The 72,089-nt window shown below is 42.9% G+C and overlaps 6 protein-coding genes and 2 long non-coding RNA genes across 8 annotated transcripts; 5 read left to right on the top strand and 3 right to left on the bottom strand.

The window, feature by feature from the left end:
- Positions 1–7,785: 7,785 nt before the first annotated feature.
- LOC134195258 (uncharacterized) lies at positions 7,786–12,735 on the bottom strand. Its single transcript, XM_062664265.1, has 11 exons — positions 12,430–12,735; positions 10,301–10,820; positions 10,001–10,241; positions 9,827–9,939; positions 9,436–9,689; positions 9,206–9,376; positions 9,044–9,137; positions 8,778–8,975; positions 8,550–8,707; positions 8,350–8,480; positions 7,786–7,919 (listed from the first exon to the last, which is right to left on the bottom strand). The coding sequence occupies exons 1-8, from the start codon at positions 12,733–12,735 to the stop codon at positions 8,863–8,865; spliced, it is 1,812 nt and encodes a 603-aa protein (XP_062520249.1). The 3' UTR covers positions 7,786–7,919; positions 8,350–8,480; positions 8,550–8,707; positions 8,778–8,862.
- A 190-nt stretch (positions 12,736–12,925) lies between these two features.
- Positions 12,926–13,952, top strand: LOC134194451 (uncharacterized). The gene is made up of 3 exons (XR_009972212.1): positions 12,926–13,054; positions 13,191–13,397; positions 13,925–13,952. It is a non-coding gene; the product is annotated as an uncharacterized LOC134194451 (long non-coding RNA).
- A 6,704-nt stretch (positions 13,953–20,656) lies between these two features.
- On the bottom strand, positions 20,657–22,464 carry LOC134195259 (uncharacterized). The gene is made up of 5 exons (XM_062664266.1): positions 22,450–22,464; positions 22,291–22,370; positions 21,221–21,328; positions 20,899–21,163; positions 20,657–20,842 (listed from the first exon to the last, which is right to left on the bottom strand). The coding sequence occupies exons 1-5, from the start codon at positions 22,462–22,464 to the stop codon at positions 20,657–20,659; spliced, it is 654 nt and encodes a 217-aa protein (XP_062520250.1).
- A 1,337-nt stretch (positions 22,465–23,801) lies between these two features.
- On the top strand, positions 23,802–26,426 carry LOC134195260 (uncharacterized). The gene has a single exon (XM_062664267.1). It carries the CDS (start codon positions 23,802–23,804, stop codon positions 26,424–26,426), a length of 2,625 nt encoding a protein of 874 aa, XP_062520251.1.
- Positions 26,427–26,717: 291 nt separating this feature from the next.
- Positions 26,718–28,316, top strand: LOC134194903 (uncharacterized). The gene has a single exon (XM_062663883.1). It carries the CDS (start codon positions 26,928–26,930, stop codon positions 28,182–28,184), a length of 1,257 nt encoding a protein of 418 aa, XP_062519867.1. The 5' UTR covers positions 26,718–26,927; the 3' UTR covers positions 28,185–28,316.
- Positions 28,317–36,202: 7,886 nt separating this feature from the next.
- Positions 36,203–37,776, top strand: LOC134195261 (uncharacterized). Its single transcript, XM_062664268.1, has 2 exons — positions 36,203–37,153; positions 37,766–37,776. Exons 1-2 carry the CDS (start codon positions 36,334–36,336, stop codon positions 37,774–37,776), a joined length of 831 nt encoding a protein of 276 aa, XP_062520252.1. The 5' UTR covers positions 36,203–36,333.
- A 2,656-nt stretch (positions 37,777–40,432) lies between these two features.
- Positions 40,433–42,250, bottom strand: LOC134194971 (uncharacterized). Its single transcript, XR_009972271.1, has 2 exons — positions 40,708–42,250; positions 40,433–40,647 (listed from the first exon to the last, which is right to left on the bottom strand). It is a non-coding gene; the product is annotated as an uncharacterized LOC134194971 (long non-coding RNA).
- A 12,961-nt stretch (positions 42,251–55,211) lies between these two features.
- Positions 55,212–57,552, top strand: LOC134194852 (E3 SUMO-protein ligase ZBED1-like). The gene is made up of 2 exons (XM_062663829.1): positions 55,212–55,492; positions 55,562–57,552. The coding sequence occupies exons 1-2, from the start codon at positions 55,358–55,360 to the stop codon at positions 57,362–57,364; spliced, it is 1,938 nt and encodes a 645-aa protein (XP_062519813.1). The 5' UTR covers positions 55,212–55,357; the 3' UTR covers positions 57,365–57,552.
- The last annotated feature ends 14,537 nt before the right edge of the window (positions 57,553–72,089 follow it).

Raw genomic sequence — 72,089 nt, forward strand, 5'->3', positions numbered from 1 at the left:
TATGAACTTTCTACTTCCAGATTACTTATGAGACTTTGCTTTGGACTAACTGCTGAGATTAAAGAATGTAATGGTAGATTTAAAATTCATAGTGACAAATAGTGCTTAGATAGAAGGGCCGCCTAAATATATTTGAATGGTGATAGAAAATCATCAAAATAAATCATCAAAAATGTTTTCCATAGTAGACGATCGACTTTCAATCCAACTATAGAATGGAGACTTTGCGTTGGCTTATCTGGGTTAAATTTAATTAAGTCTTTTACTTCACGTTATGATGTCAGGATAATTTTTTTCTATAACACTCAATGTGTAGTTTGCTACATACTGACGATTTTATAAAAATTTACGTGTCGTAGATCAGGCGCGTACTTGAGGGGTTAAGGGTTGAGAAAGAACTGACTCACTTCAGTTGGAGGTCCGCTTGTACAGTCACAGTAGCTCTGTATGTAAACGACCGACCGGACAAAAGAGCGTATCCAGAACCGCTTATGCCTGGAGGCACAAACTTGTTGTAGTCTAACCCAACCATCTACATTTGTCCTGTTCATCACTGTCAACGCATGAATATGCATAAACTTGTAGCCTTTTTATGGACCAACTTTGTATATACCATATACATTGTTTCCAGTCTGGATCCGCAATTAAAAATTCTACCGTATCAGTCAATCAGTTAAAAGGCCAATTAAGAGGGTGTGTCCCGTAGCATCCAGAAATTTCACCATTTTTAGAGGTCAAGCTATGTCCGGGAAACAGACACACAGTACACAAACAACAAAGTAAAGAAGGTCTTCTAGGCTTTATGACTCATTGTTAATTAATTCAATCAGTACAACTCTGTTTTCAATCAAAGATGCACCCATGCAATAGTCAGGGCAAGCGTACCACTCACCACAGACAGCAACGTGTAACTTCCTATAGACTGCTATATGTTCAGAAAACTAATACACACTCGCGAGCGCGCGTGCGCACACACACACACACACACACACCACCACCACCACCACCACCCCCCCCCACACACACATGCACAAGCTCACGAGCATGCAGACACGCACGCACACACACACACACACACACACACACACACACACACTCACTCACACACACACACACACACACACACACACACACACACACACACACACACACACACACCATGCACATATGCAATCATGACAACCTGTTTGTTTCGGCTTCTTTCATCGTGGATTCTGGGCAAAATGAACAGGAATAGCTATGAATTTTTATGGCGATCGAATGTCAACAAAATAGCTTACATTCTCGTGCTATCTTGAGCAATATAATCGCGAGTAATGATGTCAAATGATTGCGATGCATTTTTATGTAACCCCTAGTATAGTGCGACTGAAACGTCAAAAATCATACCGCTGTACTTTCAAGTGTTCTTAGCCTATTTACTGTATGCATCTTGAAGCTGTTGTGTGTGTCTGTGTGTCTGTGTGTCTGTGTGTGGCTGATGTGTCAGGTACCTCTACGTGGTGAGCCCCGGTAACGCAGTTCCTGCGGCTAAACTCGACACCCGCTGACAGTTTTCGTGAGGAGTAGTCCAGATACTGGCAGCAGTTTCACTTCTCTTAGTTGTTTTGCAATCCAAGGAAGAAAGTTATCAATTTTTGCACGAGAGGTTGGCAAATTACATTGGTCATTTCAAGGTGAGCGAACGAGAGCAAAAGAAAGGTCGAAGGAACTTGACTATGTACATGGAACATATGAACTTTAGTTGAAAACTGTAGGGACGTACGAATTTGCAGAAAGAGGCAAGTAACAACAAGGGGTAATGTGGATAGAAAACTTGATCTTCTGGTTGGAGAGCTTCAACGTTATGGCGTATCAGTGGCTGGAATACAGGAGACAAAATGGTTTGGGAAAGATGTCTGGCGAGCGGTAGAAGGGTTCGCTCTTTTACACTCAGGTAGACCTCTCCCGGTTAATGGTGAAGTTCCAGTGCGTAATGAAGGTGTGGGAATTACACTGGATCCTCAAGCTACAGCAGCATGGAGGAATGCTGGGGAGGTATGGAAGGCGGTTAATTCCAGGCTTGTTACAGCAAGAATGAAATGGGTTGGTAAAAGACAACGGAGGCATGGGAGATTCAGGGAGACATTTAATACGTTCTTGTCTGTAGTTTGTGCTTAAGCTCCTCCTGCTAGGGCTCCTCCAAGTATGAAGGCTAAGTTTTTTCTGACTTACAAGACACTTTGGACCAGATACCACAAAATGACATTCTTGTGGTTTTGGGTAACTTTAATACTAGAGTGGGAGTGCTGGGGCAGAGTGATGATTTGTGGCTTGAGGTGATAGGAAAGAATGGGCTTGATGAGAGGAACCTGGGAGGGGCGATTTTTTTGCAGTTCTGCACAGTCAACCAACTAACAGTGATGAACACCTGATTCCAAAAGAAGAACTTTATTACGGCACATGGATGCACCAAGCAACTAAGAAACATCACATGATTGATCTCTTTGTGATGAGGGCAACAGAGAGAGGTTTTTTAAAGGAATGTTAAGGTGATGAGAGAGACCAATTGCTGGACTGACCATAAGATGGTCAGAGCTAAGATCAGAGTACGTTTACCACAAGTTTGTGGAACAAAAGACAAGATTCCTTTTGCTGTTCATAAGCTGTCTTCAAAGGCAAAAAAATGACTATAGAGATAACTTGGAAGATAAAATTCGGGTCAACAAACACTCCTTGGAGACATCCACAGAAGACAATTGGACAACTGTGAAGTTATCCATTACAGCAGCGGGGGAATCTGTGGGTAGAGGAAGAAGGAACCAACCAAAGTGGTTTGAAGAGAACACTGAAGTTTTGACGCCATTGATTGTGGCTAAGAAAAGGCTTATACTGCAAATCTCACAAATAACACCCAAACTAAGAAAAAAGAGTTTAGAAAACATCAAAGAATTGTGAAGAAAGCAGTAGATAAAGCCAAAGAGGAATGGGTATGTCGAGTGGCAACCGAAGGGGAAGAAGCTGTAAAAGATGGCCGGACTAGATGGAAGTGTATCCGAAAGCTACAACAAGCACATGCTGGTCGTAAACCAATCAGACATAGAGCAATCATGAAGGACAATGGCGAGCTAACACAAGGTCCACTAGAAGTGCTATCCCAGTGGCATCAGCACTCTTGCAGACTGTTGAACGTGGAGAGTAGGTTTAGTGAAGAGGTACTGGAGAGCATGACAACTATACCACCTTTTGCAGAACTGGATGAAGCCCCTAGTGAAGAAGAGTTGGTGAGTGCAATCTCCAAATTGAAGAAAGGCAAAACTGGAGGCAAGACCGGCATTCTACCTGAACTGGTCAGCTGTGGTGGCGCACAACTCTTGGATATATTACTATTGCTGACAAAGGACATATGGTAAGAAGGTAAAGTAGTGGGAGACTGGAAAGATGCAGTAGTTGTCCCTATTCGAAAGAAAGGAAATCTCCAAATGTGTGATAAATGGCGGGATATTAGTCTACTAGATGTCATAGGGAAGGTATTCGCTAGAATCATTCAAGAACGACTACAGACTATTGCAGAACATATCCTGCCAGAATCCCAGTGCGGTTTTAGAAAGAGAAGAGGATGTGTAGACATGATTTTTGTGTCTAGACAACTGATGGAAAAGGCTATTGAGCATGGTGAGGTGAAAATGGTCTTAGGCAAGGTTGCACTTTGGCTCCTACTTTATTGAACATCTACTTAAATACTATGGCAAAATGTTGGTGAGATGAGCGTGCAGAGGCTGGAATTAATGTACTGTTCAAACATGGCAGAAAGCTGGTTGGAGATAGAACTGGAAAGACGAGGCTGCAAGTAGTGAAGGTGACCGAGTCACAGTTTGCAGATGATGTGGCTCTGTATTCCAGTTCTCGTAAGGACTATGAAATGGCATCTAGAAAGTTTGTTGATATGGCAAAAAAATGGGGATTGACAGTTAACACTCAGAAGACAAAAGGAATAGTAGTAGGGACAGCGATTGATGACAGGGATATGGCTTCGGTACAAGTTGATGGAGGGGAAATTGATATGGTGGATTGCTTTACGTACTTGGGGTCTAATTTATCAAGAGATGGAGATGTCACACTAGATGTTACCAGTAGGATCGAAAAGGCTTCCAAAGTTTTTGGAGCTTTGAGAGGTCCTATTTTCAACAATTCTAACTTGTCAGTGGCTACCAAGAAAGCAGTCTACAGAGCAGTGGTTTTGGCAGTGCTATTGTATGGATCTGAAACTTGGGTGCTAAAACCTCAACACACTAAAAGGCTAAATGTCTTTCACAATCGTTGTGCGAGAACCATACATGGAGTCAACAGATTTGAGCAATGGCAGAAGAGGTTAACAACAAGTTTTAGCTAAAATTTTGGCATGCATTGGACAATCCCTGACATCATAATGGAGCAGCGATTGAAGTGGCTGGGTCATGTGGGTAGAATGAATGAGGAACGACTTCCAAAGAAACTGATGTTTGGGGAATTGAGGAAGACAAGACCTTGCCATGAAACAAGAAAGAGATGGAGAGATCTAGTTAGTCAAGATCTACAATTAGTAGATACCAAAGACATCTGGTACCAGAGATGCCAAGACCGGAATGGGTGGTTCAGTCTTTGTCAAAGGGGTGTTGAGAAGGTAGTCACAAATCGTAGGAAAAGCAGATGTGCAGCGGATGTACGATTCCAAGGAGAAAGCTTCTTATGTGAATGTAGAAGATCAGTTAGCCGACAAGGCGACCTCACAAAACACAGGCGGCTTTGTCCTAGTAATTTGCCAGTTGCCCAGGAGCACAATCCAAGGGCCTCGCTATCATAGTTTCTTTTACTATGGGCGGCTTCAAGGTTCAAGGTTCAAGGTGTTTGCACGGGCGCGTGCGTGCATGTTTGTAAACACATGCACATGTTGCACACAGAACTTGCTCTATTACAGATAGGCATTGCAGCTAGTGAATTCAGTGGTGCAGTACCTTCGGCAGTGGAGCAGCAGAGATATTATAGCCAATAACTAGGTCGAAATCCATAGGATTAGTAACCCAGTGGTTAATCGTTGAAGCAGTGATTACGACCAAAGCATGGGTTATAAATTGTGGACATAACATGTGTTTTTAATAGTTAGCACTAGCGGATCATGGGTTTACTTAATGGGTTAGGGCCATTCTAGAATAGTGAAATGCTCCTGCATTTCAGAAAAGCAGCTGTGAACATACTTGAGCACTTAATTGACACACAAGTGTATGTAATTGCTTGATCTTGTTTCCAGTCACTGTGAAAATGACACGTACACTATTTGCTTTTACACAGTTGTCACTTGCATGTGCGCCTGTATAGTGAACAATTTCTGATTCTGCAATGGCGTTGCTACGCACGAACCTGAAGAGGCCATGGCCTCCCCAATATTAGCATGTATGGCCTCTTATATGCTACACAAAATCTCACAAAATTTAGACCTTAGCAGCAGACCTCCCCAACTGTGGAGGTACGTCCAGTTACGCCCTGAAACCAGCAGATAGTTCTGTTGGTTAAAAGACAGAAATTACCATGATAGATGGATGATTATGTAGTAATTTGTAGTAAGCTATATTCATCTGTGCAGCATGGTTTCTGATGAATTTCAGCTGGCCAGACCTGGACTGGTTTTAGTTAAGGTGGTAGGTGACAACATAGATCGCAACGTGAGACCAGACTATCAACGAATGGATCATAGGACCTAGTCCTATCATCATTTCACTCAGTTGCCATCAAGAATCGTGTTGACCTTTTCTCTGCATCAAACGAGACTTCGCAAAAGAGACCGTTAGACCTTACAAATCTACTGTTGACCACCAACGATGTCAATAAGCTGAAAAGTGATTTCAAAGTCCTATTGTCAAGGTTTACATTGCAGTGGCACTAGGGATTGTTGGACATGTTAAGTAATGAATGGTTATTACTGATTTACAGGGTTGTAGTCCACCAAATCCACTGTGGTATGCATGTACACAATGACAACTGCATGAGTGGAAAATTCAAGACTTGTTTGACCTTGTCATTGTCTGCTTGATCAGTTGTCTCTGGGAGCACTGCTGCTAAATGAGAATAAACTCCCAGATATGTGCAAAATCTTGCAAACCCTTCAGCAGTACGTTCCATCCGTTGCCGTCACAAGATCGTACCATGTTGGCCAGGTGAACTTAACACTGGAAGATCATGACTTTTCTAAGGTTTTGTTAGGTGGTGACCAACTGACAGCAGCTGGGGCTAGAGGAGCTGCTGCTTTGAGAGATAGCGACAACACAAGTCATGACCGTCTAGAAGGATTTGAGGCTGTAATAGAATATTGGCATGCACGACTAGCATTTGCCAAGATGCTCAAGGTGCATTACATATCAAGAGGTTGTTATTGATAAGTCTGTTTAGGTCATCTGGAAACGTCTGTATTCGGGGAAGTCTGGACAAGATAAGGGGACCTTGTATCAGCTGAAACAGCTAATCAACAGAACTGCTGTCCGTGCTGATTTGAAAGTTGTAGAAGATTTCTTTTTTCTTGTTTGGCAAACAGATGTGGTTGCCAGTGCCACCCTTTGAAAAGTTGAGATACGAATACGGTCAGAATTCGGTGAGAGGTGCTACGTAGTTGAGCAGAACACGCGCCGAAATCGATGAATTCGCTGCGTACTCTGACGGTAGCGGTAGCGTAGCGCAAACAAGGCAGTATTTGCATCGGGTGGAATTCGGTCCGTATACGGAGTATGCGGTAGGTGTTCGCCTCGAATTTTGGCCACAGGACAGGCAGTAGTGATTCTCTTCGAATTTGGGCAGAAGTCTAGACAGTACAAGGTATTCGAAATCGTTGAAAAGTCCAGCTGCAACGCGCAACCATCAGACTTATCCATTTATCTATCTCTAAATAGATCCAATCCTCTGAACCGATTCGATACACTCACACAAGATATAAACAGTTAATTATTATCTGATTTGGGGTCTTGCATGCAGTCAGTGGCGTCGCTAGACATGAGCCTGGGGAGGCCCTGGCCCCCCAAATAGCTGTGGTCCACAACAGAAAGGTCTCAATCAAAAACAGTTAAACTTTAATATAGCTGCTGGCCTCCCTAGGTCCAGCGACGCCCTTGATGCAGTATACACATGCATGCAGGTGATGGTCTAGTTATAAACGCCTATATATAGATGGAGTATTCAATTAACCTCCTATCTCTCACATATAGCTTAGACAAAATTATACGTAACACGAAATTACATTCAAAAAAGCAATTTGGTACACACAAGTCCAGCTACACTACACTTGTACTAATCACACTCAATACAGTTAGGTAAACAAGACACATAGCAATTGTAACCCGTTTGAGAAGGAATTGTCATAAAAACTACCTTTTCAACTATCTCTACAGAGTCAATTGCTACAACACTACGTGAAACTTGCACGTTGTATATATGTGAAAGAAGATCACTGACAACATACTGATCAAGAATATCAATGTCACAGTATTCGTTGATTTGGGTGGATGACAGCAGTAGCTCGTTGACCAGCGCAATTGCCACATTCTCATACAAAATAAAAGCCTCCACAAGCCCAAATCTGACATCTCTTCTGACACCTGTATTGAGTTTCACTGCATATGACATACTCTTCTTGACTCTATGGTAACGTTTTGCAAACACGGTTTGGCCTTTCACAATCATCTTGTCAACAATGGACACCTGCATTGCAATCAATAAATATACATCAAACGCAATTTCAAAATGCAATTAAAACATCATGTCTCTAAATCTCACGTGCCTTAGTGTTCTGAAGCACACTAGGTAAACCTCTCTCATCACAAAACCTATTCACAGCAACCAAAGCTGAACTGTTCAGGTGTTCATTCTTTGATAATCCAACAGCAACACATCCAGAAAACAATTCACGTATTTGTATTCTAAAGTAAAAGATCAAATTATTTAGTGAATTTCTGAACATTCAATAATTTTCAAAATGCATACATAAACATCTGAAAAAGCTATAGCTAACTGCTTGAATACTAAGTGACATCTGTCCAAAAGCAATTGCTAACGTGTGTGAGTATCAAGAAGACAATATACACATACAGAAGGAAATACGTATACATGCACATGCACATGCACACAGTTTATAAACATCTATTCTCAATACAGACCAATATTTCTCCATTACTGTGTCAAAACTGAATGATTCTGATCAGACAACAACAATGATATGTACCTGATCAATGGTTCAACAAAAGTTCTAAATAATATTATAGTACAATGTTTCAATAAACAGCTATATCTGTCATGTCAAGTTTTACCTATTGGTGGCAAGTTTACAATATTTTGCAACAACATTCTAACCTTGGTTTATCAGTTGTATGTAGTAATCGTTGCCATAGTTGGAACACATTCACTGAGCAGTGCTGGACAGGTGATACATCTTCATCTTGCAGCAATAGCAGACCTCGTATAACTGCCATTGACGTGGAAGCCTAAGAGTACGACAATACATGATCATTATACATGTACCCTTGAAAGTAACAGCTTGATTTTCTCATAACCTGGGATGTAACATATCTAGTGCCATGAACATGGTTCCTTATTTGTCCGTTGATGGATTCGAACCAGAAGCAACTGTATGCCCATAATATGCCCCACCGTCTAACGACATCTGGCAAATGAGTCACAAGGTGAACATTCATTGTGCAGTTTTCAATACCTGCATAAACATAAGTAAAGTGCAATAGTCAATATAACAGCAAGCGAGAATACATCTAAAAGTGCTTTACCATAAAGTCGCTCATAAGCCCTATAAAAATCATCTAACTGGCACTTGACTCGATCAAGTTACCTAAGAGTTACTGACAGACCATTCTAGGTTACCATTGCTGAAACAAACATGGCATAGTGAACAAAGTAGACAGGAGGAAGGATGCCAAAAAGCACGGGAACAGAATAATGGAACAACCATGAACGAAGTTCATTGGCTAGATAAGACAAGAACGTGGAGTATAAACCAGTAACTACTAAGTGCGAAACCAAAACTTTATGAAACCTTTCCAACCAGACGCATCTCTCAAAGTTCTAGGTTTCCTTGTAATAATATCTGGCACTTCAATTTTCAAGAGTCGGTTATCCAGAGCATCAATCTAATGCAAGCACTGAACAGTTAGCAAACTATATAAATACCTTCACATACTGGATCCACAGAAGATACCTTGTCACCAATGTAAAACACGTGATGTCGATTCACTGGTTGTAGCCATAACTCCAACAACTTCTTTGCCAACCCCAACAGCATACCATGCATCCAGTCTATTACAACTCCCTTTGACATGTCAAAGGGTTTTGCTAGCAGCAGTGGAGATGCACTTTTAATACCACCAACCTGTAAATGTATATCAATTAATTGACCTACTAGGCAACCGCAGACAAGACTGTCCTAACAGGCTCTCCCCTGGAATTTGCTGATTTGGCATCTCTTTTTAGAGACTGTTGAATTCTTGTACGTGCTTCATTCTCATAAGGCCAATATGTCTGGGTGGATACGACTGTGCCAACTTGCTCACAATAAAGGCACGAGCTTTTGCCATTATACTGCTTCATACAAGTAATTAAAGCTCTTGCTGGGAGATCAACAGTGACAAGAAGCAGAACAGGATGGCATCGACCTTTCCAGAAAGAAGTCTCAACTGGTATCCCTAGTGCACAGACAAGTAATGCATCCATTTTAATGTCAGCAGTTGAGTATATATCTGCCTGCCTAACTGTCTGCTTGCCTCTGTATTTTTATGCTTACAAGACTGCCTGTCAGAAACATGAAATATGCAAATTGTACCTTGCTCCAAGTGTTGACGTAATTGCCTCATTAATGGTTGCAGTAAGATGTACACATCTGGCTTCGATGCCTGACACCAAACAGCTGCCAGTATGACATACTTAGGAGAGAATCTATGTAGGAAACAGAATCACTGAAGCAGTGCACCAAAAGCAATTGACATCACAAGCCTACCTGAGCTTTGGTGGTAGCTCATTTACTGTCAGATAAACTGGCCACAGGCTGCCATTCTTGGAACTTCGAAAAACAGCTACACCATCCATGTTTAGAGTCAAAATAAGGTTACTCTTTGACATTGCAGATCTATGGAATAGGAGATACTTGGTATACTCCTTGCCAGTTGTGACATCCTCAACTACATCAGGATCTCCTAAATTGTCAGATCTCTTGTGTAGGTGTGATACAAAACTATGGTCTGAAAATCCTCTAATAAGTATGCAATTAATTTATGTCACAATTCTGAGACAATCATACCTTGGAAAAGTTGTTGAATTTGCTTTTGTAAATTGACTTGAAGATATTCGCCAACTGTTGCCGCTTGGTCACACTCCTGACAACTTAAACTTTCATTCAGAATTGAGTGGCACTGTTTGCAATAGTTAACAGTTTGCATTTCAGGTTGCTTCCCCACCATTTCTGCAAACCGTGACTTTAAAGTGTACAAGGAGGTAAAACCCCGATGATGATCTGGCCAGTGGGCAACCAGTAGAGCTATGATGTCATTGGCTGCACGAGTTGTGAGCTTGTGGCGACTGATCAAAACCATTGTCAACAAAGCACTGACCTTGCAAGAAAGAGGACAGCTGACAAACACTGGTGATGAAGACTCTTCCTGCCCAATTTCTTGAATATTTTCTTCATCGGATAAAGGAATGTCAGAGAGGCCAAATAGCAACTGATCATTAAAGCTACTGTTTGGTGACACATCTTTATCACTACTAGCACTGTTTCCATCACTAAGATGCATTTGACAACTTTGTGCAGCAGTAGCTACCTAGAAGAAAATCAACTTTGTTTATGAAAGCTTGATACGTATAATAATATCCTGTCTCATAGGTACCTTATATGTATGCATTTATGTATAATTCAGTATTATAGATATAATGTTTAAGATCCAAATCCAGTCACAGTACAGAATCATCTATGCATGCAGTGTCAGAGTTCAAGTCAAAAAAGGTTCTAAGCACATATTACAGTTTAGCTGAACACAGTTACTGTTGTTTCAGTAACTTAAAATGTCAGTCAGCAGATGCAGTTACCACCATAGAAGACAAACTAATTTATACAGTTGCACGTTCTTTTCAGATTATCTAGTTTCTGCCATTCAAAGAAGTTAAATAGCTAGACCCAATCAATGGAAGTAATTTGTTATAATGTAATGAATATCACGATCAGCTCAAAGACAAATAAAATGATATGTACTAACAAAAATGATTTTGTGTCCGCAGTTAATGCAACACAGCTCTCCAAAAAATTAAGCTTTCTGTAAAAAAGAGATAAAATAGTATTGCATATAGCATCATGTCTCGCACTCTTCAACTTACAGTAGCCAAAACATGAAATGAGTAGTAGCAAAATGTGACATTCTGTAGAGTGGTTGATTTAATTATGGCTCAGAAAACAAATCTCTGCGCAATAACATAAAAGCTAACTAGAGAGAGACTGGACAATGTCCACAAACATGCCTCTGCATGCTGGGCAGGCATCATATGCATGTTGAGCCTAACACAATAAATTGAGAAAACAACAGCACAAAAATCTATATAACTGCATGGTATTTGATGTAAATATCAAGAGTTGTGTCAACATTCAGAATTAGATAATGAATCATATTTAATAATAATGTTATAATAATGTTCTATCAGAAAAGACCAATTAAGTTCAAAATATCCACACACACACACACACACACACACACACACACACACACACACACACACACACACATGCACGCATGCACACTCACTCACACGCATGCACACTCACTCACACACACACACACACACACACACACACACACACACACACACACACACACACAGACACACACACACAAACAGACACACACACTCAGACACACACACACACACACACACACACACACACACACACACACACACACACACACACACAAACACACAGACACACACAAACACACACACACACACAGACACACACAGACACACACGCACACACACACAGACACACACAGACACACACACACACACAGACACACACACAGACACACACACACACAGACACACACACACACACACACAGACACACACAGACACACACAGACACACACAGACACAGACAGACACAGACACAGACACAGACACACACACAGACACACACACACAGACACACACACACACAGACACAGACACAGACACAGACACAGACACAGACACAGACACAGACACACACAGAGACACACACACAGACACACACACACACACACACACACACACACACACACACACACACACACTTCAATTGCAGCTCTGAAGCAAGTAGATTTGATATATACGTACAGATTCTCTATATCATACTATCCCTCTACTACACGTGCAATTACTTATAATTAACAGTAAGCATACCGTTGAAGACATTTCTCTGACAGTTTGAACCAATGTGGACAAGTCATCATGTTGAGCCCTTGATGCTGTTGAGCGATGCCTTCTTCTTTCTTGTATTATTTTCACGGGTACCCGAAACTCACGGTACGTTCTCCTCCTTTTGCGCCCAAGCGGACTCACTAATTCTTCCACATCGCGACCTGAGTCTTCTTCATCAGCTTCGAATTCGATTGGATTGTTCATTTGGTCGATGTCCGCAACACTCTCACGATCGACAATCACACCTACTCTCTGTACTGAATGGAATGCGATAATTGATGAAGTCATAACCTCGTGCAATCAGTGGGCCAATGAGCAATGATTATACGTCCATGTGCTCAGTTGTCGCTTATTACCAAGTCTTAAGCCTGGTTCACAATATTGATGCCGACGTCGACGTCGACGTCGACAATAGAAATGAATCCTATTCCAGCGTCGACGTCGGCGTCAACATCAAAGGATGCCGCCGACGTCGAGGCGGTTTCTTTGAAGTTTGACGCTCAACTCAGCGTCGGCGTCATATTGTGAACCAGGCTTTACAACTTGGAGATCAATGGCAGAGAAGACGAAGACAAGAACCACACGACCCACACGAATTAAACAACGGGTAAATCAACAAGATGACTATATTTACGACAGTGCTGAGCAGAGTGGTTCGAGTAGGTCTAGCGAGCCAGTCGGCTGGTCACGTTTCTACGATATATCTTTGTGAACTTCAGAGTCAACTATTCCTGTTTCTGTAGATTGCTTGACGACTGTCAATATAAAGTTCGATGCAGACAACGTGAAAAGGGTGGTCACGGAGCCGTGGAGGCTGACAGATAAGCATGGAAACATGGTTGCATTCGACGAAGTTCGTCCACAATGCAGGCTTTTCTGCTTTTACTCTCCGGACAAGACATCGTACGCTTGCCGTGTGACATCAGTCGTTACAAAAGGCACACTGAAAGGTCTGTCTAGCTGTAGAGTACTAGTAAAATGGACAATTATGATTGTTGGGGCGAGCTCCAGTACACGTACCTCAATTTTTTGTCAGAACTCACTTTCCTATTCTCTTACGTTGCGTCAATTGGGAGTCACCTCACTCTTTTCGTAAAAATACAGTAAACCCCTGGAAGGGGACCCCTACTTCAGTTGTGGCGCATGTCGTGCCGAGTCAAAATTGCATTGATCTGGCATCGTCGTTATGTTGATCCGTCTCCCCATTCGGTTGTAAATCCGTATGACAATAAATTGAATTGCTGGTTTAATTGTTACACATGCATGTACATGCACGTTAGTTACATGTACGCTAGATACAGAAATCTCAAACCAGTACACAAAGAAAGGATCTCGTCAAGGCTCGGCCTAGTAAATGTCTGGGCATGCAGTGAAATATCTTGATAATTCGCATGAATTACTCGTTCACCATGAAGGAAGGTGGTGTCGGTTCTCAAAGAATTGTCTTAGTTCTGACCTTGTGTTCTGTAATGTTTAGGTGCACAACAAGGAGGCTCTCAACGGAAAATAGAATATGATGAAGTAAGATATACTCGTGTACAGAGGCATTTGCTGATCATCTGAATGTACTGTGTGGTTCTTGCAGACAGACTCTCTTGTCAGAGAAGTCAAGAAATGTAGAAATGCTTCTCAAGCAAAGAAGGCATCATCATCATTACTGTAATAGAGGTTACTAGATTGTGTTGGCCACTCCTATGGGAGGGACCATAACCGCGTATATAGTTAAGAGTATGGTTTAGCCTGGGGGCTTTGAGAGGTGAATAGAGTTGTGTACAAGGGAAGAAGGCCACTCGGTGTCTCTCACTAAGAACCCAATAGTACATGGTGTCAGAAGTGGCGCAACTCTAGAGAACTACCGGCGATGGATACGTTCCAGGTTGCACCTCCAGAGACGTTTGATTTCTCGTCCCCTGAGCAATGGTCAGGGTGGAGTCGTAGATTTGAGAGATTCCGAACCGCTTCAGGTCTCGTGGAGAAAGAAGACGCAATGCAGGTCAGTACACTCGTGTATAGCGTGTCTCACCCTCACTGAGCAGCAGAGAACGAAGTATGCCGACGTCAAAGCTGGGTTAGATGGCTACTTCGTAAAAAAACGAAACGTGATCTTTGAAAGAGCAAAATTCAACCAACGACGCCAGACGAGAGATGAACCGGTCGAGACATTCATCACAGCGTTGTACAGCTTGGCGGAGCATTGTGAGTTTGGGGCACTCCGCGAAGAGCTAATTCGCGACCGCCTGGTGGTGGGGTTGCGGGATGCCAAATTATCGGAAGCGTTGCAGATGGACTCAGATTTGACTCTTTCGACGGCAATAACAAAATCTCGTCAGAGCGAAGCTGTAAAAGAGCAGCAGACTGTTGTTCGAAATGAACTACCCTTGGAATCTCAGAAGTCAACAGAGTTGGAAGCAGCTCAGATACGCCGCGTGAAGCGATCGCTAACAGGGCAACGAAAAAGCAAGCCGGCGCATTTTCAAGCTAGTCGAGTCAGCAAAAAAGCAAACGAGCACACCTGGAAGTACATGCCAGAGGTGCGGCGCAGAAATTACACACGGTAGAGAGCGGTGTCCTGCGATTAACGCGAAATGCCACAAGTGCGGGAAGTTGGGACACTATATGTTTGGTAACATTACAACAGAGCTACAACCAACGGAAGCCAGACTGAGAGGGCCCGGAGATAATGTGCTACGTGTTCGTGGTAAGTTTACTGCAAGATTACAATACCGCCAGAGGTCATCACAGCAGGAGGTTTACGTGGTGCGTGATGTTGAACGGGCGTTATTGGGGCGGCCTGCAATCGAGAGCCTTCAATTGCTAAAGAGAATAGATTCAGCAGTGAGACAGCCATCATGGTCAGTCCAAGAATAGTTTCCTCAACTGTTCCAAAGACTGGGAAAACTAGAAGGAGAGTATGAGATCAAGCTGAAAGAGAATGCAACACCTTTCACTTTGTCCACTCCCCGTCGTGTGCCGCTGCCACTCATGAAAGAAGTGGAGACGGAGCTTGAAAGAGTGTTGATGGAGGGAGTGATTTCTCAAGTTGAAACGCCAACTGATTGGTGTTCCGGCATAGTTGTAGTGCCAAAATCAAGAGGAAGAGTTCGAATATGCGTAGATTTGTCTAGACTAAATGAGAGTGTATTAAGAGAGCGTTTGATGTTACCGTCTGTAGACTACACATTGGGTCAATTAGCTGGAGCTAAGGTGTTTACGAAATTGGAGGCCAACAGTGGATTCTGGCAAATACCATTGTCCAAAAATTCAGCTCTTCTCACCGCTTTCATAACACCATTTGGAAGATTCTGCTTCAACAGACTCCCATTTGGTATTTCATCAGCTCCTGAATTGTTTCAATGTCGAATGTCTAACCTTCTGACTGGAATGGAAGGAACTGTATGTTTTATGGATGATATCTTCATCTATGGAAGTTCACAAGAAGAACATGATGCTCGACTCTGCAAGGTTTTGGAGAAACTGAGGGAGTCAGGAGATACTCTTAATCGAGAGAAGTGTGTGTTTTCCCTTCCAAAGATAAAGTTCTTGGCACAAGTCATTGATCAGAAATGGATCAGAAGCGAACCTGACAAAGTGAAAGCTGTGTTACAATTGAAAGAACCAACCAACACAGCTGAAGTGAGACGTGTCCTAGGTATGGTGAACCACTTGGGTAAGTTCATTCCAAATTTGGCAGAGAAAACGGAACCACTGAGGAAACTTCTAAGCAAACAGAATGCTTGGATCTGGAAATACTCGCAAGCAACAGCATTTCAGAAGATCAAAGAGGATCTCATAAAATCACCAGTTTTGACTTTGTATACACCCACTCGAGAGACGGTGGTGTCAGCTGACGCATCATCTTTTGGCTTAGGTGCAGTCATACAACAGAGGCAGGACACAGGAGACTTCAAACCGATAGCATATGCATCGAGGTCGATGACTCCCACTGAGCAAAAATATGCACAAATAAAGAGAGAAGCCTTGGCTGTTACATGGACATGTGAGCGTTTTAGTGATTATCTTTACGGTATGAGATTTCAGGTGGAGACAGACCATAAGCCTCTAGTTTCTTTACCTAGTTCAAGCAAGAGGCTGGATGAGCTACCAATACGTATTCAGAGATTCAGGCTTCGACAGATGCGATACAACTTCTCAATAAGTCATGTCTCAGGAAAGAAATTTTTCACACCTGACACATTGTCCAGAAGTCCAGTACAGATAACTACGGAATCAGCTCATGAGTTGAAAACAGCAACTGAAGCCTATGTCGAACTAATCATCAACCATCTTCCTGTGACGGAAAAACCACTGAAAGACATACGGGACAGACAGACTACAGACAACACATGCAATCAATTGAAACGATTTTGCATACAGGGATGGCCAGCTAAACACTTCCTGAAGGGGCCAATCAAGAAGTATTATCCTGTATTTACAGAATTGTCAGTCCTAGATGGATTACTTCTAAGAGGCAATCGGATAATTATTCCAGAATTATTACGAGATGAGATTATAAAGAGACTCCAGACAGGCCACATGGGTATCACAAAGACTCTGGATCGCGCAAAAGCAGCAGTTTGGTGGCCAGGAATGAGTTCTCAATTGAAAGAGACAGTGGAGAACTGCACTGTTGGCAGCAAAGAGCGCAGCAATAGAGCTGAACCTCTCATTCCTACACCTTTGCCAAGTCGTTCCTGGCAATGTGTCGGAACTGATCTTTTCGAATGGAAGGGACAATCGCATCTTTTCGTAGTAGACTATTTGTCAAGGTATCCAGAAATAGCGAGACTATCAGATGCGACATCAAAAGTTGTGACTGAACACATAAAATGGTTTTTTTCCCGACATGGAATTCCCGAAGAAGTTCGATCAGACAATGGGCCTCAGTATTCTTCTGCCGCATTTGCAAAATTCGCAAGCGAATACGAATTTTCGCATATTACTAGCAGTCAGCTACACCCTCAGAGTAATGGCGAGGCTGAGCGGATGGTCACAACTGTGAAGAGTCTTCTCAAGAAAGCAACAGATCCATATTTAGCATTATTGGCATATAGTAGATTATAGTAAACATGCTAGCTAGCTATCTGGAGCTATGCATGCACTCTAAGTACATGCTAGTTTGGCTAATCACAGACCCTACAGCAGAGAAGCTTTGAATTCTCCGCAGACCTAATATCTTTAGATATGAGACTAGTAGTCATATAACGCCCCATTTGAAGTTGCTCATCAACTATGTTTAACTAACAATGTCTGGCTCTGTATTATATGATAGAGCAGTTTACAACAAGTTCAAAACACTCTCCTGCTAGAGAATGCTGCTCAGGCAGAGTTGAAATCAACTGTTGACTCATTGGCTTCTCAGTCGGATACCAGCACAGTTATGATAGAGGATATACACAAAATATTGCTTAAGTACAAGCAGATGAAGGTAATTATCGTTACACCTAGCATGTGTTGAACACATAACAACAGCTTTGCTTTCAGATTCCTGTCAAAGTTGGGAAGACTGATCTTCCACCTCACCAAGCTCAACATACTCAAACAAGGAGCACATCATCAGTGGAAGAGCTTGACAGGTCTGTTGTTATGTTGGAATCACCGCCTGCTCCATCTCATATACAAGATGCTTCATCAAGTGAAGGTACCAGATATACTTTCATTTAGTTTTGTATAGGAACTATTAGTCATCTGTTTGTGTAATTATCAGTTGCGTTTGTTGGAGATAGAAGTCTGAATGTGATGGTTCCTATTCTGTGCTTAAACAAAGCTGAGGCTGCTATTAACAGAACAGAGTTAGCAAGGAACCTGCTAGACACTCTGTCTTCTAAGGAAGAGCAGGCTTCCAGCAGCATAACAGGGAAAGAACAAGAAAAGCGACAGCTGGATGTGAAGAAAATGGAAGCTTTAAGAAGTATGTCTGCTTGTCTTGTTCATCACTGTGACCGCTGATTGCTTTGTGGTGGTGTTCAGGTCACTGTATGCTGAGATTTCCTTTGGAACCAGATGAAAACCTAAAGGTCGTTTTGAACAAGGTGAACAAAGTGCTTGGAGACAAGTGCCGATTTCAGTCTAAGAAGTGACTGGTGTAGTTTATGTGAGACTTGTTGCAGTGTAGTACTGTATAGTAGAGATCGATATTCTGAATTGACGTGGCATTGATATACGCATACATTGTACACAAAAGGTCCGGCGAGTTTTTCGTTTGCAACTAATTCGGTACGAATTCACTGAGTATAGAAATGGCCACAATACGCAGAGAATTCGAATAGACTCCGCCTCCGTTTCTGCTGCAATACACTGCCAGTTCTGCTGGAATACACTGCGAGTTCTGCTGGAATACACTGTGATTTCTGCTGAAATACACTGCGAGTTCTGCTAGAATACACTGCGAGTTCTGCTGAATTTTGGTGTCAATACAGAGCAATTTCTCACCTAATTCCGCGTTGTTTAGTAAGTATTCGGCCCGAAGTCACTAAGTGAAAGTGGCCAAAACTTGCAACAAACCCGGAGCGAAATTGCTTGAGTGTAGGGGTAAATTCAGTACGAATACGCAACAGATTCTCCCGAATTTGAGTGCAAATACGAACTATGTTATTGCCGAATTCTAGCCGAATTCGCATCTCAACTTTCCAAAGGGCAAGACTGTTCTGACCAAAGAGATCATCGTTGCAGTTGATGTTCTGGCTAACAAGATGGTTGAGATGTTTGTTGAACTATCTCCATCAGAATTTCCTGCTCATCCTGTACGGTCTACAAGTATTCAACCTAGGTCTGCTGTATCACGGTTTTCGTGATGCAATTCGAGATGGTGATGGCGATCGCGTAATTTTATATTGGAAAGCACTTTTGATCATCTTCAGAACATCAAACTACCACAACTACAGCAAAGAGGCATTACTTTTACTTGTGCAACAACAAACCTTCCCTGAAAGATTGGCAATGCAAATGAAATGGTCAAGATTTGTAAATAACAAAGGTAGAACTGGCTGTAACATCCCTTGCGACCTAGCAATGGAGCATCTGAATCGAAGACTAAAATCCATTCTTCACAACCTGGAAGCTAATATCCAGCCTAGTTCAATTGTTAGAGATGCCAAGAGCATTGGCATAATAGATAGTTACGTACAACATTTGAAGAATCTCTTCACATCCATCCTGCTTCTGCCCATCATCCAGTGCTTACTGATTACAAGGATTTCAACAAAGTTTTGGATGTGCTACTGGACAAGGACGTTTTCCAGAAAATGAATGAAAAAAGGCAACATAGCCAGTTCAAGTTTTCTCATACACTTTTTGAGCAAGGAGACAGAGACAAAATTGTTAATTGGATGGAAAAAACATTGGGTCAGATGTTTCATAGCATTGGAATTGAAGAATAAGAAGAAGAGGCATCAGCAACCAAAGATGATGACGGTGAGGATGATGATCCAACAACTGCAGGAATGACTATTGTTTGAAAGCAGTATCTATATAGTTTCATTCATCCAGACAGCCATCCTTCTATACATTCATATACATTCATATACATTTATACGGTATTACCTTGCATGATAATACATTACGTTACTAGCAGACAGAGACAGACACGACAGAGACATTTTCAAACCTGATGCATGCAAGCTTGACACTTGCAGTAACTAAAGATTTTATACTGTGTACCTTTGATGTTAATGCTGACATATCTCTGTCTGGATTGTACAGTGTTGCAGTTTGTCGCCTTGTGCTAAATATAATTTCTATTATCTCAGAAATATGTGTCACAGTGTGATGCCTGGTTCTTGTCCTAGAGTTTTATGGGAGCATAGACAGAAATATTATATCTATTGGTATATATACCGTATACCGCTTGCTAGTTATAAGCATGGCCTAACGTGCTGTAGTAGTGTTTCTTGGATTGGCTTTGGATTGGCTTGCATTCAATACTCATAGATCTCAAAACTATCCACTCATTTTTTCAATATCATCGTTTTAATTAAGATCTGGCAAATCTTTGCAGGTGTAGGGCCATCAGTATAAATCAAAAATTTCTAATTCGTAGAAACATCAGCCACATCTCGTGTAAATGAACAACAAAGACTGTTAGTTACCTCCTTGAGGGACTCCTCTTTTTACATGATTAAGGTGGTGATACTTATTAGTTGCCAAGTCTTGACCGACTGTGTAACAACATAAAATTAACCCTCAAACCGATATAAGCATGCAGTTCCTAGGCTTAATTCCAAATGCTGTTGTTGCTATCAATAGCCTCAGTGTACTTTCCGCCCTGGCAAATGCTGTTAGTAATTTCTCCCTCATTTCTATTGTTGACGCACTCGCGTACAGGTCCACTAGACAAAACTCCTGCAGGTTTGGAGCCCAAACTGGTTGTGCCAGGTACTTGCCTAACTTCCTCTTCAGCCTAAGATACAGCATTAAGTAGTCAAGGTATTTGCGACAAACTACTACTGTCTTCACCATATCGGTGCCTTCCTTCATAAGTTGGCTTGACATTGTAGCACTGAAGTCCTCAATTGTCGTCATGGTCTGCACTGAGTACTGGATGTTACTCCTATTGGGTGGAAATGCAATAACTGCAACATCTTTCATTGACAAGCAGTGCAGTATGCAGTCATATGTAGAACGTGTAGCAGTTGCTGTGAGAACCATTACATGCACTTCCTCAGAAATTACACTTCTGATATCACCAACGTGTGCAAAGGCAACACAAAAGTCATCTCCCCTAAAAGTAACAATTTTAATACTAAAACAAGGAGAAAATCAACTGTTGATCTCATACCATGTCTTGATACAGTGTGCTTCATCAACCAGTGCCACTAAATTCTCTTTATACCTTGGTTTGAGAAGCGTATTTCTGTACAAGGGGTTTCCGATAAGGTTTAAAGGGCTGATGAAAACAAGCTGCACACTGCCTAATAGAACCTCCTTTATTACAGTTCCATTGAACTGTGCCTCACCGACAAACTCTTATGAAATTCCTCTAGGAGACAGCTTTGTTCGCTGATCCATCATGAGATATGATAGCGGACTGGCACAAACAACTATACTACCTTTGCAACCTAAAACAAACAGGTGCTACCCCTACCTTTTATAATTGCAGTGACTTGATAGAATTACATGAAACCAACCTTTCAGTTTGTCAAACACTAAAGGCAGCATACTAAATATTATCGACTTCCCATAGCCTGTTGGCAACAGTACAATGGTACCAGTCTATTCCTTGCACAAATGCAGTGATGGCCTCTCTTTGCTTTTCTCTCAACTCTGTGTATGACATTGTTATTCTAGTTTCCTCTATAGCCACCTCCAGTTGAGTATCTTTCACCAGCATTTGACCAGACATGTACATTACATTAATATAATTGACGAGAATGGTACTGCAAACTGTCCCCAGCCGACGGATACAAAGCAATATATATATATATATATATATATATATATATATATATATATATATATATTTATATATAGACAACTGAAAGCAACGGTTGACAACAACAGACCCCAAGCAAAAACGTCCACAACTCACGTACAACACGTTACCTCGTTTGTCCACTTCTTATCTCGCGCAAAAGTACATCAACTCCGTTCACTTTGGCTACTGACGTACAGTACGTACGATATCATCGTCACCTGTGACGTACTAAAGGAAAGCGAACAGCATTCAACAATTAGCGTGTAAGTACAAGGACGACATCTCACCTACGAAGTGCATGATCACGCAACTTCCGTACATGACAGTATGGAAGCCAATAAAGTGTAGGACAGACTGTTCGTCCTGTTGCTAGCATTAACGCTGTAGCTGACGTCCAGATGAGCCTAGAAGCAATTTCGCAAAGAACAACTCACCTGTCAAGGTTGTCGCACAAGAGTACATACAACCTGCGCGCTTCTTTTGCCACGCAACCCGTGAGAGCAAATGAACTCGCCTAAAACGAGACCAAAGTCCAACAACACCTGCAGCAGACACAGAAACGAAAACTTCGCTGTACAGCAGATACTAATTACCAGATGAGTTCCCATCGGTTGGTCGCATATATCAATTAACGGATCATCGTTAAGTCTTTATGCACCATGGAATGCAGGGGTCGGAAGAACCAAGACATCAAAGGAATCTTACCAGACCCTCTCCCGCCAACAGAACTCAAAAAGAGGGAGGAGCTGGCTGCGCGAGACTAATTCAGTACTGTGATGTGGGCTGAGAATTTTTTGCAGCATAAATTAAACTTTAAACTGTCTAGCATGGTATACAAATATACTGTAATTAATTAAGGAGCTTCAGCAATGTGATAACGGTGTTGCTGCTCCCTATAATAATGATTACAAGTCTCTCTTCCAGAATATTTCGTTCTTGCCAAAAATTTCCATATTGACCTGCTATACTTCCAGACCATTGTGCTTTATCCTAATGGCATTACTCTTGGCATGGGCGCAAGGGGCAGTCCGTTGGTCGGTCATACACTTACGGTGTGTGACACGGTAGCAATATGTCTGTTGGCATCAATTAATTAGTACATTGGAAGTGAAGATTCTCGTCATAGCGATGGGTTTTCTACACCAAGACATATTTGCCATGTGTAACCCTCAATGCTACAGACAATTCCATCAAAATTCCATCAAAACCGTGATGGGATTTCGGGTGTATTTCCCTGTGAGATAGAGAAACAGACAAAAGACAGACAAACAAACAAACAAATAAACAAAAAGACGACAAACAAACAGACAGACAGACAGACAGACAGACAGAGATCCCGGATGTTACGTGGCAGCGGCAGTTGTTTTGTTTATCGCTAGTTTGAGTGTACCTACAAGCTATTTGCCATTACAATATGGCTGATGACAAAGAAAACTGTCCGTTTCCGTCGTGTCATGTGTCTGGAAAACCGCAGCGTCTTCTCTGTCATGTTCGTCAAACTCATGACTCAGATGACGTCCCCGCAGAGTTTGTCTCTCGTCTGAACCTACATCGCTGTCAAGACTGTCGGCAGTGGTTTCTAAAGCTGAATCAACATTCTAACCAGTGTAGGAAATCAGCAAGGTCTTCTCTAACCTCAAAGTCTTCACAACGGCCGTCGGGAGATTCGAATCCCCACCCCCGCCCCCCAGGTGCGGAAGCCTCCGAAGGTGCCGAAAGCAATTCGGTTGTGGCGCCCGCTGTCGTGAATGCAAGAAGTCACTGTCCCATCGTCTCATCTCAGGTTCCTCCAAGTGTACACGTACCATGCACTGTGCCTTCACAGGCGTAGCAGTTTATACGGGACCTTTCCGTGGAAACAATTCTTCGGGCATCGCCGCCACGAACAATCAATACTATCAAATCAGGTTCAAAAGCCTTGTTTCAGGAATGCTGCCTATATGTTATGCGCCAAATAAGAGACAATCCTTTGGATGAGTCACCTTGGAAACTGTTCTTTTTGCTTCCAAGAATGCTGCTGTCTCCCCTCTCTAGAGGTGGAAGAGCTAGTTCGAAACAAGTGAAGTCTCTTTACCATCAGTTCCTAAATTTTGAATGGGGCAGTTTGGCTAAGTTTAATGAGTCTCAGCCATCTAAGACAACCGTAGACAATCGATTAGAGACACGAAAAGCAGCTTTGAGGCTAATAACGTGTGGAGAGCTTTCTCGAGCATCTAGAGTTCTCATGAGCTCAGGCCTGGCTCCTCCAACATCTCAAACAGTCAAGAAGCTTTCTGATAAACACCCTAAGAGCAAGAAAGAGATTTCTCAGAGAAAATGTACCAGTGACCAGATATCTTTGAGTAGGAGTCAACTCTTCAAAGCAATTCAAAGTTCTCCAAACGGATCAGGTACAGGGCCGTCAGGTTGGCGGTACGAACATTTCCGTGTCCTACTTGAGAATGAAGAGCTAGCTGATTGCCTTTATTTTGCTTGCTCTTGTATCGCTCAGGGAAACTTACCTGATCCAGTGACATCTCTTTTGTCATCATCACGTCTCATCGCTTTACCAAAACCTAATGGGGATGTAAGGCCAATTGCAATAGGCGAAACCCTGCGGCGTCTCACTGCCAAAGCAATGTGCATGCAGAAAAGAAGTGATTTTGCCAACTTTTTCCATCCCCTACAGCATGGTGTGGCTACTGACGGGGGTTTAGAGATGCTTGTGCACCATGTACAACTGCTTTTGGAGGAAGACTGTGATAGGATCTTTGTGAAGACAGATGTCAAGAATGCCTTCAACTCTGTACACAGACAGCATCTGCTAGAGCAAGTGTCCTCAAGACACCCTGACATTTTACATCATGTCTCTCAAATGTATTCTAAACCTAGTTCTCTACTTTTTCAGCAAAGGGGTTCTCCAGTCATCATCCAGTCCGAGGAAGGGATTCATCAGGGTGATCCCCTGGGCCCCGCACTTTTCTCGACAGCAATACATCCAATCTTGAGTGATCTGCAGAATTCAAACACCTCTATCAGAGTTTTGGCTTACCTTGATGATGTCTTCATGGTTGGTTTGCCCCAAGATGTCCTATCTGCTTTAGATGATCTACGACCTGCATTTGAAGCCATTGGCCTTTCAATTGCCAATCATAAATGCAAGATCTATTCTGGTTTAGACTCACCATGCCTGTCAAGTAACACAGCCTCGTCTATCCCAGTCACATCTGATGGCACAGTGATTCTTGGGACCCCAATAGGCAGGGATGATTTCATTTTTGCTTCTTGTGATGACACTGCTAAATCAGGCAGCCAGCTATGTGATAAGCTAGTAGATCTAGGGGATGTTCAGAGTGCGATGTTGTTGCTGCGATATTGCCATGTACCTCGACTCAACCATCTTGCTCGAACAGTGTCGCCTGCATTATTACTTCCAGCGGCCAGAATCCACGACTCACTAACCAGGAAGACATTCACTCTTTTGATGGGCTACGAAAATATTGGAGATAAACCTTGGGCTCAGGCTTCCCTGCCAATCAGAGTAGGTGGATTTGGCATGACACCACTAGTATCGCTCTCTCAATGTGCGTTTGTCTCATCGTGGGCCCACAGCATCAAAGAGTTGCCAAACTATTTTTCAAGTCTGAATCAAATTCTTGATAATGTTGTCCACGGTGACCACGGTGATCCCCAGAGAGGTTCTATAGCTCAAGCTCTTCGTGAGGCAGTGCCTTCTGACAAACAACTGGAAGATATGCTACGGAATAAAAGTAAACTACAAAGAAAACTGACACAGGATTTAGCCAGCACTGCCATCACTGACATGATTATGATAAGCTCATGCGATAGAGAGGCAGCAAGACTTCGGTCTTTGCAAGGCAAAGGGGCAGGGGCATGGATAAATACGATACCAACTTCGCAGAAGCTCGCACTAGAATCCCGCGATTTTCGCTTGGCGGCCTGCATGAGGTTGGGATTGTCTATGCCCTTCAAAGGATATATCCAAAGATGTGATTGCGGTGTCTCCCTTGATGGATCTGGCTATCATTTCTTGACATGTAAATGGGGTGGTGGGCCTGTCTGGTCCCACGAGTCCATAGCTGCAGTGTGGGCAGATTGTTTGAGAGATCTCCATATACACCACCGACGGGAACCTAGAAACAGGTACTCAAACTCAAATGACCGCCCGGATATCTCTGTTTTTGACTGTGGCTCTGGGTCTAATGTGGACCTGGACATCTCACTGGCGCACCCATGGAGCTCTGAAATCGTCAGCAGTGCAGCACACACAGATGGAGCTGCAGCACTAAAGAGAGAAGAGAAGAAGCTGACCAAATATTACAAGCAACTCCTTCCTGGGGGAGAATCGTTCACCATTGTCCCTTTAGTCCTGGAGCATTTTGGAAGATGGGGCAAGGAATCAGAATGTTATCTACAACAATTGTCCCTCAGATCTACAGACGATTTGGGAAGACTGAACAGGGCGGAGTTTTTGCTGCAGTGGAGACAACGCATTTCAGTTCAGTTGCAAAAATGCAATGCGAAAGTTATCTACCGCAAGGTAGAGGGGGTGCTGAGAAGTGGCAAATAAGAAGTGTTATCTGTGATAATAGAGAAGAAACGTGGACCAATACGGTCCATATATCATATATGTTTTTTCAAGTGTAGTTTATGCAGAGAACAAAACTTTCAAATATTTTACTTTAGACGTGGCTGTACTAGCTCCTCTAGCCTGTAATAGTTTCGATGTTTGAAATTATACTACCATTGACAGACAGACAGACAGACAGACAGAACGACAGATAGACAAAAAATAGACAGCGCATAGAAAGACAACAGACAGCGCACAGACAGACAGACAGACAGCAAAATTGGTCTTAATATTGCTATTGAAAAATGTGAGCTATTTTGCAATGGTCTTACAACACCTCCTTGTCTCAACAGGGCCATTAGAGTTGTATCATCTGGAATTGACATCCTGGGAATCCCTATTGGGCAACAGCAGTATGTCACAGAATCTTGTTTGGACATCGCAAAATCAGGCCAGAGCCTTTGTGAGCAGATTTCATCTCTTAACGATCCTCAATCTGGAATGTTACTTCTACGCTACTGTCATGTGCCTCGCATTAATCATATGGCACGGTCAGTGTGTCCTACTCAGCTAAGGTCTGCAGCTAGGTTTCATGATCAGCTGACAAAAGAAACCTTTTTGCAATTGGTTAGTTTTCGCAATATAGAAAATGACCAATGGCTGCAAGCAACTTTGCCCGTTCGCAATGGTGGGTTTGGGATGACATCAATAGAAACAACGTGTCATATTGCATTTGTATCCAGCTGGGCTCACTCTTTAAGTCGTCTTCCTCATTTGTTTGGAGATCTCACTAGTCCAATCAAGAACATCTCTTGTCCAATTCCAAGTTGTACTTCTGTTGGATCCATTAGTCATCAGCTTCATCTCGCTCTACCTGAAGACAAATCTCTAGCTGATCTGATGTGTAACACTAAAAAGTTACAACAAAAATTGAACTTGCAAAGAACTGACAACATTGTATCTTCTATTCTTGCAAACCCTCAATCTAAGCGTTCTTCTGCAAGATTTAGGTCTCTTCAGGGAACAGGAGCAGGTGCGTGGCTTGACTCAATACCACAATCAGCGAAGTTTGCATTAAAGCCTGGCGAGTTTCGTCTTGCAACACGCTTGAGACTGGGTTGTGAAATGCCCTTGGGATCTGTTGTGTCAACCTGTGAATGCGGAAAAGATGTTGACAGAGATGGCTATCACCTTCTAACATGCAAGAGCGGGGGCGGACCTGTCTGGACTCACGAAACACTGTCCAGTGTATGGAGCAGCTGCCTACAACAACTTAAAATGACACACCAAAGGGAACCAAGGAATTGCTACATTAATAGTAATGATAGACCTGATATCATTGCATTTGATGCACAATCTGGTTGCGATATCGAATTGGACATTTCTGTGGCTCACCCATGGGCACAACAGATTCTTTCTCAAGCAGCTTTGGAAGATGGTGCAGCTGCATCCAAAAGAGAGCTTGAAAAGGCACAGAAATATGGTGGTGAGTGGAACATGTGGGGTCGCACCTCTAACTGCATTGCCTTGGTTTTCGAACATTTTGGAAGATGGGGACAAGATGCTGTTGACTTTCTCAATCGCTTGTCACACCAGTCAACAGATGAAGATGGAAGATCAAATGGCAGAGAGTTCAAGACGTACTGGCGTCGCTGTTTATCAATAGCTTTACAAAGATGCAATGCTAATGTTTTATGTAAAAAATTAGGAAGAGTAGTACGATCAAAGGACTCAACTGAACCGTGTTTTGCTAATTAGATAGATTGATAAAGTAGCCCATTATGGGCTCTTAGACTTTGTGATTTTAGTTCTAATTGTCTTAGACTGTAATAGCGATGATGTGTGAAAATATATGTATTGACAGACAGACAGACAGACAGACAGACAGACAGACAGACAGAAGCTTTCCAGAATCTAAAGGATATGTTCCTTTCTGGCAGTTTATCCGTCTCAGACTCCAAATGCGAGATCTTCAGTCCTTCAGGTACCATCAATACCTCCAATACTTACCTTCAAGTAACATCTGAGGGCTCAATGTTCCTCGGAACTCCCATCGGTTCTACTGCTTTTGTTGAGTCTTCTTGCTCTCAGATCGCTCAGTCAGGGTCTTCTTTGTGTGACTATCTTCCAAAATTAAATGACCCTCAAAGTGCTCTCCTGCTCCTTCGTCATTGTCACGTGCCGAAGCTAGACCATCTTGCCCGGACTGTACATCCGAATAATATTAGGAAAGCTGCTTCTATCCACGACTCTATGACGCGCGCAACATTTTCACAAGTACTAGGCTTCCCCGAGTTGGTTCTTCCATGGGAGCAAATTTCACTGCCAGTACGTCTGGGTGGATTTGGTATGTCATCCCTGTCGTCCACCTTCAAACTCGGTTACGTGGCTTCATGGATACACTCACTTGCTGAGCTCCCACTTCGTTTTCCTGCTGTAATACCCATGGTTGACAACGTGGTTGACCATCAATTTGGTTCAGTTGGTGATGCTCTTGCCAAGTCCATACCTCCTGACAAGCTTCTGTCTGACTATCTGGCAAATCCTAAGAAACTTCAAAAGCAGACTTTCAAATCAGTTCTTTGCAGACCAACTACAACTTTCATTAAATAACTCTGCTACGGCTAGAGATGCCTCTAGGTTATATTCCCTACAGGGAAAAGGAGCTGGAGCATGGCTAAATGCAATCCCTGCATCACAAGGTTTCGCATTCAAACCCTGCGATTTTCGCTTGGCGTCGCTTGTGAGGCTTGGATTGCCCATCTCTCTGTCACATTGGTCAGAGGCATGCAACTGCAGTGCACCACTGGATGACAGCGGATACCACCTACTCACATGCAAGACCGGTGGAGGCCCTATTTGGTCTCACGAATCAATTGCTGGGGTGTGGTCTGAGTGCCTTAGGAGCCTCCAAATCCACCATCGACGGGAGCCAAGGAACAGATATGTCACTTCAGATTGCAGGCCTGACATTGTCATGTTCGATTCTGAATCAGCTTCCAACCTCGACCTGGACATCTCTCTAGCCCACCCTTGGAGTGCGGATGCATTTCCAAGCTCTGCTGATAGAACAGGCGTCGCTGCTAAACAACGCGAGAATAGGAAGGCGGCAAAATACAGCCAACAAAAGCTCCCTGGGACTTCAGCTCTCAAAGCCATCCCCTTGGTATTCGAACATTTCGGTGCATGGGGAGAAGAGGCCAGGAACTTCTTGCGAAAGCTAGCAGCTTTCTCATCAGACGAAGTTGGTCAGCCAAACGCACCGGAATTTGTGGACTTCTGGCGTAAACGCTTTTCAGTGCAGCTACAAAAGTGCAACGCACGGGTTATTCAGAAGAAATTGAATGTGTTGTGTGGTGGGTGTCAGATTCCCGAGTCACTCAGCACTCAATTCTTTTATCATTAGTGTACTTTTAGTTGTCTCTTTTGCCTCAGAAAATATGTATACACTTACCTATGAACACTATAAAGCATTTAGCTTTAGTCGAGTAGTTTCTGCTGTGATGTATGATAGTGTGATTGTAAGAAATAAATGATTCTTGACAGACAGACAGACAGACAAACAGACATACTTGCCTTTGTGTGATAATATTCAGACGTGTGACTGTGGACGAGCAACTGGTGACTCAAGCGGATATCATCCGATTACATACAAACAGAGGGTGGTCTGTGTGTTCACATGACCCGATCATGTCTGTGTGGTCAGAGTGTCTAAACGATCTCAAAATTCAACACAAGAAAGAGCCAAAAGATAGATATGCTACATCTGACAGCCGCCCGGACATTGCCGTTTTTGATACTGGTATTGGTTACAACATAGAGTTAGATATAGCACTTGCTCATGCGTGGAGTCTGGACATATTTCCAACGTCAGCCACTATGGAGGGAGCAGCCGCTGCTAGGAGGGAAGACAGGGAAGTTGGCTCGCTATGAGAGAGAAAAGTATCCAGGTGGGTTGTCTGTAAGAATGGTCCACTTGTCTTGGAACATTTTGGGAAGATGGGGCAAGAAGGCAGAGACCTGTTTCGATGACTTGTCCAAACAATAAATAGATGACTTTGGAAGTCAAACTGGGCAGAGTTTAATGACTATTGACGTCTAAGAATCGCCATTCAATTGCGACGTTGCCATGCCAATGTACTACTGAAGAAAATCGGTAATGCCTTGTCGGGACAGGCCAAGTGCCCAGACTCGTAGATGTTCTAAAGAAAAAAGATCACATGATCCCTTTTGACCAATTAGTAGTTAAATATATATTGTATTTAGTTGTTAGTTGTATTGTCTTGCTTTTATTGTCATAGGACAAACGTAGTTAGCCATTTGCTATTGTACCTAATTCAAATATTTGTTGGGGATCAAAGATTTGGTCTCACAGCTTTAGCATCTTCATTACAATGTGCATTTCTGTCTAGTTGGGTCTCAACCCTGCACACAATAGCAAAACGAATTCCTGATGCTGAGAGATTGCTTGATGAAGTTCAGAATTCAAATCATGCAAATAGTTCCATCAGCAGAGATTTGTGCAATGTTTTGCCTCAAAACAAAACTCTCGTAGAAGTTATCAACGACAGGAAGCAACAACAACACAAGCTGACTAAAGAATACATGAAATCTCCGTCAAATGGTTTTATCCAGAATTCATCTTCGACTAGAGACCAATCTCGAATGAAGTCCTTGCAAGGCAAAAATGCAGAAGCGTGGCTCCTGACAGTACCATCATCATCATGGCATGTATTATCTCCATGCGATTTCCGCTTGGCATCCTTGATGAGACTGGGCTGCCAAATGCCTTTGGCTTCTGGTCAGTGTGACTGTGGGAAAGAATTAGACTCAGATGGATACCACCTAATAAAATGTAAGACTGGGGGCGGCCCGGTAATCAGCCATAACAACATGGTTTCAGCATGGTCAGACTGTTTGAGTCAACTGCAATTACATCACGTAAAAGAACACAGAGAAAGGTATGTCAATTCTGAAGACAGATCAGACATAGTGGTATTCGATTCGGCATCGGGGATGGATCTTGAATTGGATATTGCTGTAGCGCATCCTTGGAGCAATGAAATAGAATGTTTATCAGCTACAACTCAGAGAGCAGCGGCAACCAGAAGAGAAAATCTGAAGATCAAAAAGTACGACCAGGAGTTCTTGCCTGGAGGTTTTCGACCAACATTTGTGCCTATAGTCTTCGAACATTTTGGCTGTTGGGGAGAGAAAGCTGACTATTTGAAGAAACTGTCACAGCTATCAAGAGACGAAGACGGCAAGCCAAATGCATCAACCTTCAAGACATACTGGATATGTGTGTTTTCTGTGTGTCTACAACGATCAGATGCTAGAGTGATTGACAGAAAAATAAAGAATATTGTTTCAAGAGACAGCAACATAAACATAAACAGTTGTAGGTAGAACCAAGCCCTATTGGCTTGGGTAGTATTTAGTTGCTTTCCTTAGATGGTGTATAATAGTTCAATGTTTGAAAATATATGTATTGACAGACAGACAGACAGACAGACAAAAACAAACAAACAGACAAAAAAATAGACAGGCGAACGAAAAAAACAGACAGACAAATAAACCAACAGACAGACAGACAAAAAGACAGACAAACAAACCGAAAACTTACTGGGTAGCACGTATCCTCCAAAATCGTTTCTGTCATGTAACTTGTACAACGTGATAATAGAACACTAGTTTACTAAATTTTAGCACTGTCCGTTAGATCAATTGCCTGTGGGCAGCAGAGAGTAAAGTTTTTTCGTGCAGGAACGATCTACCTGTCTTCAGTCCAATTTGAACTGAAACAACAAAGTGTCTAGTATCTGTTACTATTGATATTAATGAGCTCCCTGTTACTTCTCTATCAGTATCCCACCATTTACCCTCACTCCATTCCGTATTTAGCCAAAGTTCTGCACATAAATTGTTCAAGTTATTCAAAATAACCAAAATTATCGTAAAATAACGATGCATACGTTTGATGGTGCCACGTTTGCTTTTTCCGTACCAAAGTTACATTGTGCTAGGAACACCGACGAAGGGGCTGAAAGGGCTGTGGGGCTGGAGCCCTCTCGCTCATTGTAGAAATTGAAATTTCCTGTGCCATTAATTTTTGCAAATCTGTTTACAGTCTAGCGGGCAAGTGAGGTAGTATTTGCTTTCTCGTGATGACATCCTCGGTGCAGTCCTCGCCTCCACCCCCGCTCGTGAACATCTTCCTACAACACTGAGCAATGAATCTTTCAATGATCCCGCCAATATCGGGATCAATATAGTATTGATACGAAAAGTCAATAATCACAATGCAAACACCAACATACTGTACATCCACAAATTTTCGTACGCATCTAAGTTTCTACATTTGACCAGAAAACCTTTCGTACGCGTCTTATTTTCGTCCTGGCTTTTACTGACAATCTTAGCGCACACTAGAATGGTAACTGCTTTATTCCACGTGATCGTCGGTTCGCTCGTCATTCTAAGCTAAAGCAAAGTGCTATCAATGTGTGGCTGACGTCGAAAGATAAATAACAACAAGTACCGCTACGTAATAGATCATGGCTACTCAACCCAAATCCAGCGACATCCGAGGTTCATCAAAACGACATCATAGCTGCGAACGACGGTGTAGAGGAAGCTCTGGATCGAGATAACTCGCCAGCTAAGCGAAGAAAAAGAGGGCAGTACCACGTCTACGACTCTAAGTCTAGGCTTACCATTGCCCGAGTTGCGGAAGAATGTGCACTGACGAAGGCATGCACTCGTCTGGAGAAATTGCTAGATCACACTATCACAAAGTCAACCGTTCAATCGATTCGCAATGCGTATGGAAAGAGTTACGAGTGTCGAACCAACGGCTCGAGGAAATGGTAGAACTAGCAGGAAAATGTCGCGGCAGACCCCTTCATCTTGGGCCAGTATTGGACGAAAAGGTGATGACTTACTTGCATGCCTTGCGAGACAGCGGTGGCGGCGTCAATCGACGGGTAGTGTTGGGCGTGCATTGGGACTAGGTCGAAGGAACAAACCGTCACTGCTGAAAGAGCATTGTGGCTACGTTGACTTTAGGAGTGCAAACGGAAATGGTCGTTCATGATGTAACTCTTTTCTCAAAAGAGCTCACTTCGTGGAAAGGAAATCAACTAAGGCTGCTAAAAAATGCACGCAAACTTCCAGGAGCACAAAACACGCTTTCTTGATCCGATCACAACAGCAGTGATGACACATGACATTCCTTCAGACTTGAGTATTAACATTGACGAGACAAGCCTAATGGTGGTTCCTGTAGATAAAAGGACACTTGACAGGAATGGCATAAAGCAGGTGGCACTGACAGGACAGGAAGACAAGCGTGAGATAACCTGCGTGTTAGGATGCACTCTCCCCGGAAAACTGCTTCCTCCTCAAGTCATTTATAGGAAAGACAGAACGCTGCCATCCATGTGGCAATAGCATCATCTATCCCACAGCATGGGACATTTGGCATTCAGGAACTCATTGGTGCATGCAAAGAAAATTAATATGCGGGACATTGAACAAGTTCTGCTTCCCTAGTTGGAACAAACAAGAGAAAAGCTAAGGCTTCCAAAGACTCAGAAATCTCTAATTGTTCTTTATGTTTACAAGGCCAACAGGACAGAAGACAGGATCCAAGCTCTCAGAGTGTGTAGGTTTGAGATCGTTTATCTACCTGCAAATTGTACATCAGAACTGCGGCCACTTGATTTGTCTGTAAATTCTTGCTTGAAAGGGGAGCTAAAGCAAAGACTCACTTGTTGGTATGCTGATAGTGTGATCGGCCATGGAAATTCACCGGGATGATGCTACAGCAGCTGTAGCGTCGATTTCTCCAGATTTGCGATTGTCGGTACTTAAACCCATTTATGCACAGTGACTAATGCAATCTTTTGAGACTGTCAATGATCGCATTGACATAATTTAAAGTGGATAGCGACAAGCGGGAATATCTACAGCACTTTCTTTGAATGGTGAAAGAAAAGTCAACAGTAAAATGGAAGATCAACAGTGTCCTGCTTTAGTAAATGCTAAACCTATGCCTGAACTGAAGGACAGTGCAAGTGCAAGCAATACTAGTGCAATATATGTTCCATCAGATACAGTTGCAAGCACTCAGATCGACAGAGCCTTCATTGAACATTATTTGCAATTTCAACTCTGCCAGTCTCGGATTGGTGGACGACGTGGCAGTTCAGCCTGCACTATTATGGCGATATTGATGTCGCACAGATTTCTTTGCAAATGACGAAAAACATCTCATGAAATGGGATATTCACTCCTGACAGACAGCTGTGACATTGTAATGTCCTGCCTTCAGCAGGGTAATTATATTAATGAGAGCTGTGGAATGAAGGGCCTTTTGCGTATTGACCAAAGGTCAATGTCTGTAGAGAACAAACTGCACATTAATTTGAAAAAGGAGTTCTTTGTAAATGAGGACTCTGAATGGAAAAAATTAATACTTGCTCCTATTGCGGCTGCAGAGGAGTCTCCAAATAGGCGAGCTGCCGGAGTTTTGGTGACTAGCCACTATTCAATTATGATGGGTGCGACATCAGAAAGACAAATCTATGTTATTGATAGTCATAGCCACAGCCCACATTATGGAGCATTAGTTGCTGTGTCTGGTTCATCTTCTGTTGATGCCATTACTAGATATCTATAAGACTACTTTTACAAACAGTATGAGTTGAGTGACACTATAACATTGCAAACTAGACGTGTTATACGTAAAAATTTTATTTTGGTCTTCTGTCATGGTAAAACCAGTGTATTGTTTAGTTAGCTATTGTGTAGTAGTACATCATCAACATTGCTAATTGCTTTACTAATATCGGTTTGTCATTTAAGAAAAAATTTAGTACGCATTTTAATTTAGCACATTTAGGAGTTGTACGAACAATACGAAAATAGAATGCATACAAAAATTTGTGGATTTACAGTAATAATAAACATCAGAATACTGAAAACAGATTGTTTAAATCTTAAGTCAAGTGATATTACATACTCTACGTTTTGCGCATGGTTCATGTTCCCTATTAACGAGGAGACGTTCCCTTGTTTGCCATCTGTGTGCGACGTTTTCTCGTCTGTATGGCGTTGAGAATGTGTGATGTTTCCCGCTCATCTGTAACGACGCGTCGGCCTATAGATTTGCTGCGTGCTCATTGGGTTAAACTGAAGGATCATATACGGGCAAATCACGTTCCTGGCCAAATTTTTTGAGAAAGAAATTATATCAGTAAGGGATTGAGAGAAAATAGAGGGAAAAGTGCGTGGCAGTAGAAGGGAGGGAGCTGTTGACTACTTACCTTGACCCCGAGTTCTGCTTCCCGTTCCTCTCGAGCACTTTCACTGCTGTCTGTACCTGTTGACCGGCCTGAGAGGAAGGCTAGCGCTCACGAGGGGGGAGAAAAACCCACGTCATGAAACCTCACGCGCGCTAAAGGCTGGTGTTTGGGGAGCCCGGGCTACCCAGACCGAACTCTGTCCCAAACAGCGGACAACTTCCAGAGTTGATTCCGTCGCATCCAAGCACCACCTCTCTCTCTCTGTATATATATATATATATATATATATATATATATATATATATATATATATATATATATGGAGTTGCTTGAGCCTCTGTAAGCTGAATCATATCATCAGAACTGTTCCTGGCTGCAGGATTGACGAAGTGTTGTTACGTTTTGACAGAGGGCTTCATCATAGCTTGGAGTCTTTGTCCTCTTCCTCTATCTCCGATTTGCCATGGAGACAGGCTACACTTCCTACTCGTTTAGGTGGTCTCGGTCTACGTGAGGCTCACAGATCTTCCTCTGCAGCCTTTGTCGGTAGTTGCAACTCCTCTCGGACTTTGTCTCTCCGCCTGCTCTTCACTCCTTCAATGCCATTTTCTCCACCTGATGGGTCAGATAGTATGTCTCCTACTTCCGTTTTCCCTGGCGAATTGGAATGTCGGCAGTGTTTGGCGGATCTTTTACCACCTAATAGTACGGCGCTATCTGTTAATTCCACGCAACATTCAATTCAACGAGCTTTAGATGACGCTTTGAAATCCAGCGTTAGGTCGTCTCTTTGTAGTTTGCGAGAACAAGCGCGTTTTAATGCTGTCACATTTTCTCATGTGGGGGCTTGGTTGAGGGCAATCCCTAACCCAAATCTCAGCCTGGCCATGTCCCCGCGTGAATTCGTGACTGCTTTGCGTTTGCGCTTAGGAGTTCCAGTGTTTTCACCTCCCCCACGTTCAATTCGCTGTGTCTGTGGCCATATTTTAGATGTCTTTGGTGACCACGCACTTGGCTGTAGCAGCTCTCTGCGAATCAGACGACATGACGCCTTATGTGACACCGTCTATCACTGGTTGCTTGTGGATAATTCTGGGGTACGAAGAGAGCAGCGGTGTTCTTCTCAATCCATGGACAGACCAGGTGATGTTTTTCATCCCGACTTCTCTAACGGAAAGGCTGCTTATTTTGATATCTCAGTGCGAAATTCATTTTCTCCCTCACATGTCATCAATGCAGCTGTAAAGGCTGGTGCTGCAGCTCAAGCTGGGGAAATGGAGAAAGACGAACGCCACGACTCAAATGTTTCCTCATATGGTTGCTTGTTCTATCCTTTGGTTGTTGAGTCATATGGAGTCTGGTCAGAACATAGTCTTGAACTGCTGAAGTCTATTGCCAAGAAGTCTACTCTGTCTACAGGTCACAGTTTCAGCCGAGCTATTACTAACCTTCATGAACAACTGTCTGTGAAACTGTGGCAATACAACTCTCGCATGATAACTGAACATATAGATGTTTTGTCTGTAGCAAGTGTTTGTAGTGGTGTTTTTCAGTAGTGTTCCGTCCATTGGGCGGTTATAAATATATATATATATATATATATATATATATATATATATATAAAAATATATATATATATATATACATGTATATATATATATATATATATATATATATATATATATATGCATATAAACAGGCACCTTAAAGTTCCAGAGCCTTGTCTCAGCCGCTTTTAAGCACTCGGGCGCCCGCTTACTGCGCGTTGATGCTGCTTGCCCGCGTAAGCGACGCCTTTTGTGTTTCGCTTTTCTCAACCAGTCACCTATTAGCGTAACCGGCAACGATACCTGCCTTAAGTAACGGATACGCTGCTGCACGCAACCTGCTTGGTGACACACACTACTTCCTGTTCACGCTATCCGTATCTATGTGAACATTCAAGCAAACAAGAAGCAACAAGTGTTCTAGCCCGCGTGCCTCTAGAGTCACGCTCGTGTCACCGGTGCATTGTTGTGCTGTTTGCGGTAGCCAACGTCTGAGAAAATTGTGCCAGCTCCCTCGCGTCTCTTCTTATGTAGCGTTGGTAGGCATCGCTGCTCCAGCGACCCAAAAATCCGAATAACTGAGTCTTCCCAGCCCTCTGGCTGCAGCCATAGTCGCCGCTCCAATGCGAAAACTGTGGCCAGAGTACAACTCGCAGTTAAAACCGAGGACCGACAAAGACTCCCGAAGGTGCGACACTAAGCGCTGGCGTGACAGGGGAGAGCCGTCGCTGAAGATAAAGAGAGGCCCCTGTGACGATCCCCTTCTTGCTAAGTTCGCCAACAGCGCCGAGACTGGACAAAACTCATTATCTGATTTTCCCAGGGAAATCATAACGCTTCGTCTAAATGGATCTATCTTCGATTTCTTGATGGCCACCCGGACCACCTGAGGGCTTCCCTTGAGTCCACTGACACGTCCGCTGGAGGCAGGTGACATTATGTGTCAGTGTTTCATTGAGTCGACCGCAGAAAACCAAAGAAACCGAGACAACAGGTCACCCACAGCATTACCACATTGTAAGTCATACCTGATGCGGACCAATGGCGACGCAGCGCGCAAAAGATGTCCGCCGGTACTGGCAGCCGACGGCGTACCGCCCGCTCACCCCGAATTCTTGATGCTCCGCGAAGCACGTCGACAAGCCTTGGAGAGAGTACGTGCAAGTGTCGCCGAGCCTCCTACAAACTAGGAGACGGCGTACGGCAGAGAGATACCCTTTGATGGTGCTGTAAGCCAGGTGACACGTTTCAAGGTACGCTGCGAAGCGACAAAGCGTCTCCTCGGATACCGCATACAGAGAAGCCCCCCAACGCTCGACAGAAGTCTAAGAAACGGCGTTGACCGCTTCTGTAGGCCTTAGCAGTGCTGGTGGAGATGCCTGCTTCAAACAGTCGAGAAACTGCGTTCTCCAGCTGAACGTCTAGTCCCCTGTGTTGTCTTTTAAAAGCGCTATCCAGCCCTCCGGCACCTGGCAAGCCACCATCGACAGCTGCGGACACACATCAAACATCGCAGAGATTAGGTTGCGTGAAATAGCGTCCGACACTATGTTCTCTGTTCCCAGAATGTGCTCGGCGGTGAACGTAAACTGGAGCTCGGCGGCCACAAAATGCACTAGCCGAATGAGACGCATTACCTGCTGATGCCGGCAGCATCCTGAGCGCAGTGCGGACCCTACCGTGCTGTTGTCCACCTTAAACAGAAAGTGCTTGCTTGTTCGGCTGCGTCCCCAACAGACTGCCGCTAAGACTACGGGATAGTTTCTTTTGCCGCTATGCCCAAACGCTCTGTACCCGGTCCCCACTTCAATTGAAGCCACCGCTGCTGCCAAACCGCGCTGCAGCGCCAGCCGCCTGAAGCGTCTGACTCCAAGCACACTGTTTGACGCACCTTGCGTAGGGCCGACAACAAGTCGATACCGTTCCACCGACTGGCAAACGCTGACCACCACGATATGTCTGAAAGTGCATCTTTGTTCAAGCGAACAAAATGATGGAGCGCCTTAAGAACCTTGGACAACTCGGTTAGACGGCGAAGAAATGCTCGTCCCGGTTTGACCACCGCACAAGCATGGTGAAGACTGTCGATCAGAGACAAGATTTCCCTCTTGGTCCCTCCCCGACGAGTCGACAAATTCAACTGTACGTCCCGCAAGCGCGCAAGCTTCTCTGATGGCAGACGAAGCTGCATGTGCACGGTGTCCATTTCAATTCCCAAGAACGTCAATACTGTACTCGGCCCTAAGTCTTATGCTTTGCTACGGGCACACCCAGATCCCGACACGTGGTAAGGGCAGATGACAGGTTTTGTGCGCACTTCCCGGAATCGGCTGCCCCGCAAAAGAGAAAATCGTCCAGATAATGTATGGGGACGAGACGCCCCTACGGAACATCATCCAAAGAAGTTCATCTGCCACCGCTAAAACAATCTGGGTGCCGACCGAAGCCCGACTGGCAGGGCTGCATCCAGGCTCACCAACCCTCGCAAGCGCATACCATGCTAATGGCAGTCGTCCGGGTGTATCGGAATTAGCCGGTAAACGCTCTGGATGTCCATCTTTGCCATTAGCGTTCCTCGCCCCAACGCTCAGATCCGCGTCGCCGCATCGTCGACCCGTGAGAACGACAACGAACAGAGATGTGGATTGGCTAGAAATACGTACAACATCACAGGAAATAAAATCTGTGTCATCACATGCATGATGACGCATGGACTGTTGAGTCATCATCTGTGTGTAATCATCCACATTATGATTACGTCTGATTTGCACCCCTAGATACTACGATACTACGATAGATACATAGATACTACGCATGCTCCTATTGACATCGAACTTTAGCAATAATTTACCTTGTGAAATTATAATACGTTACTACGCATGCTTAGCTAACACATAATTTGCATTTTGTATATTTAGGTATTATGCCACTATTGCACGTGACTGATCGTAATTAGTTGCATACCGGACAGATTGCAATCTCACTAATCTCATGCGCTACAGATAGCGATCTACTGAGGTATTCTGGCGCACACCTTTTTATTGGCTTCATACTGATACGTATACATTAGACTAAATGCATGCACATCTTATGTCATCACTCTAGAGAGCAAGTCAATTTCAACTGAAGAACCTTGTGCGTGCACCTTCTGTTGTTTGCCTTTGCTTTCCCTTGCAGCTTTTAGCTGTCTAATTTGGCGCATTCTTTTTTGCTGCTGGCCATCTTCATCATTAGACCTAGGCGGAGGCGACACATCAGCATGCTTCATAGGCGACATCTCCAGCCGCTGCTTCGCAAGATCTAGAGTTGTAGTGTGTTTGCTTCCTGCTGCTGCGAAAACTTCCTTTTCCGCTGGTTTCGCTTTCTCTGAAAATCAAATATTTGATTAATTAATCTACCGGCGCATAGAGCAACGTACTCCCTTACCAAGGTTCGCGTATGTGTTTTCGACTGATGTTGTCGCTCACGTCTTTTCTCAACAGAAGATTTCATCTTCCTCCACTACGCCTGTTGTTTAGGCATGTCGCAACTGGGGTCTCCAGTGCTGCGACATTAGAGTTACTGCTTGAGCTTGCCAGCCGAGCTTTTGACTGTTCGCCTGCACCTGGCAAGTCATCACCGTCATTTCCACCTGTTGACTCTTTTGACGAAATAGCCAGCAGCTGCTGCGCCTTGCTAACAAGTTGAGCTCGTATGTCAGGTGAAAGTTCCGACCAAGAGGTGTCTGTAAAGGAGAGATTATTGACGTGAACGTCAAAAAGGTCAGCCGTGTCATTCTATGAGATAGACGCGGTGTAAACAAGATGACTATACGAATCTTCTCATAAGACTTAATAGTTGTGTATTCAGCATAACCTGGACAACTGATTCTTGCTGGATTGACACTTCCTGGCTCCAGTAGACGGTGACTGCACCAAGCTGCTTTGTTGATTCTCCAGTTGTTCCACCCTGTTGACAACTTTCTCTAAGGTTTTCGTCATTCCTTTCACGTCTTCACTAATCTTCTCCATTTGTTCCCGGGTATCACACATAAATGTCCTCAACTAATCAAACAGCTCCATTCTACTGGTGATGAACAGAACGCTAGTAACGAAGCCAACTATAGCAAATGAAACTAACAAGTGAACTGACAGTATGTATGTATCTGAGACTTCGACTGATAAGTTTGGTTACTGCAATATGTTATTTGCTTGCCTGTACACCGAATCTAGACGCTGTGAGTGATTGCGTGACGTGTGGACGGTTTACCAATTGCCAGCTATGTCTTGCAGACGTCATATGTCATTAAACGTGCCTTTAGGTTGAGAAGTTGGTGCTATACGGTCACACCTCAGTGGCAGATCTAGGGTAGGGGTTGTGGGGGTTGCAACCCTCCTTTTGTTAGCCTTGGAGTTCCGCTCGCGCTGGGCAGTCTGGGATTCCGAACCTATTCTTTGCGATGGCAGACTAAGACCACCTTTCTTTCTCAATATTTGAATAATAAATCATATCTTTTGTAGAGTGTGTTTAGAACTAATGGTACTCATTTTAAATTTGCTCCTACGTACAGAAGAGAGTGTAGTTGGTATCATCAGTCTGTGACTGCAGGTTCACGTGACCAGCTTACTACTTATGCGCAGTTTTCTCCATCCTGTATCTACAGAATCCGTGATTCCGGCATTGCAGCTTTCATGATACCTGCTTTGTTCAAAAGGTAAGTAGGACTCGTTACACTCGCGGATGGTTTTCTCGTAGAACTAGTGATCTAAACAGTGACAGACTCAGCAGACCGCTAGTACTTATTAGGCGCGTAGGACTGAAAGCATCAAACATTGTTACAGCTGAAGGGGCAACGCTACGCAATATACTTTCTGTTTACTTATTAGCTACACTTGGCCAAAATCAAACTTCGAAATCAAAATCAAAATCAAATAGTAAACTGGCACGTGTCCCTCCGGCGCCTATGCAAGTTTCTATGCCTATGCTTATAGGTAAGCTACGCATTGACCTGTCTTCACGTGTGTTCCAACAAAGCCTGCGTATGTACCTGGTCAGAGTAAGACTCAGTCACAGTGAGTCTGAATCGGTGGTTAAAAGCTGTGTTACACTGTAATGCTGTCGTGCAGTTCACTCTCTGAATAGCGCGCCAACAATTTAAGAATTTGCATGACAATATCTTATAATATCTTGTGTTAATCAATAAATTGTCCAGCTGTGTTTAACTGGTAAGAGTTCTTGAGAGGCAAGACAAGAATAGTTTGCCTGCAAAATTGCAATGTTTGAATCAGGAGAATTCAGACAAGGACCATCCGTCAGAGTCAAGCCTTTCTGTCTTGCATCCAAGCCGCAAGAAGGTTTTCAGCGGGTGTGGCAAGAAATGTACATGTCGCTGCTCCTTCTAGTGATACGGGGGGGGGGGGGGGGGAATGATTGATCTATGATTCCGGATCATATAAAGAATGCGCACCACCGCTCTAAAACGCGCCAAATAGGTGGTGCAAAGCGTGCTCAGCCACGTGTTGATTCTATTAATATAAAATACCCGTATACTCTCTTTATCGGTCACGATTTAGGTTCTGTCCCACCATTAACGTTGCAGGTGGCGCAATAAATGCAGGTCGCTTACATAAACCAACAGAACAGGAGTGGCTACGGCTAATTTGCAGAGAGTAGACTTCCCTTCTTGCGTACGCTAGTTACCTGCCTTGTTCGCGGGAAAATTATGGCGGTCGCTGATATTTACGCAAGAGTGCATGGAGTTTGCTTTGGTCCTGATCCACAGCGTGATGTCATCGATTTCATGCAGCGTCGAGGACTTATTTCAAGGCAAGAAGAATGCAACAACTGTCATGGTGTGGCCATGGCAATAAAATCGTTTAAAAGATGCAAGGACGGTTACATTTGGCGATGTCCTGAAAAAAACTGCAGAATGCAACGGTAATTATTAAGTATGCAAAATGTGGTAGCCTAAAACATTATATTACTCTAAACAGAAATTCTTCATTATATATATATATATATATATTAGTTCAGTTCGACGTGATTCATTTTTTCAACAATCAAATGTTCCTTTGGCAACTTGGTTACTTGTAATCTACCACTGGTGTTTTGAGACACCTGTGTCTCAAATGAAGGATGTTTGTAAAGTATCTCTAGTCACTGGAATCCAGATGTACCAGTACCTAAGAGATGTGTGCTCGTGGAAACTCCAACAAAATGTTATTAGACTTGGTGGCATTGGTCCAGTTCAGTCCAACATTGTTGAAATAGACGAATCCTGTTTTTCCCACAAACCGAAGGTAATTGCATTGAACATTACACTGTTGACTGTTAAGAGTTATCCTGTGAAATTATACAGCATCACAGAGGAAGAGCACCACGTGACCCAGTGTGGGTTTTTGGAATTGTTGATGTAACACAGCAGCCAGCACTGGGTTACATGGAAATAGTTCCAAGAAGAGATGCTGCGACACTTCTACCGATCGTAGCACAACACGTCCTGCCTGGCACAATAGTACATTCTGACGAATGGAGAGCGTACAATCGGATTAACACACTCCCCCTGGTGGCAGCTCACAGGACAGTTAACCACTCTTTACATTTTGTGGACCCTGGCACTGGAGTACACACTCAACATATTGAATCATATTGGAATCGAGTGAAAACAAAACTGAAAAAAATGAAAGGGTGCCATCGCCATATGCTGCCGTCATATTTGCATCAATTCATGTGGCGGGAGCGTCATGGCGTGACTCACGCGGCAGCCTTTGCCGCCATCACGTTGGATATCAGCCAGTGGTATCCAGTACCCTAGCTAGCTGTCTCTCAACTTCTTCTAGCGTTGCAGTTTAACCTAAACAGTTGTGTTGTAATAGTAAGTTCAACTTGTCTTATAACAGTAGTAGGTAATTACGTAAAAAGCTGACAAACCTTGTTCTTTTTTTGCAAATGTGTAGTTACCCGGATGGAATTAATATTAATTGATAGAGGGTTGGGTTGCAGCTTCGTTGTTGTTGAAAGAAAGCCTAGACGCTGCATGAAAAAATCGATGACATCACAGTGTGGATCGGGACCAAAGCAGACTTCAGGCACTGTTACGTAAATTTCAGCGGCCGCCATAATTTTCCCGCGAACAAGGCAGGTAACTAGCGTACGCAAGAAGGGAAGTCTACTCTCTGCAAATTAGCCGTAGCCACTCCTGTTCTGTTGGTTTATGTAAGCGACCTGCATTTATTGCGCCACCTGCAACGTTAATGGTGAGACAGAACCTAAATCGTGACTGATAAAGAGAGTATACGGGTATTTTATATTAATAGAATCAACACGTGGCTGAGCACGCTTTGCACCACCTATTTGGCGCGTTTTAGAGCGGTGGTGCGCATTCTTTATATGATCCATGATTCCTTGTAAAGGCCTCAAGTGGTTCTATGCTCCACTTGAGAAGGCTAGCTGAAGAGTTGCCTGACAGCAAGAAGATGCAGTTTCTTCACTCACAATGGAAACCTTCTCCTTCTTTCTGCCTTCGCTCTCATCAAGTGACAAAGAATAAGAATAGCTGGACCGTCAGTTTTCAGCACTCATGATTGGAGAAGTTCCCCTGGATGGTGTACAGCAAACTCCTTGATGAAGGAATCTGTAAGTTCTGCATACTCTTTCCTGAGCAGCCAGGTAGAGGAGGAGGCGCTAGGGATGCAAAGCCTGGCGTTTTATCCCTATTGCCTTACCCTGGACAGTGTACAAAAGCTCTCGGAAAGAACGGTGTCCTTGTTGGCCACGCAGGGAGTGACTGACATGCATCATGGTGCAGCTCTACGTGCAGACCTTTTCAGGTTGAATTCTGAAAATCACTCAGCCAGAGTAGATTCTCGAATAATGTTAAAGGAAGTTGATCAACAAGAGGAAAACAAAACAGTTCTCAGGGAGAGTGTTAGTGCTGTTGATTTTCTAGCTAAGCAAGGCCTTAGTAACCTCTTTGAGGCCATCGTGACGACAAGAAGATTTTTCTAATAAAGATGTCAACCGAGGTAACTTCATCGCCACACTACGTTTTCTATCCCAAAACGCCACCGTCCTTTAAAGACATCTTCTTTAGGGCCCGAAAAATGCTCGGTATACCAGCAAGACTATTCAGAACGAAATCTTGAATATCTACGCTTTCAAAATCAGGGAACGTCTGACAAAACCAGTCAGAGAAAATAGTTTACCGTTCACAATTAGAGCTGATGAATTGAACGATCCTCATGCCAACTAGGAAATTCTTGAAGTCCGTTTTGAGATTTGTTGACTTGTCCGCTCCAGAAGATCTTCATATACAGGAATGCTTTGTCAGTTTCTTGTCCTTACCCAATATCTGTGGACAGGCTTATGATGGAGCGTACGTGATGTCATCCAGAATTAGTGGTGTACAAGCCAAGATCAAAGACAAGTCTCCATAGGCCCTGTATACGCACTGCTATTGTCATTGCCTTAGCTTGTCTATAGATGCCTCTTGTAAAGTGAAAGATGTAAAAAACGTCATTGGGGTCATCAATGAATGTTTCCTTTCCTTGGAACACAGACCGAAGAGGCAGCGCATGTTTGAGCTAACAGTAAGTACTGTATGTACTTGCCGGAATCAGCTCACACTAAACTTTAGGGACTCCGTAAGACGCGTTGGACAAAGCGTCATACGTACTTCGACGTCTTTCTAGAAATGTATGAAGCCGTTGTCACCTTCTTAGACACTATTTTGTCCCCTCGAGATTATCCAGACTTAGAATCAGAATCTACTGATGAAAGTTGGAATTGGGATAGAGACACTAAAGTTAAAGCACAAGGTTTTAAAGCTGCATTGTGTTCATTTCGAACGGTTGCAGTACTTACAATACCTAAGACGATTCTTGATGAAATGAGAGATCTGGCAGCGAAACTACAGAATCGTGACCAAGATATCTTTGTTGCGTATGGAATGGTTCACTCAGTAACTGAAAGAATTGAGGTAACAAGGCAAGATATAGACAACCGCTTTGACTTGTCGTATCAAGACATTCTGCGACTCGCAGACAGTATTGGATCCGTTGAATCTGTTCCAAGATAAACGAACTTACAGCGTAACCGAAGCAATACACCTAGTCAGAGCCCGATTGAGCACTACAAATCATCTGTTGCGATACCCCTCCTAGACTCCCTGCTTCTGCAGCTGCGAGAACGATTTATTGGTGATCAAGATAATATCCAAGCATTGTTGTGTCTAGTGCCTACCCTTTTAGTTCGTTTTGATGTTGACCCGATGGAAAGAGTAGATAGAATGTCGCACTAGCAAACCGATCTTCCATTCCCGAAGTCTCTAAGAAGTGAAGTGAGAAGGTGACAGTCAGTATGGCAAGGCAAATATTAGAAAATGCAAGAAAGAAGAAAAAGAGAGCATGAGTCCAGAAGGTCATACCCAACATTCCTTCTCCTGGCTTTCGGAGCCTGTGACTATCAGGTGTATTCAAATGTTCATCGTCTGTTATTGATAGCATGTACACTGCCTATTACAAGTGCAGAAGCGGAGAAGTCATTGTCTCTACTGAGAGAGACTGAAGCCTTATGCAAGAGTTACAATGGCAGAAGAGCGATTTGCCGACCCTAGCAGTTATCGCCATACTTTACAAAGAGCGGGTACCAGTAGACGAAGTTTGTCATGCTTTTGTACAAAATCGTTCACGGAGATTGTTCCTTCCGTCTTTGTTTGAAAGAGATATAACTGATTAATAATTAACTTAACGTAAATGTAGTAGTAGTATAGGCTCAATGCTGCAGTTAGATTATGTTAAACAGTTTTGATGACTTGGTGTTTATAGTTTATTGCATGCATGACACATGCATGCTACAGACATGTTGCCATAGTTGTTGCCATTTACTTTAGCTAAGTTCTATGTAAGCTATTATTTGCAATTCTGACAATATAAGCGTAATAACTGAAGTGGGCGTGCTCTATCCAAACCTGCAACCTCTCTTTTGAAAAATACTGGATCCGCGCCTGAACCTGCTTAGCATCTGGAAACAATCGTTTACTGACAGAGTAACAAACGCGTCGTGTATACTATCACATAACTATCCCTGATAATAGACAGGTGTTTGACCGGGCACAACCTTCTTCTCAGCTAATGCACGTTTATAATCACAAATGGCGTCTGCAAGACATAGCCGCTAATTAGTGTTTGCTCAAAACATGTCAATGTATCTGTAACGTATCTTCAACCGCTTTCAAAGAGTTCCTCCTCTAGCTTAGATCGACATGCACGCACAGGTAGAGTTCTAATTAGTTGTCTATCCGGCGGCCTACCTCATGGAGAAGAAATCGAAGTCTAGGAAAAAGAATTCTAGGGACTGTGAACATCAATTGCAGTTTAGGGGTATCTATCTGTTCTAGACCTACTGTACAGCTGTGTGTGAAATGTGTCGTATAATAAATGCGTCAAAATCGCGATCGCTGTTTTCAAATTTGTACGAGTATAATACTCGCCAATAGGGCCAGAAACTGATGTCGGTTTTCTAGTCGAGACTTCCCAGTCGACGGAGGTTGCAGCTGCAGACAAGAAAGAGATCAGCCAGCGCCAGATGTTCGTGATCGTGAGTACAGTCCCGACAGCGGATACCCATGCAAACGAAGTCGTGAAGACTGCGACAACTCGTATGAAGACGACAAAGCTATTGTAAGATCGGTTGTTTTACGTGTTACATAATTATAACATATCTAGAAGTTTCTCGCATGCTTCTATGGTAGTGTGCAGTGATGGCCGGAACGCTTGGAGGGACGAGGGACTGGAAAAACTGTGACTACTGTGGCGTCAAAGCGTCTGCTCTAGTGTACTGCGCGATGTGTGGACGCCTCCAGAAAAGGACTGTCGCACAGGACCTAAACTCCGAGAAGACGGTCACCGCTGTTGACTGCGTCAATCGCATCAGGACGTCATAGTCACTGCCTTATTCAAACTGAAGAACAAGTAGTGTGTATAGGTATAGTAGTTGTGTTGTAACCATGTCTGTAATACAAACATTTGTTTGGATGTAGTGTCAGTTTCTAATGACTACCATTCAATGAAAATGTGTTGACATAACACGCGTTAATTGCTATAATCGTTAGATGAGTAATCGTCGATTATTATGTGCGTATAGCCTCGCCCACTGGGTGGTTTTATGTGGCTGGTAAACCCATTGCTCCGCCTACTGAGTGGGTTTTGTGGTTATGGTTTGTGGTTTCAGTCTGAACTAACGACCCACTCTATTCTATTAATATAGTAGTTCCGTCGTCTCAGCTCTCAGTTTTAGCTGTGTGGCTTTCAGTAATCCTGAAAATGATATTGACATTGTAAACGTTGGATAAACTTCATAGGTAGGTTATATATCTAGATACATATTTATACACGTACATGTACATGTACACACAGTAACTTCTATGCTGTAGCTTCCGAATTAATGCTCCATACTAAACACGTGCGCTTACTAAATTCTTAAAGGTTGACTAGCAAGTTCATTATTATGTCTTCCAAGGCAAAGTGAGATCAAGTACTCTGTACTTGTTTCAGCTGTCACGGCAAAGAAGTTTCCCGTAGGACACGAGCATACCACAAACACCGTCCACGTTTTGATGAACAAGCATCTGGAGTTGATGTATTGGAAGATGACACAGTCGATGAAGTTCCAGGAGATGTGGATTCGAGCTACAACTGTGACAGCGACTCGGACCTCAGAGCACAGGAAAAGGATGACTGTGACAACCAACTGGTACGTGATCCAGTAGCTCATGATGATCATATGCATGATATTGATGAAGAACCTGACACTGCTGTTGATCAACAACCTGATCAGTTTGATGCGGAGGTGCAACCACTGTGTCAAATAAGTCTCTTTCTGTCAGTTCATCAAGAGACAGCAACTGATCCAGTAATTACCAGTTCTCCTACATCACAATGTGAGAGCTTCAGACCTCTAGAAGCTACCAATCATCATAACAGAGATCCCTTGGAGTACTTGGTCAGGTGGTTCACAGTATTATTCACTCGCCTTTCCATTGTTTCAATCTCACCTATTCAGCTGTCAATGCAATACTAGCACACCTGCATCTTGTTTCGACTATTGTTAGCCCTCATTGTGCTCAACTTCTGCCACACACTATCAGTTGAACACGGGTCAGTATGTTCACTATTTGACAAAGAAGAAATGTATGCTGTGTGTCCACACTGCAATGCCACCACCCTAGTGGATGAGTCATCAATGGAAAGAAACAGACAAATCTGTGTGCAAATCTTTTCGCTGTTAGAAAGCGGTGCAACACACATCTGTGACAAGAGACACAACTGTCACATGCATAGTAAAGTTAGTACCACACAAGTCTTAGAGTTCTTCCTCCTTCTTCTTGGCTTCAGCATTTCATGAAAAGTAAGAAGTTCTGCAACATTTTGCAGCAACGATTCAGTAAAACTGCTCCACAGGCAGGTACCATGGAGGACACCTGGGATGGTGATCTGTGGAAAGAAAATTGGAACGACAGCACTGGGAAGCTGTAACTATCAGACTTACAACTTTGCCTTGTTGCTTGGGGTTGACTGGTTTAAACAATTCAAACACAGTGAATATTAATTTGGTGGAACCATGATGTCAATACTTAACTTGCGCAGAGAGAACCGAATGATCCACAAAATGGACTATACTTGTTGGCCTAATTCCTGGACCATCTGAGCTATCAATTCCTTTCCTAAGCCTATTGTTAATGATTTGCTGTTGGTATGGAATGGTGTAAAAATGGAAAACAAGAATGGCCAACAAGTAAATGTCAGGGCTATGCTGTTGCTCTGTCAGCAAATTTACCTGCGGCAAGAAAGGTGACACAAAGCAAACAAGGGTGCTATGTATGCTTTTATGAAGCAACAAGAGAAAGATAGATACGAGAGAATTCAGACAATTAACTGGTAAAATGAGCTATCTGACCGAGACCCTCGGTGAGCCACGAAGTAAAGATCAGACAAGGCTGCAAGGTCAACAATACCTTCAAGCACTAGACAAATCTAAAGCTCAAGCCACACAGGTAGCCAAAGCAAATGGGGAAAAATAATCAGAACTTCTACGTCTGCCGTACTACGATCCCATCAGAATGAGTCCTGTTGACCCCATGCATGGGTTCTTTCTGAACATGATTAAACATGAGAGTCAGTTGCAGCTGGAGAACATAGAGACAAGTGGGATGACTGCCAGGAATGTTGAGATATTTGTAGACAGGATAAAAAGATTGCAAGTACCGTATGACATAGGTCGCTTGCCTGTAAATATTGCAGATCCCAAATGGTCTCTTTCTGGGTGGCGGGCAATACAATGGCTGAATTCAGAGCTCTGCAGTTGATGTCGACATGGCGTCTTACAACCGCAGCGTTACGAAAATTGAGCGAGAGTGGAAATCGAAAAGCCCAGACAAGAAGACTATCAAAAGTCTTCTAGGCTTGACCTTTGTTCGCCGCAGGCAGTGGATTCAACAAGAAGCTAAATCAGAAAAGAAAATAATGGATAAGTTCCCTCCGCTAAAATCCAAGCCACATGTGAGTCTAAACGTATAGCTGCATGCAGGTGACTATTTGTTCAACTTGGTTTTGTTTGATCCTATATGTATAGCTAGCTGATGAGTTTGAAAGAATTGCTGGAGAGAGTATAATCCAAGCCATCATCAATCGATGGCATAAGTTACTACAAAGTCTGGGATATGACAGTTCCAATATCAAGGATGAGATAACAGCTTTTGGTATATTGGAGAAAGCAGTGCAGCCTTACCGGACAAAGAAAGAAGTGCGATCTTCACTGATCACATGGATGTCTGTAACCTTCTGCATGTGTGTATATTCATGTATTGCACACTATTCGAATAATTTTATACTGCATGGCTCAAACTTCTCTCCTTTTGCTTTTACTGATCACTTTATTAGGTCATAATATACAGTTAGCATAAGTATTAAGTAAAAGACAAGCCTGCAGTTCCTTAGTTGTATATATATATATATATATATATATATATATATATATATATATATATATATATATATATATATATATATATATATATACAGCTGCCGGTTACTATAGATACAACATTGCATGGCTATATAACGGAGATTTAGTTATATATAGTATAATAATATATACTATAATGTAGTCTGTGACAATCATGCATACAAATGTTCAATTCTATTTTTGTGACTTTGTAGAACTCTGGGGAACTAAAGTCTGTTCACGAATTAGATGGACTCGTGCCTGAGGGTTGGACCTTAGCTAAACAGATTATCAAGAAAGCCGGATGTTATGTTTGCATAAGAAGCTACATGTATCTTAGACTGATTGCATTCTTGGCGTGTGTTGTCACAAGGAAACGCAAACCAATAAATACTGTATCAAAATAACTATGAGAGCAGAAAGAGAGATGAAACGCTCCAACCTACAGCTTTGCGGTATAACATAGAATTCCATTCTGTTGAGACCCATGCACTGCGGTTTCTCCAAATTCAACCAGATTCCAAACAGATTCCCCAGACTGGAGGTGAAAGCCCAAAACAAGAACAGTTTAGAATATTGTGTGGAGATTTTCAACACCAAGAATGACCTTTTGACACACAACCCACTATATAAGACCTTCACTTTCCTAGGTCGGCTATTGCTATATTTGGTTTTCAAGTCTATTTGTTCCAGTCTGCTGTTACCTTTTAATTACTTATGGCAAAGAGCAAGGAATATCATTTGAGGAGTTCAGAGAAGTGCCTGGTTCTTTCTCTGCGTGAAGTTTTCGAAAAAGAAAAAGAAAGTGGTGTACTGTTGCTCGACCAACCAGTTGAAAGAGTAGCTGCAGCTACAGGATTGAGCAGGTCAACAGTGTACAACATTACTAAAGAGAAAAGAGAAACAGGTCATGTCACCAGTCCAAAGAAAAGAGGCAGAAAGGAGCACAGCGGCAAAGTCAAGAAATACACTGACAACTTTTTAGAAGGCGTCATCAGACGAAGAATACATAGATTCTATACAGACAAGATATATCCAACTATGTTTTCTCTTCATGCAGCTCTTGTTGAGGAGGCAGAACATCCATTTTCGAAAACAACTTTGTACAAACTGTGCATGAAATGGGGTTTAGGTACAGAAGAATGGATAAAAAGAAAGCTCTCTATGAGCAACATAAAATCATGGCATCAAGAGCCAGTTACCTCAAGGAAATCAAACGATTTAGAGAAGTAAAAAGACCTATAATATATCTTGATGAGACTTGGCTAAATCAGAGGCACACCCTAGAGAAGTGTTGGCTTGATTATGATGGACAAGGTGGTTTGAGAATTCCAAGTGGAAAGGCAAAAGACTGATTGTTTTACATGCTGGTAGGGAAAAGGATGGATTTCAGAGGCAGAGTTGGTTTTCGTTGGAGAAAAAGACTTCGGGGATTACCACAAAGAGATGAACATATCTCATTTTATGGAATGGTTTGAAAAAACTCTTGCCCAATTGCCCAAGACAGTCAATCATTGTACTTGACAATGCCAAGTATCACAATGCTGTCATAGAAAAAATTCCAACTAAATCTACAAAAAAGCAAGACATGATTGACTGGCTCACAAGGCATAGAGTTCCACATGATCAAAAGATGTTGAAGGCTGAATTGCTGACTCTAGTTAAACTACAAAATCCTACCCCAGTGTATCAAACAGATGTACTTGCAGCAAAGTTTGATATGAGCTGTGTCAGACTTCCTGTAGGCCACTGCGAGCTCAATCCCATTGAGCTGGTATGGGCGTAGGTAAAGGGCTACGCAGCAAGAAACAACACAGGAGCCTCTGGATTTACTATGGAAAACATTAAAAGACTCTGTCACAAAGGAATAAAGCGTGTAACTCCAGATAAGTGGGCAGCATGCGTCAGACACGTAAGTGAAAGTGTAGAGGACCATTACTGGAAGACGGACGGCCTCATCGACAACATAGTGGAACAGATGGTAATTGAAGTAAAGCCTAACGAAGAGTCAGATGCTGGTGAGTCTGATTCCACAGAGAGCTATGGCGAAGATCAAATGCAAGCCACAAAAAATCAATAAATGCTTGCTTGTACTGTACACGACTTTCTAATTGTTTGCGTCATTAGTATTTTGTTACACACCTTAATTTGATAAAGAGTTATCTCCCTGGGGGTTGTCTCTAGATTGATCTGATTAAGCTTGTCTCCACCCGCTAACTCATTACAATTCCAGAAGATGCTTATGCTGGTCTTCTGTTCAAAGCAAGAAATATATGATTATTATAATTGAATTAAGGTCTTCAAGAGCTGTCCATCGATATCAATTAGACCTCGGAAACCCAAACGAGGGTCCTGCAACGCGCTGAAATCGTCAGTCCATCTAATGCGTGAACGGACTTTAGCAGACTTCCACAATAGCCTGCAAGAGCCGATCATATACTGCATTGAAGAGCCCCTCCAAGAAAGAGTTAATTCTTTCAATACATGTGAAAGTATAGTCTTGGCAAAGCTGACTGACCCAAAAGAAATTTCTAGGGAAGACAATAGCTCTTCTAATGGTTAGCTATTACGTGTACGACATAGGCTATCCAAAGCTGATGCAAGATGTTCTTATGCAGAAGAAGAAAAAGAACGCTAAACGTCAGACGAAACCGCGCACTAACGCCGCTGAGCTGTTGTCAGAGACGGACAAACTCTAGCTAATTGGAAGTGTATGTCATTGTTTGCATGATTATGTATATACGTATTTATAGAATGGTCAAATTATACAATATAGTGTTAAAATAACACACGATGAGTTAAAACAACACATGATGAGTTAAAACAACATATCACGTTACAAAAACACACGAGTTAAAACAACCCATAGTGCAACAACATATGTGTAGTGAGTTATTTGCGGCTTCACTCGAACAACACATCTAAATGTGTTAAAACAATACACTTCTATTTACAGTGTGTAGACACAGTCTTGATTGCAGTCACACCAAACCCTCCTCCGCCGTCCGGAAGTAAAAAGGAAGTAAGTGGCAAAAAGTGTGGACTCTGCTGTCTCAAGATAAGACTGCCATTATAAAATTTTGAAGAAAAATTATTGAGTTTGAGGTCACGTTTATAGACTCAATCTACCTTGTTTCGTGTTCATACTGCTATTTAAAAGCTTTCTAATCTGCATGATAGCCATCAAAATTGGCATTGTTAGTTTAGCTTGCAAAACATCACGACCGACGGCTAGTATAAGTAGGTTAAATTCTTGCGTAGAGCTCTAACGGAATGCAATCGTCTTGAAACAATTGCTCTAGTCAGTAACATCAATTGGGCGAAAATTCGAGGCAGCTGAAACAAGTTCAAACCTTGAACGGTACACAAACGTGCAACTTTTTATCTCATTACATAATTAACCGACTGTCTTGCTCTTTGTAATGTTTAAGCTTCATGTCCTCAGCCCTTGTCATAGCTTCTTGGAAACCATCCTTCAGTCGATCATGAAACGATTCATACATCCAAAGCCCGCGTCTGACACCTTTCGAAATGCTTGATTAACCATATATGATACATCAGATCGGTCATAATCCCAAAGATGAGAGCCAAATGCCAGTACCGAACAGTGTCTCATGTAAACAATTCTTAACCATATTTCGTCAGATCTACACACATCACCAATTTGCCCCAGAACCGCATTCACCGCTCCAAAGAATTTTCTAATTCCAGCTTCCACCATATGTCGAGGTTGTAGAAATGAATCCATGCTCACGCCTAAATGCGATATGTTTGATTTGAATGGAAGAAAGCAACCATCAAGTGCCAACTGGGGATCAAAAAGTGAGATCTTCCGATTCCTGACGAACAAAACATCCTCTGTGTTCCATTACTGTAATGTGAAGACAATAGAAAGTGTTGCAGACTATCATTGTGTACATATGTGTGTACATCAGCGTTGTGCGATTAAATCGATTATTCGATTTATCGATTGCTTGTGACGCATCGATAAGGCATCGATGGCCGGGGAACTCCCTATCGATTAATCGGGCATGCGCATTCAGTCGTCACGTGTAGGTCGTTTGCTCAGTGCAGTGTCTGTTAGTCTTGACTTCAAATGAGTGTAAGGGAAGTACCAGACAGAAATTACTTGAAAGAAGCGGGTCTCCTGCCTCCTAGGCAGTGCTCTTCCGAAGTTTGGCGGTACTTTGGCTTCCGTGGTGAAAACGGGAAGATTGAGGATCCGAAACACGTAATAGATCTTGCAGCATGTCTGGCGGTACTCTTCGCCATTGCAGTTTTGGCTTCGCTCTGTCTATAGGTTGTATGCACCATCAACAAATGCGGCGCCGTTCTGAAGTACTGTGGTAACACCACCAACCTGGCCGCTCACATGAAATCTCGTCACCCGCTAGTGTTTATGAAAACAAGTCTCTCAAGAGACTCAAATCCCGCGAAGCAGAAGGAGAAACGTGCGCAAGAGGATCAGGCCGTCTCGATGTCATCTACTGTAGGAGAGAAAGCTGCATTCGTCAGTCCATTCCAACTCGCAGCAAAGCTACCAACATCCAGTAAGAGAGCCTCTGTGATCACTGACGCCGTTGCCTACTTCATTGCTAAAGACATGCAGCCGGTTAGTGCCGTAGAGTGCCTCGGATTTCGAAGTATGTTCAAGGTTCTTGAACCTCGCTATGAAATTCCGAGCCGAAAAACATTCACCCAAAGAGTGCTTCCCGCTCTCTATGTGAAAGTCAAGGAATCAGTTGCAACCGTGGTATCTTTGGCAGAATGGTACGCCATAACAACAGATTGTTGGACCAGTTGTGCCAACAACTCTTTTATCGGTGTCACCTTTCACACCATTAGTAATGACTGGCAGCTTCAGCACCTCGTCCTGGAGAATGTGGAGCTACCTGACAAGCACACAGCTGAGAACCTGGCTGCTAGTCTGGAGGATATTCTGAAGCAATGGGAACTTGATTCTACAAAACTTTCTGGTGCCACAGTAGACAACGCAGCCAACATACAAAAAGCAGTAGCAGATATTTTGAAATGGAAGTGCTTAGGTTGTTTTGGTCACACTATCAATCTATGTGTGAAAGCAGGGCTGAAACAGCAACAGATACAGGTGGCCCTTGCCAGATGTTCCAGGCTGGTCAAATTCTTTCGGAAATCCACAGTTGCTGCGAACCTCCTAACCAAGAAACAAGCAGCGTTGGAGTCTCCAGTGCATAAGCTGGTGAAGGATGTGGAGACACGATGGAATTCCACCTATGATATGGTTCAAAGGATCATAGAACAACAAGGTCCTGTGTGTGCAACACTGGTAGAGCTAAAACGATTAGACCTGTTGCCCAAGGAAGAAGACTTCACCCTGCTGGAGCAGTTGGTAAATGTCCTGAAGCCATTTAGAGATGTGACCATTCAAGTTCAAGGAGAACAGTATGTCACTATATCAATAATTAGACCACTCCTTCATCACCTCACTGAGAATGTGCTGCAACTACAGGAAACTGACTCCTCCGTAATCAAGAACATGAAGAGGGATATGGTCAGCAACCTTGGTTCTCGATACCAATCACTTTCAATTTCAAACCTGCTTGACTGTGCATGCTTTCTTGACCCAAGATTCAAGAGCCTGCCTTTCATGAGTGAGGACAATCGGAAAAAGCTTCACACATTTGTTTTGGAGGAGGCAATCGACCACTATGAGTCTCTAAATTCAGACACAGAACCAGCAGCTTCTGAAGAAAAGAATGAAGACCAGCTTCCACTGCCAAAAAAGCACAAGAGTGAATTAGGCCAGCTTCTTGGTGACATGTTTACCAATCTGAGTCAAGCGAAACAAGTGACCTCCAGGGACAAAGCAGAAAACGTCTTGCAGAAGTATCTTGATGAGCCATGCTTGAACATTGATGAGAATGCTTTGAAGTGGTGGGAGCAAAACAGTTCTCGGTTTCCTGCCATTTCCAAAATTGCCCAAAGACTACTCTGTATACCAGCCACAAGTACTCCTGCAGAAAGGCTCTTTTCAACAGCTGGGAACATTATCAGCTCAAAACGAGCGAACCTGGATCCCGATAATGCATCGATGTTGTGTTTCCTTGCAGAAAACTTGCAGTAGTTATGTAACTATTGCCTGATAGAGTCTTCACTGTGTTACTATGATCTCGAATGGAGCTGTGCTGTTGTGTAAAATTGTGAAGGTGTGTGTAAATGAGCATTAATGAAATACGAGGTCAGACTTACCGATTAATCGATAAATCGTGATACTGACTTCAAGTAATCGGCAATAATCGGCAATACCAATTATTTTCATTATCGCACAACGCTGGTGTACATGCATATACATGTACTGTGTTCCATTACTGTAATGTGAAGACAATAGAAAGTGTTGCAGACTATCATTGTGTACATATGCAGGTACATGAATATACATTTACTGCATAAAGCCAAAAATTTACCACACAAATGTTAAAAAATTATTGGAATGTATGCCACTCACGTGACTTTATAAAATTACAAAATCGACTGCTTAAAATTTTATCTTAATGACAATTATTTGGAAGTAGAGTCGGTTGACAGAGCAACAGTGGAATTCCACGCGTCCCTGGGTGGCCGAACAGGTGGAGGGATCAAAGTACTCACGGCGCAGGGCGGGTTCGATTTCCACTGACTACCCCGTACGTACGCTCGGACTTGCATCGCCGGGAAACCCTCACCAGGAATCGAGTGTGGTGGACGCAAGCAAGTTGAGTCATGCTCTACACAGGAAGTAAAGTCGGCTGACGCAGCCACAACAGCTACCGCAGCAATTCTGAGGATGTAAGCTAGTAGGGTTAGATAAGCAACCGGATGTCCTTGATTTAGAATGTGTTGGGTATTGCGTAGTGCGCACGCGTGAGTGACACGTGTAGAATCGTTATCCTGAATGCATCCAGGATTGTGAGAACCGGTGTCGGACTCAACAACTGGCGACGAGGATTCGACGAATTTCACGTTAGCGATACGAACACAATGGCCGACGACCCACAAGCAGAAAACGACGGAGGGGCCTCGGTTGGCTACGCGTCGGGAAAAGTCATGTCGGTGAGAAAGCCAAACCGCTAAGTTCCGGGCTCCGATTGGCAAAGCTACACCGAACAACTAGAGTTCTTTTTTCTAGCAAATGAAGTGGAGGATGCCACCAAGAAGAAAGCCATCTTGCTCGCGAACGTGACAACCGAGACATGAGCCTAAGACAGCCGAAACCCTAGGATGCACAAGATTGTTTGCCGGATCTAGACAACCCGCAAAATAGCACTCCACTTGCTAAGAAGTTGTCTGAGTTTATCTAAAATTAACCATCTTTTGCGAACAGTTCCACCTCGTTCTGTGGATTCTCAACTTGGGCGTTTTGACTGTGGTCTTCGTCAAGCCCAGGGTAGTATCACCCAGTCCTCTATTTCGGATGCAGCTTGGTTACAAACTTCTCTGCCAATTCGCTTTGGCGGTTTAGGTTTGTGTGAGGCCCGGATTTCATCATCAACGGCCCTTCCTCGGAAGTTGTCATATGACTCGTCAGTTAACTGATCGCCTATTACATGGTGGTACGGTCTCTTCATTACAGCCTTCAACACTTAGAATCTCTGGTGAAGAGTTGGCCAACATGTGCTTTACTGATCTATTCACCAACTCTGACAACCTGATGAATACGGATGCCGTTCCTTCAGGACTTTCTCAAAAATCATTTCAGGGCCAAAATAGATGACATGGTTTATGCTTCTTTGAAAAACAACAGCAGCATAAGAGATCTTGCTCGTATCAATACCATCTCGTCCATTCACGCTGAAGCCTGGATCAAAGATGCTCCCAATGAAAAACTTGGGCTGGCATTTTCGAAACATGAGTTCATCACATCAATAAGGATCTGGCTGGGATTACCAATATTTCCACCACATCCAAATGCCCAAAGATATGGGTGTGGTCATATCATTGATCAGTTTGGGGACCACGCCTTGAGCTGTGGAAGCGGCCCCTTGCGAACAAAACGACATGACAGTTTGAGGCGTATATTGTCCGGTACGCCCTCCACACCGACAATAGCGGAGTAAAGAAGGAACAGAGAATAGGTGGCCGACATCTTCATCGACCAGGTGACATTTGTCATCCAGATTTTACCAATGGAAAACCTGCTTTCTTTAACATAACTGATAGTAATTCCCTCCAGCCCAGCTACATCGCTGCCGCTGCAACCAGTGCTGGTGCCGCCGTATTGGCGGGTGAAATGAAAAAGATGCCTACCATGATGATATCGTTGCTGCTGCTGGCGGAGAGTTCATCCCTCCGGCTTTGAAGACCCTAAGTTATTAAACACCTTCAAGCTTGAAGACTCTAAAGATTATCGCACTGAAGACTACAACCTGTAACACAACATCCCTTTGTCAAGCCTTCCAGAACCTCATTGAACAATTATCTGCGAAACTCTAGCTATTTAATACTCCTTTAGTGCACGCTTGTATGCAACTGCATTCTTCTAGTGACTCTCTTTGGGACTTGCTCACTTAGTATATGTTGATGTTTCACACACGTGTATATATATGCAACCATTTTACATCCCTCGAGTTTCTGAAACATCAGGAATAGTGGCAGAAGCGGCTGAGATGGACAAAGATGATCGTCACGATGCAAGAGTGACATCTGCAGGCGGGGTTTTCTACCCCTTGGTTGTGGAGTCGCTTGGTTTATGGTCACCAGATATCCTACAAACTTTAAAATCTATATCTTATAAAGTTTGTGCTGTGCTAGCTGTTCCTTTCTGGAAAGCTTTAAACAACTTACTAGAGCAGCTGTCTGTAAAATGATGGTTGTATAACGCTAGAATGATTTCTAGCCGCATGCTTGCGGAAGTAGATAAAGTTTTTGAGTTGGGACTTCCCTGTATCCTGCTAGTTGTTCACCAAAATTTTAATACATATTTAAAATATAAATACAGAAGCTTTCAACGCCTTGATCCGCCCCTCAGTTTTGAATGGTGAAATATGTATACTCTGTAAGCCTGGGAAATCATACCATACAACACTTCCATTTGTCGATAAACGTGTCGCTGGCGAGTGTTCACTAATCAGAGACCTCGAATTTTACTACTTATCGCCTTCTCAACCACAGTTGCATTAATCAAATTGATCAGCTGAAAAGTGAGTGAACATCGTATACAGAAACACTTCATGAAAGAAATGTGCCCGGTTTTGACTTTATGTGTCAGATTGAATGAGTCATAAATTTGGTACTTCCATGACAGAACATCGAATAACTGGGATTCAGATGATTGAACATAAAATACTATAGTAGATCGCTGTCTAGGACGTGTGGTGCAATTGGCCAGCAGCTCAATGGTGTCATGTTACCAACATATTCTTAGATGAATAGCAGTTCTTGTACATACAAAAAGACATGCCAAACTGCCTAAACGACTCAATACAATAATGGTGTACAAAAAGTGCAATACTGTAAAATAGTGATTTGAATCATTTACAAATGTGTCTTCACAGCTATCGGACAATTCAGTATGTACAACTGTAATGATTAGGACAATTGATAGTTTGATACCTGTAAACATTTAGATGTTCAATGACATAAGAGTCAACATTACGCCAAAATAACAATATTTTGATTTGTTAAATCTTCTGCTCGTAAACCATCTTACAGCAGATGAACTTTACCTTTCCCCAACCTGGCTATGCACGTGACGTCGCGTGACTACTGTATGTAGATTAGTGGTTAGAACTAATACTACCAGGCTTCAGTTGTCAGGTCCTGATTTCAGTTGGCAGATCGCATAGTCTGCCATTTGTAGTCAAGTTTGCGATAGGCAGTCTACATATATATCGGTGCAACTTCTACACTGTGCCTATTGGTTAAATAGAGGCTCTAGGGCGAGGGGGAGCGAAGCGACTGGTGGGGCGGGAGGTATACTGAGAACCACCCTTGCCGGAGTTGTCAACTTAGAGTTGAGATAAATTCGTAGGGGCGGTAGCGTCCGCCTGTATGTAGTCTAGAATCGGTGGAAGAAGCAGTCGCCAGCCGGTGTTGCGTATAGTTTGTACTGGGGCGGGGAAATAGTGTTTGCAGATTCTCTAGAGGATTATTAGTTAGGGTTAACATTATATCTCTATAGGGTCAGAGCTAACGGTATACATGTACTTAGAAGATTAAAATATGGAATCAATTGCTAGTATAAATGCATACACTGCCGATAGTAATCTATAGACTGTGAAATGATTTACAGTGCTTAGGCCGTAACTTGCCGGTTGACGTTGATGAGGAGGTGTGGTTAATACTTAAGTCATTACTGCGTAATATTCAGTCATTGGTCAATAGTTATTTGATTGTGCGACATGGCAGTGATGATTCACAGAAAATTGGTTCGCAGGCTAGAGGCTATTGAAGGGCGCCTGAAATGTGGTTGGTAACGCAACAGACTTGTCCGAAGTGTTGCCAATCCATGACTCTGAGTCGACGTCCGGCCAAGAAATCGAGTGACTGTTTTTCTTGGCGGTGCACGAAAAGAGGCTGCGGAACACAACGTGGTATTCGTTCTGGGACGTGGTTCGACAAGTCACGTCTCGCTATTCGCCAAATATTCGAATTCACCTATTCTTGGGTGCGGAAGGTATGTGTACGTCGTCAAATATGTCCTACGATTCATCTTGATCGACTTCCTGACTTTAACTTTGCATATGTACAGATCCCTCAGAATGTTGCGCGTCTGGAGTCGGTTGTGCGTTGAGTTTCTTGAGATGAAACAGAGTCGACAATACACTGTGGGCTGGAGCTTATGGCTGAAGTGTTGCCTGAGAAGGCATTTCATGGTCAAGGGGCTACAAAGGGACATTCCGTAGTTATGGCAGATGACAGCCACACAGAGCGACAAGCAATACACAGGTAATGGCCAACCGCAGTTCTCCTTCTCTTTACTTTTCATTGCCTCCAACGAAGGTGGACCTGGCTTTATGATGGAAAAAATTACATTCTGAAGAGATCGGTATACGCTTATAGGAAAGTTAAAGAGCTTTTCTACTCTAAATCGGAAAGAGAGCTTGAAAGGAATTATCGCAACTTTCTTCAGGCCCCAGATCTTAAGAAGTATCCTAAGTTTTCTTCCCATATGCAGTCACTATGGGCAAGAAAAAAAGAATGGACACATTGCTACCGCAAAATAACCCTCACTAGAGGCAATCACACTAACAACTACGCCGAAGCAGGAATGAGAATTTTGAAGGAGCTAATATTCAGTCGTGTCAAACAAAGCCTTCAATTTGGTACAGATGCTACATTTCATTACTAAAATAATTGAACGTTACTATCAGAGCAAACTGCTGAGTGTTGCCAACTGTCGACTTGACAGATTCATTTCTCTTCGTTATCAAGGTCTAAATGCTAAGGCATATGCCAAAGATGTTATTCACAAGATTTCAGAATCATGCTTCAGTTCCTAGCAAGAGTGAAAGAGGTGTCTTCTATTGTGTAGACATGGAAGTATCAGTGTGCACATGCCCACGAGGGCAAGATGGGTCACCATGTAGCCACCAAGCTGCAGTTGTGTTGCACTATGGTAGCACATAGGCAAACCTTTACCATTAGTACTCAATTTTTCTCCTGCGGTATCGAACTACGCCAAACTGCACTACGGGCAAAACACCCGCAGAGTTACTAATGAAGAAGGAGCTCAGGACGAGACTTTCGTTTCTAAGGCCGGAGTCAGGGAAGACTCTTCGAGGAGGAACATCGAGATCAATACGATCTAGCGACAGAGCAAGTTCGTAATATGAGCCTGGGAAACACCGTCAGTGTCTTAAACCCTAGACGTGACGGACGCGGGAAGTGGTTATGTGGGACGATCCTACAAAGGATAGGGCCAGTCAACTATCTGGTTGATGTCTATGGACAGCCGCGATATGTTGATGTAGAACATTTACTAAACCGAGATCCTCGGAGCACACCCGACGACTTCATCGAGAGTGGTCCAGAGCACGACGTGACAGTACCAACGCTGACACCGTCGGATGCCACAACGCGAGACCAATCAGTACCCGTAAGACAAACGGATGCGGGAACACCTGTCGAAGTTGATAGTCAGAGAGCACACACTCCAGTGACAACCACCCGTCCAGCCGCTGTGGTACCAGTACCAGTGGAAGAGGAAACCATGACAACGTCACCAGAGACACCAGGATCCCAAGAGCGAAGATACCCACAACGTCAAAATCGACAGAAACCTGCGCGATACAGGTAGATTTAGCTAAGGTGGAAGGAGTGTAGTGTAGTGACATCTGACACAAACTATATGCACATAGAGTAGTACGTAGTACACGTGTGTAGCTTGTTATTGACTTACTTGAGTGTTGGCTAGTTTAGGCTGCAAATATAACACTGTGTCGAGTACTGAGCCTACTGCGTCGAACCCCGAACTTACAAGATATAACAGTATATATCTACTAACAGACAGATACCTGTACGGGAATACCAACGGTAGTTCAGTGTGTTCATTACATACGTACTAATTAATTAGTGCTTGCCATTGGTAAGTGCATTAGTGGCCCCTGTCCAGTTCCACATGTCCAGATCTGGCCACTGAAATTCAAGTCCTTGGCCATGGTTGTAAAGTCATCAGCATGATAACGCGGAACAACAGTTTCCGTAAACCCAGAGATGCGAACTAATTGTCGAAGGTGTATCAATGCCCCCAAGCAATCAAAGCTACCAGTAAGAGTAATAGGCATGCAAATAGGACAAGATTGATCCATTTCCAACTACTAACACAATGCGCATGCTCACGTATACTTGCACGTTTCTATATTCCACACTAATCCGATTCCACTGGAATACTTCCGGTTAATCCAGTGGAGCTCAACCGAATTTGTCGAGATTAAATGAGTAATGTTTCGATTATGAATATTGAACATCCTATTCCAATATCCGATGTACTACCTTATCCAGTCACCTTATAGACGATACAGACTGTATTATATGGACACAAAAATGGCCGAAACTAACGTGCGTTAGAAATATGTAACGTCCGGAAATCACTACCTACTAACGAAAATAGGCCGATTCAGAATGTTCCAGGAGACGGTTAGGACTGGCACTTTCGTGCAGAAGACACTTTGGGTAAGGAGATCATTTGATCTGCTGGACATGATCAGAACACGGCCCCAGATTTTTGCAGTTGTGCCAAAAACACAGGCGCACTGGTATCGCGTCAATTCTATGGCAACTAGCCGTACTAAATAACCTTCGAAAAATCAGTACTGCAGTCACAGGCCTAAAAAACCTATCTCTGCTCATTGACAATAGCGAAACGTGGGGGCGGCCATGTTACAATGTCTTCAAGTCCCGTACAAGGCTCGAACTCCCGGATAAATATTCTGATGTTGTGGAATGGCATCCGAAATGCTTGAAATTTGGGCTTTCGCGGAGGCTTTCCCTGCTTTTTAAATATTAATTGGTTTTCATCATTCTTGATTATGTACAAATATAACTTGTAGCTAACAATTTTTTTACTATAAACATTGAAAACACAGTATATTACGACTGTTCTGTTCTACCACTAGATAAATTCATTTCCAGGCTTTAGGTTTTCTTCGCAAAATTCTTAGAAGAAATATTATTCTTAAAGGAATTAGTCGTGGAATCAAACCAATAAAAGTGGTGCAATCAAATTATACTAGAACTATTGTTTCCGCGAGATACGATTTCCGTTCAAAGCGCAACATCCTAATGGTCACTTGCTCCGCTACTGTTGATGCAAACATCAAACAGACGTGGCCTAGCAATTCGGCAATACTGCGAAATCAAAACCGTGTTCACGATTGAAAATGACTCACTTAGTAGTATCGCGGTATCTGACAGCAGCAGCAACCATCCAGCAGCAATAAACTCTGTAAGTTAATCCAGCGACGATATAGTGAAGACACTGAGCAGAAAAAGTAAATGTAAAGCCGCACCGAAAGTTGTCTGGTTGGGGAAACTCGCCCACCCGAGTTTAGTTAGAAGTTTGGCCGCTTAGTTTGTTAAATTCTTCAAATCGTGTGTCTGACGACTGTAGTGTTAACTAATGAGGTATTGCAGGGAGTTGGATTCGGTGATCGAATGGACGATGTAATCAGCGCGCCGAGTTTGAACGGCAGCCTTTTGCGCATGTGCATGCTGAATGTTTTCTGTTGCTCTGTGCGTATCCGTGTCGGAGGGGGCACGCGTTTTGAGAGATGGCAAAATTCTTTGTGTGTTTGGCAACTGTAATACGTCTTCGTAAGGTGTTGCAGGAGGTTGGATTTGGTTTTCGAGTGAACGATATACTCATGCTGCATGCGAACTGCGACCGCGAAGACACTCCCTCCTAAAAAGACGCTGAGTTAGATGATGATTAAAAAATTAAAAATAGAACTTTGCTCACCCGCTCGCCCGCCCGCCCGCCCCGCCCGCCCGCCCCGCCCGCCCGCCCATCTTTTTCTGCTGCATGTTACCCTAATCACACAATTTTTTTGATGCTGCCTAAGTTTTACCACTTTGCTCCAGCGGTAGCAAGATCTATTGCAAGCTAAACTCTTGCTTATCTTTCAACTCCCGCGCTGAATGCAGTGAAGACGGGCGGATGCCGTTAGCTGCTGGCGATGCGTCTTTACCTATTCAGATCAAACACTAGTTCTGTGTAGATAAGCGAAAATGCATGAAAGCATGCACTCTGTGTGTATTCAAAGTTTCTTGTCATTCAGTGTTTTTGGTTTTTGTCATCTATTTAATAGCACAGGGTACGGTAGTACCCCGTATGGAAGGATTGACACGGTTGTGTGGGCGTGGTATAATTTTGGACTTCCAGAAATCACCTTAAAACGTACCTAAATATCTTGAAAACGACAGAGAGAAAAGCTTACAAATTCAACTACGCTTGACTCAGTGGCGTAGCTACCACTGTTCACAGATTGCACGTAACCCCCCTCCCCCAAGCTAGCAATTTATTTCCGATCGTCTGGCAGTTCTCGACAGAGCCGCGTGATACTTTCGCTCAGTTTGGGGATTCCGAGGCCAGACATATTGCTCGCATGTCAAAAAGAATTCGCGTCATGTCGCGTCATGTACATGGCTTTGCTCGCGGACAAATCCTCGACCATACAGACATACACACGTGGCCATAGATTTCAATTTCTCCAAGATGTCTTGCGCATCTCGGCTTCTTTGTAGGTCTAAGAAGCAGACATTATGAGGTTTTGTATCGGAGAATTTGCTATTTAATTAAACTGTTTGACGTTGAGTTGATCATTTTCAGATATACTATATCAGTAGGCCGCTACTTTGATGTCATGCGTATACATAATGGCAAACAGTTCTAAAGGAATATTGTAAAATGATTGGCATTGAGTTAGTGACTATTAATTTATATCCTGTGCATTGACATTGAGGAATGTGTGTGTGTGTGTGTGTGTGTGTGTGTGTGTGTGTGTGTGTGTGTGTGTGTGTGTGTGTGTGTGTGTGTGTGTGTGTACGTGTAATATTATAATGTACTCACATATATTATTTTTGTTCGAGATTTGCGAACCCCCCCCCCCCCCCTAGTGCAGCAAAGCTACGCCACTGTGACTACATCTGAATCGATCTCAGCTTGTCTTCAGAATTAGAAAAACGCTCGCCAATTTCGGAGTTTCGCTGGATTTTGTCTTCTTTCTTCTTCTTCTTTTTCTTCTTCTTGTTCTTCTTCTTCTTCTTCTTCTTCTTCTTCTTCTTCTTCTTCTTCTTCTTCTTCTTCTTCCTCTTCCTCTTCTTTTTCGTTTTGCATATCTCTTTAACTACGACTTATTTAAAGCTAAAACTTTGGGAAACGACGTAGAATAAACCGACCTGTATTTTTTGATGATAGAAAAAGAGACATCTAAGAAAAAGGATTTATATAATTTATTTGAACCTGCTACCCTACGTACGTTACAAGTAATTGTTGTAAGCAATTGCTAACAAATAATAACCAGGCAGCCAATTACAAGCATCAATGTTACAAGATTTCAAATTGGATTTCAATGTGTCTTTAAAGCGTAAAATTCTGACCGTTGTAGAACCTTCCTTTAGCTGACCAAAAAACACTGCCCTTGGGATTCTATCATCCTTCATTCGAACAAGATGGCCACACCATCGAAGTTGAGCTTGTAGTAGTAGAGCCTCAATTCCGGACATGTTGCATTTCTTCAGAACCTCGGTATTGGGTATCATGTCTTGCCATTTTATATTTCCAATCTTGCGCAGACATCGCGTGTGAAATTGGTAAAGCTGTTTAATGTGTCTTTTATATAATGTCCAAGTCTCAACCCCGCCGACACACACACACACACACACACACACACACACACACACACACACACACACACACACACACCACACACGCACAGACACACACACACACACACACACACACACACACACACACACACACACACACACACACACACACACACACACACACACACACACACACACACATGCACGCACGCACACAAACACACATACACACACGCACGCACGCACGCTTTATTAGTGGTCAGTTATAATAACAACTAAATGTAACGTCTGTACACAAATAGTACACAGCTTATTTGCATATTTTGCAAGTTCAGAACACTGTATAAGTAAGATCCACATGCTGAGATGTGTGACTATACATGTATACCAAGTATGATCTAGGAAATGTGTATTTTCGACACGCTATAGAATATTTGTTTCTTTAATTAAATAGGTTGTGCTTTCGCACTCCTAAAAACTTACCAAACTAGAATTTTTAAAAAATTTGTCTGAAAAAAGAAATAGATGTAGGGATTGTATAAAAGGTAACAGAGACAAGATTTAGATAATATAAACCAAAGCCAGACATCATTATTGAATCCTTCCAACCCACCAAATGTAAAATGTGGGGAATGTGGTTGGAAGGATTCACTAATGATGTCTGGCTTTGGTTCATATTATCTAAATCTTGTTTCTGTTGCTTCATACAATCCCTACATCTATTTCTTTTAAGAGAAAAAGTTTTTAAACTTCTAGTTGTATTTGTCAGTAAGACTGAATCATATGCCACCAAGGCTCGTTAGGTCTAGCTCAGCTTGGTGTGCAGTTGTGTTGACACGTTGCACGCGTTAGAACCAGTCTGTTAATTTACTAATAGTCCCATCCTGAAAATGCTTACCAATGCTTTGCATGTGACTGTCCGTTCAAGAAGGTTGAGCAAATCATAGTTCCAACGATTTCGTGCAGGTTTTTCCTTTCTTATGACACAGCAGAGAGATTACACTAAAGTGGCGTAGTTATATATATATATATATAGGAATGTCAGCTATATTCAAAATATTCAAAATATGGAAATTTCGTGAAAAATGTCCTTGTACTTGTAGTTTTAGTTAATAACTTTTAAACCGTTCTCTTGCTTCACGTTGGTTATTTACCAATGACATATTTCAATTTGATTTTTCGACAAATGCAATTGACAAAGGGACAACTCCAGAATATCTAAATACGTGTTGCTGACTTATCATTGTGTTACTACGTGTCTGTAATCAGTGATTGTACAGTGGCTTCACACAATCTAGTCCTGTGTCTTTAACAGACGAGTATGTGCAAGCTCTTTTCGTTTGATTTGTTCTTTTTCAGACGCGTAGGCAGCATAAGGCACAAGAGGCACGTGCACCCCCATAATTTGGACATAGGTATTGGCCCATACGGCCTGATTGTGCACGTTTACGTGTACTACGTGCTGTTGGAGGTAACTGAGACGTCTGTTTAGACTCCTCTTTCGGACTCACCTACCCCACATAACTGAGAGTATAGACAACTGCCTAGCTGGTGCACCCCTCTGAAGAAGGTCCGACTATGCCACTGTTTTTGATATTCAAATGGACCAGACAGTCAGCTACAACACGCATGCTAAATTCTAAACTAGAAGTATTCCAAAACATTGCTAAATATTTATAAAATAATTAATTCATATATCCCTTAATTAATATCCAACCAGAGAACAAGGCCATGCAATGTATTCATGCCATGGCGACCTATCTGATTGACACTCACGTATCAATACTACAAATTCTTAAAGTTAGTAGAGGTCAAAGTGGACCTCGGGCTGAGCTGTAATGGGGCGGTTTATTCTCACCCTCAAATAGTTCAATATTAGTAGGTGTGCCGAATCAGGGGCGAATTTAAGAATTTTTAAAAGGGTCGAATTTATTCGCTAGTCACGCCTATCGCGACGGTTTTATAGCACAAAAATTCTATTATCTACATACGTCAGGTTATAAAACACATAGAAATGAGAGTTCTATTTTACTTCTAACAACGTAAATCGTTATTATACCTCTTGATATTATCAACCATTCATCTAGTATGGTAAAGAGTAGACAGATTGGTGCGCTAAAATTCTGTTACGTTTGTTTCAAACAACGACCTTTGAAATAGCTTTCGTGTGAGAGTTTGTACAATAGTGTGACATATTTTATTGAATGGAATTCGCTCTTCGTAATGCATGGCGATTACAGATAGATCCGTGAGACGTTCCTCCGTCATGGTAGACCATATCTATGTCTTGACTTTTTTAAGTAGTGGGAAACACCGCTCTGCTTCCGCATTTGTGAAAGGTAGAGTACAACGGTAGACGTCTGAGTATGACTGAGAATCACAGGCCCGACGGCTGGAATTAAAAGGTTGTTTGAATTTGCTTTATTGATTTCTTAAGCTTGCTCTTCTTTCTTGCAAGTCTTGTTTCCACTCTTGCCCTAAGGACTGCCATCTATTTACTTCACTGCATGCGAAGAGAATTTGGAAAATGAAAGTCTTTTAGTTCAGCATTCCCTAGACACTTTCCAACAAGTCATTGTTTAAGCAGCGTATAGATAGACGCTAGACACAACAATGGTTGGACTTAGGAAACTTGGCCGTCATTGAATCGTTCCTCCATCTCAAGCATAAGAGAGTCTAGAAGCGGTATTGCAATGGTTCGTTTGTAATACTGTAGATACGGATAAAAAACGTGCCACTTATCCATTCGATTAATAAGGAGCTACTCCCACTAGACAAGAGGGGGTTGTAACCACCACAACCTAGGATACTTCATTGCCAAATAAAAAAATTGACAAAGTGACTTACACATTAATTTTCTTACCAGTCTGATCGGAGACCAATCTGCAGTAACGTATCTTACACGCATCCAATCTTAGGCGCCCGTAGTTCCATTCTGCATTTCCAAACTGCCAAACTCATAATTATGCTTTAGTGCATTTTGCGCAGCGGAGGCATACGGTAGTTTGCCTATGTGTCTATGTGTGTACTTTGAAGTGCGTTACCGCTGTACGTACCTGCACATAACAAAATAAGAGGCTTATAACCGTAAAACGTGAAGATTTCTTGATTCGGTAAGAGACGTTTTCAACATAGAGCTTCGCTCTTGAGTTATGGTAATTTCTCCTAGCATATGCGCATTAAAAGAATAAGCAAATCTGCTCTGTCTCTGTCCTGCTGAATGTTGTGCTCCCAGTTAATTGCGCAACGAAGGTATGTATGGTGCTTCTATGCATTATAATTGTTATTTTATTATTTTTTACAATTAGTAGTGTTTCACCGATAGCAAGATTTGCTAATAACTACCGATACCGATAACTCGGTATCCAAGAATTGGATACAAAATACCAATACCGGCATTTCAATTGCTTGTTGTGGTATTTAATGTTAAAGCAGAAAAAGTATCGATTCAAATACAAAAGCCTTGTCTTTACCTCAACATGAGTCCTTACTTGTCTAAAGGAACCATCTCGAACTCCCCAGAAAGACGATAAACTTCGCAAGAACGGGGATAATTGAAGTCATACTGCTGCCCCTTCTGTATCGCTTCGTTTATCTTGGACTGCTGCTTGTTTTGTCTACGCCCTTATTTGATAGTACAACAGCCTAAACTTGTCAGGGTTCTTTCTAGGTACAGGTGTTCTAGAATTTGAGGTAATGTAAGTTCTTGAGCTTGTCTGTCCGCCCGAAAAGGTTTCTGAGTACTTTTTCCATGACGCCTTACTGTTGTTTACTGCATGATGGGACAACAAATAAGGATCAAATGCCACTGGCAAGAGTCGCCGTAATAAAACCACGTCCGTTAACCCTTGAGGTGACAAACCCGCTCGCGAGGTACCGGCAAGCATAATATATTGGTATCGGTACCGCTATAGGTATCGGTATCGGCGCTGATACCGAAGTTGGACAGTAGTATTGGTATCGGTACCCGATACCTTTACCGATAGCGATAACGTTAGCGATTGCGATACCGATACCGATAGGGGTACCGACACTGACAGGGGTACCGACACCGATAGGGGTACCGACACCGATAGCAGTACAGATACCGATACCGATAACGATCTGATACCGATACCAATACCGGATCGGTGGAACACCGGCAATTAGAGATGCTACTTTATGCATCTACCATTGTCAATTTCATAGCCATGTACTAAGCAGCCATATAGATTATCATTGTGCCCACAGCATAACTGCCTCAAGAATACATACTAAAATAGCATGATTTACGAGTTATCCTGTTCTCATTTCAAACTATGACTTGCTTCGCCGTTTTCACAAGATGTCAAAGATGTTGTTATTGCAGTGCTTGGAAGACGATAACAGTCATGCAAATTCTATTTATCTCACCGCTGGCTACAGATATAATTCCTGCCTCACAGATATAGAATATTTTACGGCACGTCTCTACGTACAATGTATTGCCTGTATTACGACCTCAAGCAATCAACAAATCTAGTCACCTCATGCGAGAAATTAGACACTCGCGTGACGTCAATACGTTA

Source organism: Corticium candelabrum, chromosome 19, assembly GCF_963422355.1.
Source record: "Corticium candelabrum chromosome 19, ooCorCand1.1, whole genome shotgun sequence".
Classification (NCBI taxonomy): Eukaryota; Metazoa; Porifera; class Homoscleromorpha; order Homosclerophorida; family Plakinidae; genus Corticium; species Corticium candelabrum.

Coding starts and splice junctions, on each gene's coding strand:
- LOC134195261 (XM_062664268.1), top strand. CDS start 36,334: ATGCCATTTTCTCCACCTGATGGGTCAGATAGTATGTCTCCTACTTCC.
- LOC134195258 (XM_062664265.1), bottom strand. CDS start 12,735: ATGACTTCATCAATTATCGCATTCCATTCAGTACAGAGAGTAGGTGTG. Junction 10,821..12,429: donor TCAGAGAAATGTCTTCAACG/GTATGCTTACTG, acceptor ATTTTCTTCTAG/GTAGCTACTGCTGCACAAAG. Junction 9,940..10,000: donor GAGCTACCACCAAAGCTCAG/GTAGGCTTGTGA, acceptor TTTCCTACATAG/ATTCTCTCCTAAGTATGTCA.
- LOC134194903 (XM_062663883.1), top strand. CDS start 26,928: ATGTTACTTCTACGCTACTGTCATGTGCCTCGCATTAATCATATGGCA.
- LOC134195260 (XM_062664267.1), top strand. CDS start 23,802: ATGCGCCAAATAAGAGACAATCCTTTGGATGAGTCACCTTGGAAACTG.
- LOC134195259 (XM_062664266.1), bottom strand. Junction 21,164..21,220: donor GCACACTGTATCAAGACATG/GTATGAGATCAA, acceptor TGTTACTTTTAG/GGGAGATGACTTTTGTGTTG. Junction 20,843..20,898: donor TGAAGGAAGGCACCGATATG/GTGAAGACAGTA, acceptor GCTGTATCTTAG/GCTGAAGAGGAAGTTAGGCA.
- LOC134194852 (XM_062663829.1), top strand. CDS start 55,358: ATGAGTGTAAGGGAAGTACCAGACAGAAATTACTTGAAAGAAGCGGGT. Junction 55,493..55,561: donor AGATTGAGGATCCGAAACAC/GTAATAGATCTT, acceptor CTCTGTCTATAG/GTTGTATGCACCATCAACAA.